The 58,386-nt window shown below is 41.5% G+C and overlaps 2 protein-coding genes and 3 pseudogenes across 6 annotated transcripts; 3 read left to right on the top strand and 2 right to left on the bottom strand.

Moving 5' to 3' along the window:
• Positions 1–4,678: 4,678 nt before the first annotated feature.
• On the top strand, positions 4,679–10,999 carry LOC146960922 (immunoglobulin lambda-1 light chain-like). Its single transcript, XM_085771931.1, has 6 exons — positions 4,679–4,813; positions 4,906–5,236; positions 5,456–5,502; positions 7,136–7,456; positions 7,567–7,641; positions 10,673–10,999. The coding sequence occupies exons 1-6, from the start codon at positions 4,771–4,773 to the stop codon at positions 10,831–10,833; spliced, it is 978 nt and encodes a 325-aa protein (XP_085628057.1). The 5' UTR covers positions 4,679–4,770; the 3' UTR covers positions 10,834–10,999.
• Positions 11,000–13,835: 2,836 nt separating this feature from the next.
• LOC146960923 (immunoglobulin lambda-1 light chain-like) lies at positions 13,836–18,757 on the bottom strand. 2 transcript variants are annotated; one of them, XM_085771937.1, is made up of 6 exons: positions 18,565–18,757; positions 18,143–18,472; positions 17,507–17,554; positions 14,792–15,091; positions 14,607–14,681; positions 13,836–14,049 (listed from the first exon to the last, which is right to left on the bottom strand). In XM_085771937.1, the coding sequence occupies exons 1-6, from the start codon at positions 18,605–18,607 to the stop codon at positions 13,889–13,891; spliced, it is 957 nt and encodes a 318-aa protein (XP_085628063.1). In that variant the 5' UTR covers positions 18,608–18,757; the 3' UTR covers positions 13,836–13,888. The 2 variants fall into 2 exon arrangements, with proteins under 2 accessions (XP_085628063.1, XP_085628062.1); XM_085771936.1 differs by having other exon boundaries at positions 14,792–15,097.
• A 12,506-nt stretch (positions 18,758–31,263) lies between these two features.
• On the top strand, positions 31,264–33,432 carry LOC146960924 (immunoglobulin lambda-1 light chain-like; annotated as a pseudogene). Its single transcript, XR_015035336.1, has 3 exons — positions 31,264–31,470; positions 32,862–33,161; positions 33,272–33,432. The product of XR_015035336.1 is annotated as an immunoglobulin lambda-1 light chain-like (transcript).
• A 2,539-nt stretch (positions 33,433–35,971) lies between these two features.
• LOC146960925 (uncharacterized) lies at positions 35,972–39,854 on the bottom strand (annotated as a pseudogene). The gene is made up of 4 exons (XR_015035340.1): positions 39,213–39,854; positions 37,114–37,413; positions 36,921–36,995; positions 35,972–36,364 (listed from the first exon to the last, which is right to left on the bottom strand). The product of XR_015035340.1 is annotated as an uncharacterized LOC146960925 (transcript).
• Positions 39,855–53,044: 13,190 nt separating this feature from the next.
• Positions 53,045–55,371, top strand: LOC146960926 (immunoglobulin lambda-1 light chain-like; annotated as a pseudogene). Its single transcript, XR_015035342.1, has 3 exons — positions 53,045–53,359; positions 54,754–55,053; positions 55,172–55,371. The product of XR_015035342.1 is annotated as an immunoglobulin lambda-1 light chain-like (transcript).
• The last annotated feature ends 3,015 nt before the right edge of the window (positions 55,372–58,386 follow it).

Consider the following 58,386-nt stretch of genomic DNA (forward strand, 5'->3'; position numbering starts at 1 on the left):
CTTGCCCATCAGAACCCACCGCCTGTCATGGCTGCGCTGGCCCAAGCCTCAGCTCCTCAAGGCCCGGAGCTCGTTCGACCTAAAGTTGATGTTGGCGTATCGATAGAGGAATGGAATGTGTTCATCCGTCGCTGGGAGGTCTTTTGCACCGGCTCAGGCATAGGAGCGGCCCAAGCCCCTTTCCAGTTATTTCAGTGCGCTGGGCCTACACTCGGAGATAACCTATTGAAAGCTAACCCCAACGCCGCTTCTGGGACCTTGCCGGATCTGATCGCCGCCATGCGTTCACTAGCAGTCATTCCAGTTGCTACATGTGTCCTGCGCACCAGGCTGCTTCAATTACACCAGGAACGCGACGAAGCATTCCGCGCCTTCACCGCCAGGGTGTGGGGTAAAGCAGAGGCCTGCGCCTACAAGGTGGTGTGCGAGTGTGGCAAGGATGTAGACTACACCAACCACATCATCCGTAACGTTTTGATCAACGGGATTTATGACTCGGACATACGCCGCGACATACTGGGGACGCCTGACATCCTGACAAAACCAGTGAACGAGGTGGTCGCACTCGTTGAAAACAAAGAAATGGCCCACAACGCGCTCCCGTCGTCCACCCTATCAGCCATGTCGTCATTCCAGCGCCTGAAGAAAAATCCACAAACGAGCCCCGCCCCGACCCAAGCCCCTGCAGGCTAAACAAGCCTCGTGCCCAGACTGCAGGAGCACCTTTAGGGTCTTCACGGAGGGGCCTCATGGATGGAATACCAAGCCTCACCAAGTTTGTATCGACTGCTATAGGGCCCGCCGACGAAAGAGGCGGGAACAGCCATCGACTGACAGTCAACAGGCCGCCATTGAGTCAGAGCCGATCTCCAAGATTTCATCAGTTCAATCTGGAGACCGCCCTGGCCCACACTACAGGAGTCATCGTCGACACCGTACTCAGACTACACTCAGCAATGTCAACAAACCCACACCCGTCAGGCTTGAGCACCACATTTTCTCTAAGGGAGGATGGAGGCGGGCCAAGCTGAGGGACCACCCCCGCATGTCAATGACCATCTGGATCGACGAGCCTGTCGGACCGGGAAGCCGACCCAACACCCGGGGCCCGGACCACGAGGCGAACATAACTGCCATTGCAGACACCGGGGCGCAGTCTGACCTTTGGTCTCTGGAGGAGTTCCTTGCCTGTGGGTTCTCGCACGATGACCTGTGTCCAGTAAAACTTAGCCTGTCAGCCGCCAACCACTCCCCCATAGCCGTTGAAGGAGCGTTCTTTGCTAGGCTCTCTACAGCTCCCTGCAGCAGTAGCGTGAAATCCTGCCGCTCCATGGTCTACGTGAGCAGCTCGGTCCGTGCCATGTACCTCTCCTACGAGTCATTGCTCGACCTCGGCCTCTTGCCTAAGGACTTCCCGTCGAGTACCAGCGCAGGAGGACCCAGAGACGAGCACGGCCCTGGCGCTCCTGACTCAACATACAAGCCCTCATCTGTCAATGCTACAAGGTCCACCGACAGCGGCTGTAAGTACCCGAAGGATCCCCATGACGCCCAGTGCTCATGTCCCCTGCGTACAGTCCCCCCGCTTCGCCCAGTGGCATTACCATTCCCTTGCACTCCAGAGAACAATGGCCGGATGAGGGATTGGCTACTTGAGAGGTACGCTTCATCTACATTCAACACTTGCCCTCATCGAGCTTTGCCATGCATGGAAGGGCCTCCCATTGAGATACATGTGGACCCTGGAGCCACACCCAAAGCATGCCACACCGCGGCCACCGTGCCGCTGCACTGGCAGCAGAGAGTCTATGACGACCTCCTCCGGGATGAAGCCCTTGGTGTCATCGAATGTGTCCCGTATGGTGAACCAGTGACATGGTGCCATCGTATGGTAGTCACTCGAAAGCACGATGGTTCCCCCCGTTGGACTGTGGATATCTCACCTCTCAATAAGTTCTGCCAACGTGAGTCTTTCGCCACCGAGTCCCCATTCCAACTCGCACGTCGCATCCCAAAGGACACCTGGAAAACCGTCACGGACGCCTGGAACGGCTATCACAGTGTGCCTCTCCGCGAATCGGATCGTCATCTGACCACCTTTATCACGCCCTTTGGCCGCTGGCGCTACACCAGGGCTCCGCAAGGTTTCCTATCGTCGGGTGATGGCTACAACCGCCGTTTTGATGCCATCCTCTCGGACTTTGAGTGTAAGGAACGTTGTGTGGATGACACTATCCACTATGACTCTGACCTGGAGCAACACTGGTGGAGGACCATCGACCTTCTGGCATGTGTTGGCTGGTCGGGCATCGTGTTAAACCCGGATAAGTTTCAGTTTGCAGAGAAGTGCATCGATTTTGCTGGTTTCCGGGTATCGGACACTACCATCGAACCACTCCCGAAGTACTTGGATGCCATCCGTGACTTCCCCACCCCGGACTCTACGACGGATATCAGAAGCTGGTTCGGGGTTGTCAACCAGGTGGCCAACTACGCCCAGTTGCGTGACACAATGGCACCATTCAAGCCGTTCCTGAGCCCACGCTGTAAATTGTCGTGGTCCCCTGACCTAGAGGAAGCCTTTCGGACGTCCAAACTAGCCATAATTGAAGCCATCCGTGAGGGCGTGGAGATCTACGACATGCAGAGACGCACCTGCCTCCGCCCTGACTGGTCCAGGCGCGGCATTGGTTACTTCCTATTCCAACAACATTGCGGATGCACCTCTGGGGTGCCAGACTGTTGCACGGGTGGATGGAGGATCACCCTTGCCGGTTCACATTTCCTGTCCTCGGCAGAGCAACGCTATGCGGCCATTGAGGGAGAGGCCCTGGCTGTGGCCTCGGGCCTGGAGCAAACTCGGTACTTCACACAGGGATGTGACAACCTCGTCGTCGTCACTGACCATAAGCCTCTGGTGAAGATTTTCGGCAACCGTACACTGGATGAGATAACAAACTCACGCCTGTTCAGACTTAAGCAGCGTACCCTCCCATGGCGCTTTTACATCGTGCACCTGCCCGGCAAGAGCAACCATGCCGCTGACGCGACTTCAAGACATCCCTCCCCCTCAGGCTCGGCGAATGGCCTCTCTCTGGGATCACCAAGTGTACCCGACGCCGTAGAGTCAGCACTTATGGCTTCCATCCGTGATGATGCGCAGGACCTTGGGGCTATCTCGTGGTCCCTTCTCGCACAAGAGACGTCGGCTGATGCATGCCTTGGCCACCTCCTGCACCTGATCGAGCACGGATCGACGCGAACGACCCTGCTCTGATGGGTCTGTCACCGGTCTGCGAGTCCGTCTACACGCAGGATGGCGTCCTACTATTCCGCGACCGTGTTGTGGTTCCTCCATCGCTGCGAGAAAGGGTCCTTCGTCACCTTCATGCCGCCCACCAAGGGACTTCTACGATGGAACAGCAGGCTCGCGCCATAGTCTACTGGCCCGGGATGTCGAAGGACATCCAAGCCGCCAGGCACGGATGTGCAGACTGTAACCGCAATGCTCCATCGCAGGCAGCCACACCCCCCCTGCCATCCTCACCACCGTCGACCCCTCGAGGCGGTGTTTGCTGACTTCTTCGACTATGGGGGCTGGCACTACCTGGTTGTTGGAGACCGACTCTCAGGCTGGGTAGAGGTCCTGAGCTCCACAGCGAGCACCGATCTAGGAGGCTCGGCTGGCCTGGTTCGCCACCTGCGCACGTTCTTCGCCACCTTTGGCGTACCGGAGGAACTTTCAAGCGACGGTGGCCCGGAGTTCAAGGCAAGCCATACAGAGGACTTCCTCCGCCTGTGGCACATCAAGCATCACGTGTCCTCAGTTGGCTTCCCACAGTCGAATGGAAGGGCGCTGCCCCTGCTTGTGCAGCCGGGCAGCACGAGGAGGCTGCCCAGGCGCTACGAGCCTGAGACTGGTCATTGGATAAGGGACTGAGTCCGTTAACCTATTCCTGTTCATAGCTTTACGGACTGGGGGGGATGAGGAGTACTCCTGGCCACTAGGGGGTAATATCTTATTAGTGCTACACTGGCTCAGTTAGTAGTCGGCCATTTTGTGAGTATCTGTTTATTATGTTCCTGCTATGGTGGTTGGAGGTTCATCTCTGTTCATATTCCTGTAAGTCTTAGTATTTTATTTTCATTACTATCAAGCTTGGTTAAGCTCATACTGTTACCTCTGCTACACAGTATCACATATTAATTAGCTATCTGTTTTAGCTTATGTTGCTATTCTGTGTATTGCTGCAGGGCTCCTTCATCGTTGTCATTAAATACCTGACCTGACATCGAGGAGTGTGTTTCTTCAATCGTAACTCAAAGTGCTTTACACAGAGACATGAGAGACAGACCACAGCCCCACCGATCCTGCCATCCCACAATACTTTCATGACAGGGAGCTGTTAAAACCACAGTGAACTGAGGAAATGCTAACACTACTTTACAATGAGGAAACACAGGAGGTATTTTTTTCAAAAAAATAAAAACTAATATAAAAACTAAGAAATAAAAGCTAATCCCTGAATTAAACGAAGTAAAATGACAGAAATAAAAGAAAATGCAGTCAGAGGCGTAGATCATAACAGAAATGAGGCCAAGAGACAAATGTCTGTCAACCAGCAGCAGCAGGGGCTGATGGGAGTTGGAGGAGCCGTCAGAAACCATGTGGCCTCGTCTGAGCTCACAGCTCGTCCTTGTTTGGCCTCAGCAGCATCAGAGCTCCACTTCTCCTCAGCTTCTCCAGAGGAAACACCACTGATCCACAAAATGCTTTTCCTCCCAGCTGCTGCTCTGTGCTGTCTGTGTTCAGGTGAGTGTTTCCAGCAAATCAGGAGCCCACACACTCTACCTGTCACTACCACCGTCACACTGACCTTCATCTACCTGTCTGTGTCTCTGCAGCACTGGTTGCCATGGCAGCAGAGCTGGTCCAGGACCAGTTATCATTGACCAGGAGAGTTGGTGAATCTGCCTCCTTCACCTGTGAACGAACCGAGCTGTGTGATAACGATGGATATGTGGCCTGGTTACAGAAGAGAGAGACAGAAACATTCACATGGATTCTTGCTATTCACAGGCAAGATAGTAAAATAAAGTCAGATTCCAATCATCCTCAGAAAGATGATTTCACACCTGTTAATAAACAGAACGGCTGTGAGTTGAAGATAGAGAAAGTTAAACTCTCTCATTCAGCCTCCTACTACTGCCTCTGTTGGAAGAAAGATCCTCCACAGTGAGAAATGATCCCTGCAGCCTGAACAAAAACCTCCAGATGAACAGGTGTCAAACAGCGTCAGTGACAGGAAGAGAGCAGTAAACCACAGCCCAGGTTCACACACTTCACCTCCACATCACACACTTTTTCTAGACTTTTCTTTGATGTTGATCCATGTTGACACATTCAGCAGCAGACGGGTTTTTGTATTAGTCTTTCTCACTGTGGAGGAACAAGCAAGAACTACCCCATCCATGGCTCTGGAACTAAACTATTTGTAACAGGTAAGAACAAACTTTTATTTCTCTTCAGTTGTTTTTATTGAAGATGTTAAAATGTGTTTGAAGTCAGTTTCTGCTGTTTCAGACTTTACATGTTAGTTTGTTCATAGTTTAGTACAAAGTTCCTGATGCAGCCGTTCTTCAATGACACAGTTCAACCATGAGTGAAAAGAGGTTTGAATCTCTGAACAGCAGAAGGAATTTCTTTATTTCTGCTGCAGCTGAAACGTTTGTGAAGAGTCTGAAAAGTGTGATATTGTGAGTTCAGTCTGGACTAAGCTGGGGACTAAGGAGGATTTTATTGCTCAGGCGACTTTTATACCAAATATTCAGTTAATCAAAGTTAATTACATATTCAACTTTGATACATTTTCTGTCAACATGAAATATGACACAGGATGACCTCATGTAGAAATACTTCATGGTATAGTGTAGTGTAGATAAATAGTCTTAAAGCTTGTCAGTAATTATAGTAGTTAACAGTAAATAGTAACTGTGTCTCATTGTATAAATTATGTCAAACATCATGTGAAATATGTTTGTATTTTTTTTAAAGATAATTTTATATCAATATATTGTTTTTATTATGTAAATTTAGTGGTGAGAATTGTCATAAACATTTCAATATTTTTTTATAGGAGTGTAGTTTTTTCATAGTGAAAACATCTATTTATTTGAGAATTGTGAGGGTAAATATTTTAATCGTAAAATTATATCTCATTTTCAATTAATTAATCTGATAGAAAATAAAATATAGTATCAACAAATAAAATATTTGTATATCAATAAACACAGAAATTCTACATGTGGTCATTTGTAAGAAAATATGGTGATTAAGTTCTAATTTCATAATGTCAGAATATATCATGGTCATTATTTTGTCTTTTTATATTAAATAAAAATCGACTCCAGCGCAATGTTAAACTTATAAGAAGATTTAATGACAGCAGTGTTTCAGTGCTAAAAAATTATGTAACTTGAGTGATGAGAATTGTTATAATTGTTACAATATCTTTCATAGGAGTGTAATTTTTCATAGCTAAAACAGTTGTATATTTCATTTTATAGAGAATTCATCTAAAATTGTAAGAGGGTTAATATTTAAATTGTAAGGCCGTAATCAATTTACAATAAATTTATCTGGTACAAAAAAAATGTGTTTCAATGAGTAAAATAGTAGTGTATATTGTTGGGGCGTATTTCACGCTTTGGTGTGATACTGGGTTGCTCTATATGAGCCGAACTGACCCAGCATATGTTAGAGACAGGGACAGGCTTTGTTTTAAATTTTATTTTATTAATTTCAAACAATTCTGATGCTCAGCAAAGATGGAAAATCTATAACATAATCAAATGGTTCTGTTGTTACTGTTTAAAAGAGTCAGAATAGAAGGGAAGGGTCGGATCGAGAGCAGCATTCAAGTTTAATCTGCACCAATTACACTTTTTCTAAATAAATGTGTGCTTCGGCCACAGACTGTAGTTATACCGGCTCTTCTCTTGGCTCAGTCATCGGACCGGGCCGAACACGACCAGACAGGGTTCGGATCGAAAACATTTCTAACTCGGATCAGACCATAGGGCTTCTTCTTTCATTCTTTTTCTTTTTTGCGGGGATAAAAAAATGAATGACCAGAGGGTCCCTGTCAAATTTCAGATGAGCAAATAGTGAAGCCCGTGGTGAGCGTGTACCCAGCAGCATCCAGAGCCCACCTGGAGGGGAGGAGCTCCCTGCTGTGTCTGGCCTCAGCCATGTCTCCTCCTCTGGTCCAGTTCTCCTGGAAAAGACAGAAGGAGGATGGTCCTCTGCTTCCTGCTGAGGGAGAGCAGCTGCAGCTCACAGAGCCGGGACGCTCCGCCGCCATCTTGCTGGTGGATCGGGACGCCTTCTACACATATAAATACCGCTGCTACGTCAAGCACGAGGGGGGCACGGTGGAGGCCCAGACAGCACAAGGTGATGGAGGCTTGGTGACTGTGTTGAGCAGTGATTCAGCTTCATGTGGAGACTCTGTCACAGAGAGCAGAGCAGCACAGCACTGACATTTGACTCCTTTTCTGTTTCAGAGGTTCCAGCTCCAGCAGCCCCCTGTCCTCCAGAGAGACAGCCAGCACACCTGGCAGCTCCGCACCAAGCTGACTGTAAGATCACCTGCTGCCTCTCTGCATGGACAGCTCCAATGTTGTGGTGCAGTTAGGGCCCAGTGTCAGTCTGTTCACTCTCTGCTCATCACATCACACTTCAACACACACTCCCTGATTCTGTCCTAGTGTCCAACAGCACAACAAAGTCCAGTCCCAGAGCTTTCACTGGCCCATTCCGACTGATAACACGTGTTGGAGGCCCTGAACTCAATCTGAGGAGATACAACAACTGTAGTAGTCTAGTACGAAGAGGGGGGTATCATGCACCCCCCAGAAATATACTTCTAACCAGTGTTTCTAGATTGGAAAAAATGTGTAGAAAATGATGAGCTATGTTAAAAAGTTGTCAGAATGTCCCATGTATCATTTTTATGCAAATTAGTGCCGCCATTATCGAAAAAACCTAATTTCACTATATCTCAGCCAATACTGCAGATATCTGAACAAATAAGGTGTCTAGACCCATGTTTTGGGGGTCAGAGATCACAATAAAACTATTCATAAAGTGATCACATGTTGGTGGCATGCTAGTAAGCAAACCTAACTCTTTTACCAATTACAAGACGCCAATATTGGAGATACCAAATAAGGTGTCTTGACAGAGGTTCTTGTGTGTTTAACCAAGGTTTATTTGGATCAAACATCACTCATCATCGTTTTCACTGAAATCTTCAAAGTTAAACTCATCATCTCCTTCCTCTTTCTCCTCCTCTTCCTGTTCATGCTCTCCAGTGTCATGGGGATCAACCAGTGAAGTTGGTAGGATAGGACCACAGGACCACACCGGTTTCAACACTCCTTCATCAGTCTTCATCCATCCCTGCTCCTCATCATAGGGTTTTGGTTTTTCCAGAATAGGTTCATCAGCTCACTAGTACAAGGTGACACGGTAGTTCACACGTCAGGCATGTGGCTTCAGAGCAGAGTGGCATGGAGGAAGGCGAACCAGGTCAACCTTAGACTTGCAAGTGAGTTTCTTGTTCTCCCCCACCATGTTGCGTAGCAACTTGGCACGGACAACATCCACTGAACACTCACAACTCTGTCCAGACATCAGACAGGTGAATTGCTCCAACTGCCTCAGCATCTCAGGCTTGACACTCTAGCAGTCACTGAGTTGTCTGAATACGTGAAATTGGGGATTCTTCTTCGAGGGCCCCACCTTCCGGGGCGTCGAGTGGCGCAGTGGGTTAAGCAGGCGCCCCATATATTGAGGCTATAGTCCTCGTGGAGGCGGCCCTGGTTTGAATCCCACATCGGACGGCCCTTTCCTGCGTGTCATTCCCCCTCTCTCTGCCTCCCCATTTTCCTGTCTCTCTCAACTGTACTGTCAAATAAAGGCATGAAAAAGCCAAAAATATATACATGGCACTGGTACAGTCTTCTCCACTGATATGAACACATAGAACCCAAGAAGAGTGGTGCGGTAGTCTTCTCCCAGGGATTCTGCAAGCTCAGAGATGTTGAGAAGCTTCCTGGATCTTCACACTGTAGGGGTCTGATGAAGTCAGCTTTAGCAGCCTTGCCCACAGCTTCTGCTCGTCCTGTAACACGTCCATCTCAACATCAGTGGGGACAGGTGCACCGGAAGCCAGGCAGTAGTAGTATTGCAGAATCCCTGGGAGAAGACTACCGCACCACTCTTCTTGGGTTCTATGTGTTCAGTGGAGAAGACTGTACCAGTGCCATCAAAGGGAGAAGGAAGGTGGGGCCCTTGAAGAAGAATCCCCGATTTCACGTATTCAGACAACTCAGTGACTGCTAGAGTGTCAAGCCTGAGATGCTGAGGCAGTTGGAGCAATTCACCTGTCTGATGTCTGGACAGAGTTGTGAGTTTTCAGTGGATGTTGTCCGTGCCAAGTTGCTACGCAACATGGTGGGGGAGGACAAGAAACTCACTTGCAAGTCTAAGGTTGACCTGGTTCGCCTTCCTCCATGCCACTCTGCTCTGAAGCCACATGCCCGACGTGTGAACTACCGTGTCACCTTGTACTAGCGAGCTGATGAACCTATTCTGGAAAAACCAAAACCCTATGATGAGGGGCAGGGATGGATGAAGACTGATGAAGGAGTGTTGAAACCGGTGTGGTCCTGTGGTCTTATCCTACCAACTTCACTGGTTGATCCCCATGACACTGGAGAGCATGAACAGGAGAAAGAGGAAGGAGATGATGAGTTTAACTCTGATGATTTCAGTGAAAACGATGATGAGTGATGCATAGTGGAGAACCATTTACTTGACTGTTTATCTGGCATGGGAAAGAGAAGAGTGGTCACATCAAGAAGAGTTCTATTATGATGTTTGATCCAAATAAACCTTGGTTAAACACACAAGAACCTCTGTCAAGACACCTTATTTGGTATCTCCAATATTGGCGTCTTGTAATTGGTAAAAGGGTTAGGTTTGCTTACTAGCATGCCATCAACATGTGATCACTTTATGAATAGTTTTATTGTGATCTCTGACCCCCAAAACATGGGTCTAGACACCTTATTTGTTCAGATATCTGCAGTATTGGCTGAGATATAGTGAAATTAGGTTTTTTCGATAATGGCGGCACTAATTTGCATAAAAATGATACATGGGACATTCTGACAACTTTTTAACATAGCTCATCATTTTCTACACATTTTTTCCAATCTAGAAACACTGGTTAGAAGTATATTTCCGGGGGGTGCATGATACCCCCCTCTTCGTACTAGACTATAGGGACTGAATCTTAGAGCTGCACTCAGTCAGGTATCTATTGAAGAGTCAATCTAAGGACTCAGTGTGAGGTCAAAGGTCACATTGAACTAATGGTAGTGGAGTCCTTCTGTGAATCAATAACCACCTGTGTCTTTTCCCATTTGGACTTTCCATGTGATGGTGGAGTGATTTGAATAGTCATGGCCAGTTGACAGAAGAAGGCGATGGAGGCTTGGTGACTGTGTTGAGCAGTGATTCAGCTTCATGTGGAGACTCTGTCACAGAGAGCAGAGCAGCTCAGCACTGACTGGTTTCTCTTTGACTCCTTTTCTGTTGCAGTGGTTCCCCTGGATCCTCTCCGGCCTCAGTGCAGGGTGAAGCTGCTCTGTCTGCTCTACACAGTGCTGATAGTGAAGAGTCTGCTCTACTGCTGTGGACTCGCTCTGCTGATGAGCCGCAGAAACAAGGGACCGTCCACCAGCTGCACACAAGCTGACTGACTGTTTCCTCTTCCTCTTTTCTCTCCATCACATCTCATCACTTCATCTCATTTATCTCTTTGATCATGGCTCAGACATTTAAATCTAACAAATCTTTCTACATCTTCAGATAAAGTTGACCACAGATATTCAATTGTACTTTCATTTAATTATGTTAAAAATTGTAATTATTGTTTTACTTTGATGCTGTTTTTTTATTTTCAATTACCTGAGTGACTTTCGTAATAACAGAATTTAGTTGTATCGTTCCCTGCTTGGCAATTTTTCTCATCTTGTTTCTGATTTTAATACATTCTGTTCATTTACCATGATCATGTTAAATTGTTTCAGTTTTACTCTTTGAATAAAGCGAGAAATCACAGTGTCCATGGTTTGTTGACTAGATTCATCACTGATTTCCCTTAAGAACAAATTACCAGAAAAAGAAAAACCTGCATTGGATGTTTACACTGACACCTACAATTATCTTGGTTCTGGGTGCGAGTGGCTTTTAATGTATTGTCACAGAACGAACATCAGTGATGATGTGAATATATGTACAGAGCTAAACAAACACAACAACAACAGGAAAAGTAGACAAACATTAACATGTAGCTGTTTTAATATGAACATGTGGTTGTGGGTGTACCACCAGGTTCAATACTGGGTCTTCTCATCATATAGGTTTTACATTAATCGTGTTTTACAGTTGTGTTGGTGCGACTGTTAAACTCTACACTGACGACACTGTTGTTTACACACATGAACCATCAGCAGATCGAGCAGCTGTGAAACTCCAGCTGTTATAAAAATGATGAAACTGCAGCTTGAACTCATTAACATTTGGCTCTGGTTGAGATGAACAGACTCTTCTGACAACAGCTTTTATTTTTTATATCAACTATGATGTACTGAAATAATGAGAGCTGAGGTGAACCAACATGGAGGCGCTAGTTTAGCTTCAACAAGAAAAACATTTATTTGCGTCAGTGCTGCTTCTGTCTCTGTGTGGTTTGTGGTTTGTTGGTCACATTATTTATATTAATTTGCATGTATGTGTTTATTTGTGTTAAATTAACATAGTCAAAATTCTGATTAATTTTAGCTCTTAGTATTAAAATATTTAGATTTAGTTTTGAATATTACTCTTTTTCTGTGACATATCTTCATTATTTATTGTAATAATTATCATAATCATGAGGTCCACTCACATCTCAGTCAAACATTTTTAGGCCTCTGTAATTTGTCTCATGTGAACTCTGTAAAGACTGAAAACACTTTAACGGCTTACATTTAATGTCTTTGACAAATGTCAGTAATTATAAAAACTCTATGTTGATGACACTGTCGTTTCTACCCACAAGTAAAACAACTCTTGATTACAAATTCATATTAAGTTAGAAATATAAAATAATTCACAGGCCGCTCTAAATTTAGATCACATTAAAAAGTGATAAAAACACCTTTAAATCCATACAAGTGTAGATATTAGTGAGACATTATTAAGAGGCTGCTGAATGTTTGTGTAACGTTACACAGATGCTTCCTGAGTCTTTAACAGAGTGGATGGTTGTAGTTGTCATGGTGATTATCAGAGTGAAAAGCCACAGCTCACAGTTTGGAGGCTGCAGAGCTGAAACCACACAGCCTGAGAGCTGCAGGAGAGGAAGTGTTGATTCGCTCTCAACAGTTTTTTATGAGTCCTAATAACGACTGAGAGCAGATTCATATCTGCTGCTCTACATTCACACTCATGAACATATTGTACGTGTGAAATGTCCCGATGTACATTTGTATTTATTCAAGGTTTTCTTTAACTTTATGTGACCCATGACAACAACTTGCCAGCTGTTTTTTGTGTCTTTAAACAGCAGTGTCATCAGCGTACAGTTTTATATTTACACTGACATGATTGTAAAAGATGATTCATGTTCAAGCTAAATGATAATAATAATAATAATAATAATACATTTTATTTGGAGGCGCCTTTCAGGTCACCCAAGGTCACCTTACAAAAAAGGAGTGATAAAAGATCATAGTAAAAACAAGACAAACAAAACATCAAGATATAAGCGAGTGTAGTGCAGAGTGTCTGGTTTATAGGGAGTGTGCCAGTTTGAACAGGTGGGTTTTAAGTTGGGATTTGAATGTTGTGATGGAGTCTGACTGTCTTATGTGTGGTGGGAGGGAGTTCCAGAGTTTTGGTGTTGAGCAGCTGAAGGCATCGGGCCATCGTGCTGAGGCGTGACGTGGGGGTGGTTAACAGTCCAGCAGAGGTGGAGCGGAGGGAACGGGAGGGAGTGTGCTCATGGAGAAGGTCGCGGAGGTAAGTGGGGGCTAGGTTGTGGCTAGGTTGTGGAGAGCTTTGTAGGTGAGGAGAAGATTTTTGTAGTGGATGCGGTATTGAACCGGGAGCCAGTGTAGTTCGATGAGGACAGGGGTGATGTGGTCAGATGATTTGGTGCGGGTGATGATCCGGGCGGCCGAGTTCTGAATGATCTGCAGTCTGTTGATGAGTTTGGTGGGGAGTCCGGTGAGAAGGGCGTGGCAGTATAAATACAAACAATACTGATCCTGTTGTTAAAACCCACCTCTAATTGATTGTGTATGAAAGCTGTGTTTGTCACCAGAACCAAGGTAATTGTAGGTTTCGGGGTAAATAGTCAATATAGGCTTTCATTTTTCTGATGATCTGCTATGAAATCAATGATGAAAAAAATGAACCACAAAAACTGTGATTTTTTAAAAACTTTATTCAAAGAGTAAAAGTGAAGGAAATAATTTGACAATAAAAACGATAAATGAATTGAGTGTTTTACAATGCAAAACAGCATGAGAAAAGAAATACCAGAAAAATTGCCAAGCAGCTGACGAAACAACTAAATTCAAAGTTATTACAAAAATTAATCTGATAATTGAAAATAAAAAACAGAATCAAAGTAATACAATTCTTTAAAAAAAAATGTAGAAAGATTTGTTAGATTTAAACGTATGCGCTGTGAGTCAATCTAAGGACTCAGTATGCAAAGAGATAAATGAGATGAAGTGATGGAGAGAAAAGAGGATGAGGAAACAGTCAGTCAGCTTGTGTGCAGCTGGTGGACGGTCCCATGTTTCTGAGGCTCATCAGCAGAGCGAGTCCACAGCAGTAGAGCAGACTCTTCACTATCAGCACTGTGTAGAGCAGACAGAGCAGCTTCACCCTGCACTGAGGCCGGAGAGGATCCAGGGGAACCACTACAACAGAAAAGGAGTCAAAGAGAAACCAGTCAGTGCTGTGCTGCTCTGCTCTCTGTGACAGAGTCTCCACATGAAGCTGAATCACTGCTCAACACAGTCACCAAGCCTCCATCACCTTCTTCTGTCAACTGGCCATGACTATTCAAATCACTCCACCACCACATGGAAAGTCCAAAATGGGAAAAGACACAGGTGGTTATTGATTCACAGAAGGACTCCACTACCACTAGTTCAATGTGACCTTTGACTTCACACTGAGTCCTTAGATTGACTCTTCAATAGAAACCTGACTGAGTGCAGCTCTAAGATTCAGTCCCTACAGTCGTTGTATCTCCTCAGATTGAGTTCAGGGCCTCCAACACGTGTTATCAGTCGGAATGGGCCAGTGAAAGCTCTGGGACTGGACTTTGTTGTGCTGTTGGACACTGGGACAGAATCAGGGAGTGTGTGTTGAAGTGTGATGTGATGAGCAGCGAGTGGACAGACTGATACTGGGCCCTAACTGCAGCACAACATTGGAGCTGTCCATGCAGAGAGGCAGCAGGTGATCTTACAGTCAGCTTGGTGCGGAGCTGCCAGGTGTGCTGGCTGTCTCTCTGGAGGACAGGGGGCTGCTGGAGCTGGAACCTCTGAAACAGAAAAGGAGTCAGATGTCAGTGCTGTGCTGCTCTGCTCTCTGTGACAGAGTCTCCACATGAAGCTGAATCACTGCTCAACACAGTCACCAAGCCTCCATCACCTTGTGCTGCCTGGGCCTCCACCGTGCCCCCCTCGTGTCTGACGTAGCAGCGGTATTTATATGTGTTGAAGGCGTCCCGATCCACCAGCAAGATGGCGGCGGAGCGTCCCGGCTCTGTGAGCTGCAGCTGCTCTCCCTCAGCAGGAAGCAGAGGACCATCCTCCTTCTGTCTTTTCCAGGAGAACTGGACCAGAGGAGGAGACATGGCTGAGGCCAGACACAGCAGGGAGCTCCTCCCCTCCAGGTGGGCTCTGGATGCTGCTGGGTACACGCTCACCACGGGCTTCACTACCTGCTCATCTGAAGTTTGACAGCAGCAACAAGCAGCACAGACACATTCACACAGTCAACAGCAGCTTCCAGCACTGCACTGCATTCAGTCTGATCCTGGACACTACATGGACTCTGATCACTCAGCTCCTCATCAATACAGCACAGAGGTCACCACCTGTACTGGACTCACCTCCACACACATTTACTGTGATGAAGATCATGTTTATACGGGGGCACCACTAGGGAATTTGGGCCCCCATTAAAAGAATTCTTACTGGGGACCAACACAGCCTTCCGGAAGGCCGGCAAAAATTTTTGATGCTATTTTTCAGAAATATACATTTTGATGGTATTTTTGAGTATCATTCCCATACTTGTGAAAAAAAACAACTTGACAATTGACAGGTAGGGGAAGCACTGAGCACTCTGAATACAATGGAATTCATTTAGATTAATTTATTTGCTGCAACACTCACACACTATAAAAAAAAAATGTAAAGGTTTATAAGCTTTTTAATGTTAATGTTTCCAAAACAAACAATGTTATTGTTACCAGTACATTGTAAATAAAATATATTTGTTATTATAAGTTAGTTAATAACATAGTGTCATATTATTTTTTGTCAATATTATAATTTTATTAGGGGCCTCTCTGGGCCCCTCTTAATCATGGGCCCCTAGAATCCTTCTCCTTTCCCCCCTTTTCGGCGCCCCAGTGTTTGTAGATTATGTTTATTACAAACATCATTAAATTCATCAAACCAGGGTCTGTTAGAGGTGCCAAGATCTAATAACAAACAACTCCTCCCCGACATGCGTACCATCACTGACCTTGGGCTTTTAAAATCAAAACTTAAAACCTTCCTTTTTAAGACGGCTTTTAAGATAGTTGTGCCATGTTTATTCTGTGTTTTTATTGTTGACTTTTACTGTTGTTCTGGAATGTCTCTTGCCATTGACTTTTAACTTTTGCTCTCTGGCAAAATGTAAAGCAAAATGGCTTTAAACACTTTTAAAATGATTGTGCCATGTTCACTCTGTGTTTTTTATTGCTATGTTTACAGTCACTTTTTAATTATATTGTAATGCACTTGCACCCTTTGGGCTGTTTTAATGGACTATACAAATTAGTCTTGATTGATTGATCAGACAAAGATCAACAAAGTCACACATGGAAAAACACTGTTTGAATATTTCATATTATTTTTAATATTTTATTTTTAATTAATAGGCTATTTCACTTTATAAATTATCAGCTCAGATCATATTAAGATAATCGTATGTTAAATACATGTTTAACGTGATATGTATTTACTATTAATAAAAACACAAAGTTATTAAAGTCTATACAGTATTAACAACCTACTTTGATATAGATGAGACCACAGGATTTTGTTTCTAATGCAAAAACAAACACATTTTTTTTTGTTCTTTTTTGCCTTAAGTTTTAGCACTGAAACGCTGCTGCCATTAAAACTTCTTTGTAAGTTTAACATTGTGCGGGAGTCTATATAGTCTATATATATTTTATATAAAAACACAAAATATTTACAAGGATATATTCTAACAATATGAAATTCATATAAACACATTCATGTAGAATTTCTGTGTTAATATAGAAATATTTTATTTATTGATTCTTCAGTTTATTTTCTATCAGATAAATTAATTGTAAGATTATAACAAAACTTAAAACCTTATTTGAGATAACTTTTAGCACTTAAGATTGTTGTGCCATGTTTATTCTGTGTTTTTATTTTTGTATTTTACTGTTGTTCTGGAATGTCTCTTGCCAAAGACTTTTAACCTATATGTGCTATTTCATTGTAAAATAGCAAGTGTGTTTAGCTATGAAAAAAACACTCTACTTTATAAAGAAATATTGAAACAATTATAACAATTCTCACCAATACATTTACATAATAAAAACAATCTATTGATATACCGGCATAATTATCTTAAAAAGATTACAAATATATTTCACATATATTTGACATGATTTATACAATTAGACACAGTTATTATTTACTATTAAATACTATAATTACTGACACACTTTATATTTATATATTATATTTATCTACACTATACATTCTGTACCATGGAAGTATAGTAGTCGTAACGTACTTAACTTTGATTAACTGAATATTTAGTATAAAAAGTCGCCTGAGCAGTAAAAGTATGGTCCTTCAGCTCAGTCCAGACTGAACTCACAATATCACAGCAGAAATGAAGAAATAAAGAATTCCTTCTGCTGTTCAGAGATTCAACCCTCTTTTCACTCATGGTTGAACTTTGTCATTGAAGAACGGCTGCATCAGGAACTTTGTACTAAACTCTGAACAAACTAACATGTAAAGTCTGAAACAGCAGAAACTGACTTCAAACACATTTTAACTTCTTCAATAAAACAACTGAAGAGAAATAAAAGTTTGTTCTTACCTGTTACAAACAGTTTAGTTCCAGAGCCAAAGATGTGGTAACTCTTGTCTGCTCTCCACAGTGAGAAAGACTAATACAAAAACCCGTCTGCTGCTGAATGTGTCAGCTGAGCTGAACGAGTCCACATTATGAACCAGGATCATGTTTCAGCTCCATCATGTGTTTCTCTAACGTTCACATCAACATCACTGTCTCTTCTTCTCTTTTCTTTTGGCTTCACACTGAAACATATCAACAAATATTCACATTGAAGTTGGTCCAGACGTTCATGTTCCCCTCAGGATGAACCGTTGCTCCAGTTTTATCACATGATTTAGAGTTGGTTTGTTGTTTAGAGTTTTTATGTTTGATATGATTCTATTCATTTACCTCCTTTGACTGTTTCTGTTGCTCTTGTTTTCTCATTGAGCTTCTGTGTTTCTTCTCTGTCCTCAGTGTGTGGAACAACAGGAAACCTGCTGAAATATCTGATAACAACATGGATCAACATCAAAGAAAAGTCAAGAAAAAGTGTGTGATGTGGAGGTGAAGTGTGTGAACCTGGGCTGTGGTTTACTGCTCTCTTCATGTCACTGACGCTGTTTGACACCTGTTCATCTGGAGGTTTTTGTTCAGGCTGCACGGATCATTTCTCACTGTGGGGAACTTTCTTAGCACACCAGCAGTAGTAGGAGGCTGAATGAGAGAGTTTAACTTTCTCTATCTTCAACTCACAGCCGTTCTGTTTATTAACAGCTGTGAAATCATCTATCTGAGGATGATTGGAACCTGACTCCATTTTACCAGTTTGCCTGTGAATACGCAGAATCCGTCTGAATGTTTCATTCTCTTTCTTCTGTAACCAATATACCCTTCCACTTTTATCACACTGATCAGTTCCTTCACAGCTGAAGGAGACAGATTCACCAACTCTCTTGGTCAATGATAACTGGTCCTGGACCAGCTCTGCTGCCATGGCAACCAGTGCTGCAGAGACACAGACAGGTAGATGAAGGTCAGTGTGACGGTGGTAGTGACAGGTAGAGTGTGTGGGCTCCTGATTGGCTGGAAACACTCACCTGAACACAGACAGCACAGAGCAGCAGCTGGGAGGAAAAGCATTTTGTGAATCAGTGGTGTTTCCTCTGGAGAAGCTGAGGAGAAGTGGAGCTCTGATGCTGCTGAGGCCAAACAAGGACGAGCTGTGAGCTCAGACGAGGCCACGTGGTTTCTGACGGCTCCTCAAACTCCCATCAGCCCCTGCTGCTGCTGATTGACAGACATTTGTCCCTTGCCCTCATTTCTGTTATGTCTGCCATTTTACTTTGTTTAATTCAGGGATTAGCTTTTATTTCTTAGCTTTTATATTTGTTTTTTTTTTTGTTTTTTTTAAAAAACCTCATGTGTTCCCTCATTATAAAGTAGTGTTAGCGTTTCCTCAGTTCACTGTGGTTTTAACAGCTCCCTGTCATGAAAGCATTGTGGGATGGCAGGTGGGTGGGGCTGTGGTCTGTCTCTCATGTCTCTGTGTAAAGCACTTTGAGTTACAATTACTGTATGAAAAGTGTTGTACGAATAATTTAATTTGATTTGATTCTGCTTATTTTGTTGAAATTGGTTTAAACTTTTCTTATTTCCAAAATGTGAAGTAACTTGTTTGATTTGAAATACAGTTTGATGTGTTTATTTAAACCCAAATGAAAATATGTTCATTTGGGTTATAGAGTAGAGTAGAGTAGAGAATACTTTATTCATCCCTAGGAGGGAAATTCAAATTAGTCCAGTAGCTCACACGACAATGACACAAAAAAGAAAGAAAGATGGAGCAGGGCCGCCAGGTGGAGCAGGACCGCCGGATGGAGCAGGACCACTGGATGGAGCAGGACCGCTGGATGGAGCAGGACCACCGGATGGAGCAGGACCACCGGATGGAGCAGGAACCGCTGGATGGAGCAGGACCACCGGATGGAGCAGGAACCACCAGGTGGAGCAGAACCACCAGGTGGAGCGGGACCTCTGGATGGAGCAGGACCACTGGGTGGAGTAGGACCTCTGGATGGAGCAGGAACCACCAGGTGGAGCAGGACCTCCGGGTGGAGCAGGACCGCCGGATGGAGCAGGGTCGCCAGGTGGAGCAGGACCCCCGGATGGAGCAGGACCACCAGGTGGAGCAGGACCACCAGGTGGAGCAGGACCGCCGGGTGGAGCAGGACCGCCGGGTGGAGCAGGACCACTGGTGAAGTGGATGATCCAGGCCGTCCAGAGTGGCCTCCTCCATCCTCAGTGCTCATCTCTCCACCACACCCCCCAGTGAGTCCATCAGGGAAACATGACTGAAGTCTGTCGTCATTAAAGGTGCCTCAGGATGTTTAGTCTGTATCCTAGCAACAACTTTATGGAGAACTTCAGATGGAACTTAAGCAGTTGCCATTGGGTGGGATGTACACAAGTGTTGTTATGATGCAGAGAGTTGATATTTCCAATGATGACTGACCTGACCTGCTCTGTATATTAACACTCTCAACTCAACTCAACTCAAAATTTATTTCTATAGCACATTTAAAAACAACCTTTGTTGCCCAAAGTGCTGCACAACGTACACTCATTGCATCAAACAGTCAGAGGAAATGACAGGATGAATATTTCAATGGATTTTTTTTTCAAATATCTAATATCAGTTTTATTTATTTTCCAAACATTATTTTCATGTCGAGAAACAGAGCCTCGGTCTCGGTTTACACAGTGAGAAGCTCTTCCTGTGTATCGGCCCACAAGACACAGAAGAAGCCCGCCCCCCTGTGGTGAGGTAGAAGATGTGCAAGGACATCCAGATGAGGCTGATTGCGGTTGCCATGACAACACAACGATGAAGAAGCCTTGGGTCAAAGGTCAGGTTTCAGGTCAGCTGTCATTCAGCTGAACAGAGTCAGTCATGAAAGACACTGAAATATAAATATATAAAGCTTGTCCATTATTGTGAATCTGAATATCAGACCACATTTAATGAGATGATGATGCAGAAACGGAGGAAGGCCCAAGAGATTTGAGATCCATTGTATTGGTGTAATCTATGTTATAGGATATGAGTCTCAGCTTTTAATAAACTAATCAATAACTCAGTGTGTAGACTGAAGCAGTGTGTTGTTTGAACCAGCAGAGGGCAGCAGTGTGAAGGTTTCACTCCTGACAGCAGGACGAAACAGAGAGGAGCTCATCAGAGACTGAAAGATGAACTGATGTTGTTTCAAAATTCATTCAACACTAAACAAACTTGACTTTAATTTGTTGTTTTTGGTTCTTTAAGATCACAGCTGAGGAGCTCTGTGGATTTGTACTGTTGTGTTTCCATCACAGCTGTTCAACAACAGGTGACAGTGTGTGTTACTAAACTCACCACTGACCTGAATGTGTTGTTGTGTTTCTGCATCATGGTGACCCAGATTGTTTTTTTATTTGCTTCCAGATTAAAATCAAGAGCAACTTTCCTCTGATTCACTTCAGAGAAACAGAGAATTTCGGGAAACAATCACCATTCATAAATAATGAGAATAAACCAAGATAAAGAGTTGAATTAGTAAATGAACCTCCTCTGCAGGCTGCCACCTCCCACTCAGAGGAAAAACCACACAGCAGCTTCAGCTGAAGACAGACATGAAAATAATGTTAGAAATAAAAGATAAAGATATTAGATGTTTGAAATAACTCCATTGAAATACGTAAAGTAGTGGAGGCCAGTCTGTTTAAGACCAGAGAGACTCCATGTCCTGTCATTTCCTCTGACTGTTTCATGCAAAGAGAGTTAAAGGATAATTACCGCTTTTTACAATCTGGACCTTATTTCTAGCATAAAATACAATCATTTACTCAGCCAGATAACTTTGGTGTCATTACAAGTCGTTGTGATGAAATGAGCTCCAGCCGAGAGCCGCGTATATCCGTATAATGGAGTCTACAGCCTCTAAATAACACATTATCTGCAGAGAAACTCCTTCATTTCACCAATATTTAGTTCTGATAGGCTAGTGCTATTCCCCTCTGAGTCCGGGGTTAGCTGTTATCAACATGATAACTGGTCCTGGACCAGCTCTGCTGCCATGGCAACCAGTGCTGCAGAGACACAGACAGGTAGATGAAGGTCAGTGTGACGGTGGTAGTGACAGGTAGAGTGTGTGGGCTCCTGATTGGCTGGAAACACTCACCTGAACACAGACAGCACAGAGCAGCAGCTGGGAGGAAAAGCATTTTGTGAATCAGTGGTGTTTCCTCTGGAGAAGCTGAGGAGAAGTGGAGCTCTGATGCTGCTGAGGCCAAACAAGGATGAGCTGTGAGCTCAGACGAGGCCACGTGGTTTCTGACGGCTCCTCAAACTCCCATCAGCCCCTGCTGCTGCTGATTGACAGACATTTGTCTCTTGGCCTCATTTCTGTTATGTCTGCCATTTTACTTTGTTTAATTCAGGGATTAGCTTTTATTTCTTAGCTTTTATATTTGTTTTTTGAAGAAAAAAAAAACCTCCTGTTTTTCCTCATTATAAAGTAGCGTTAGCGTTTCCTCAGTTCACTGTGGTTTTACAGTAACCGCTCCCTGTCATGAAAGCATTGTGGGATGGCAGGTGGGTGGAGCTGTGGTCTGTCTCTCATGTCTCTGTGTAAAGCACTTTGAGTTACAATTACTGTATGAAAAGTGATGTACAAATAATTTAATTTGATTTGATTCTGCTTATTTTGTTGAAATTGGTTTAAACTTTTCTTATTTCCAAAATGTGAAGTAACTTGTTTGATTTGAAATACAGGTTGATGTGTTTATTTAAACCCAAATGAAAATATGTTCATTTGGGTTATAGAGTAGAGTAGAATAGAGAATACTTTATTCATCCCTGGGAGGGAAATTCAAATTAGTCCAGTAGCTCACACGGCAATGACACAAAAAAGAAAGAAAGATGTAGCAGGAACCGCCGGATGGAGCAGGACCCCTGGATGGAGCAGGACCGCCAGGTGGAGCAGGACCCCCGGATGGAGCAGGACCGCCAGGTGGAGCAGGACCACCGGATGGAGCAGGACCGCCAGGTGGAGCAGGGCCCCAGGATGGAGCAGGACCCCCGGATGGAGCAGGACCTCTGGATGGAGCAGGAACCGCCAGGTGGAGCAGGACCTCCAGATAGAGCAGGACCCCCGGATGGAGCAGGGCCGCCTAGTGGAGCAGGACCACCAGGTGGAGCAGGACCCCTGGATGGAGCAGGACCACTGGATGGAGCAGGACCGCCAGGTGGAGCAGGACCACCGGATGGAGCAGGACCGCCGGGTGGAGCAGGACCACCGGATGGAGCAGGACCGCCAGCTGGAGCAGGACCCCCGGATTGAGCAGGACCTCCAGGTGGAGCAGGACCGCTGGATGGAGCAGGACCCCCGGATGGAGCAGGACCGCCAGGTGGAGCAGGGCCCCCGGATGGAGCAGGACCCCCGCATTGAGCAGGACCTCCAGGTGGAGCAGGGCCCCCGGATGGAGCAGGACCCCCGGATTGAGCAGGACCTCCAGGTGGAGCAGGACCGCTGGATGGAGCAGGACCACCGGATGGAGCAGGACCTCCAAGTGGAGCAGGACCCCCGGATGGAGCAGGACCGTCAGGTGGAGCAGGACCCCCGGAAGGAGCAGGACCACCGGATGGAGCAGGACCTCTGGATGGAGCAGTAACCGCCAGGTGAAGCAGGACCACCGGATAGAGCAGGACCACTGGATGGAGCAGGACCACCAGGTGGAGCAGGACCGATGGATGGAGCAGGACCGATGGTGAAGTGGATGATCCAGGCCGTCCAGAATGGCCTCCTCCATCCTCAGTGCTCATCTCTCCACCACACCCCCCAGTGAGTCCATCAGGGAAACATGACTGAAGTCTGTCGTCATTAAAGGTGCCTCAGGATGTTTAGTCTGTATCCTAGCAACAACTTTATGGAGAACTTCAGATGGAACTTAAGCAGTTGCCATTGGGTGGGATGTACACAAGTGTTGTTATGATTCGGAAAAAAAATAAAACTAGAAAAAACATTTCCAAGAATGGAAATGGTGTGAATGCTGGAAGCAATGCTGAATGAGCTGAAGAAATTGTTGAAAGAAAGAAAGAAAGAAAGAAAGATTGAAACAAGAGAGAAAAAAGAAAAGGACAGAAAGAAAGAAAGAAAGAATCAAACAAACAAAGAAGTAAAAAGACAGAAATGGAGTGAAAGAAAGAAAGAAAGAAAGAAAGAAAGAAAGAAAGAAATGGAGTAAAAACAAAGGAAGAGAAAAGGAGTAGAAAAAAAGAAAGAAAGAAAGAAAGAATCAAACAAACAAAGAAGTAAAAAGACAGAAATGGAGTGAAAGAAAGAAAGAAAGAAAGAAAGAAAGAAAGAAAAAAAGAAATGGAGTAAAAACAAAGGAAGAGAAAAGGAATAGAAAGAAAGAAAGAAACAATCAAACAAACAAAGAAGTAAAAAGACAGAAATGGAGTGAAAGAAAGAAAGAAAGAAAGAAGAAAAAGAGAGAGGGGGATGATAGATAGAAAGAGGTAGATGGATGGATGGATGGATGGATGGATGGATGGATAGAGAGGGAAGGATATAAAAAGTTACGTAAAATACAAATGAAGGAGTAGAAGAAAGAAAGAAAGAAAGAAAGAAAGAAAGAAAGAAAGAAAGAAAGAAAGAAAGAAAGAAAAAAAAGGAGACAGAGGGGTTAAAAAATAGGGAGGGGTATAGATAGATAGATAGATAGATAGATAGATAGATAGATAGATAGATAGATAGATAGATAGATAGATAGATAGATAGATAGATAGATAGATAGATAGATAGATAGATAGATAGATAGATAGATAGATAGATAGGACACATGTTAAAAGCTGCATCCTATGTCCCAGGCCCACCTGTAATTGTACTACTATTAATAGAGTTGGAAAGACTAAACGTCTGAACTTAAATTCATGAGAAAAATATAAATTGTTGGAGATGTTTACATCAAAAGTATAAAATAATTGAGAGCCTGATGAATTTGAGCTGAAAACCTGTGTGTGTGTGTGTGTGTGTGTGTCTGGGTGTGTGAGTCTGACGGTCTCTCTGTCTGCGTGTACATGTGCAGAAAGTAAAACTGTTAAGCGCCACAAAACTCCTCTCTCCCTAATGATCTGATTGATTGGCAGCCTGCCCTCAGAAGTTACCATGGCGACTACCATGCTTACATTTTACTGTGTGGAACAGTGTTGTGTTTGTGTGTTTGTCTGTTTGTGTATGTGTATGTGTGTGTGTGTGTGAGACTGTGTGTGAGTGTCTGTGTGTGTCTGTCTGTGTGAGTGTGATGCCTGTGTTTGTGCGTGGACATCCTCTGTCAGTCTGGTTTATCATGTGTGTGTGTGGGGCTGTGTTTAAAAACATCTTAACGAGCAGCCAGGCTGCACCTGCACCTGTTCTATTTATAGACTTTGATAACGAGCTGGCTGCTACAGCTGGACCAACTGCACACAGAGCAGAGCAGAGCAGAGCAGAGAGATTTGTGCTCTGAGCAGCTTCCCAAAACAGCCCATAAAAAGAGAACCGTACCTCTTATCAGAATATGGTCCTGACCATCTGGGCAAGCAGACCTTCCTGAGCACATTGATGTGCATTAAATGTATAGGGCAAAAACTTTTCTCAGGGTCGCAAGGTAGAAAAGGGGGGCATTTCTGCTTTTCTAAAAAAATCAGCTCCTACTTTTATATTGAAGTGGATGAGCCACTGGAGCGGGTCTAGCTGCACAATTAGGCTCATAGAGACAATTCTGTAAGTCTGTCTGCTGTTTTGAACACATTAAATGAGACACAACAAGTGTGGCTACAAACCGGTGAGGAAATCATGTGTCTAGAGTTTAATTTGTGGCCGTGCTGGCAATTTATCCAGAAAAAATCCTGAATGTTTTTTCGATCCCTCTCACTCTAACGATGATGTCACTCACTCTGACCCAACCCCATACACACTCATTGAAAAGTGTGAAATTTGTCAGAAATCCTCATGTGCTTTTAAAGGATTTATCTCAAAAACGGTACAAGCTATGAAAAACTTGTACATACAGGATGAATACATTAGAAGTTTGTCTACAGCTCAGAATTTTAATGAAGTCTCTAGCTGAAAGTATGTGGACGCTTTAAAGGCTGAAAGAAGTAAGAAGATTTGAAGAGTTTCAAGACTGTTCCAATGCATTCTCTATGGGGGAAAAAAATCAGAAATAGTTGAATATTGCAAAAAGTATGAATAGTTGAAAAGAGAAAAGACATAGCACACCTGTCCCGAAAAGGCTGAACATTTTGATATTTGAATTGTTGAAATAGCACAAAGTATGAAGGACTAGTTACATGACGAAGAAAGGCAGAAAATGGCCGAACCGAATAACAATAGTGTGAATGCTTCCAGCATTCACACTAATAAATGTCTACTTTCTGAGTCTTCACCAATATCTCCAGCTCTTCATCACTCTTGTTGGGCAGAGAGTTGATATTTCCACTGATGACTGACCTGACCTGCTCTGTATATTAACACTCTCAACTCAACTCAACTCAAAATTTATTTCTATAGCACATTTAAAAACAACCTTTGTTACCCAAAGTGCAGCACAACGTACACTCATTGCATCAAACAGTCAGAGGAAATGACAGGATGATTATTTCAATGGATTTTTTTTCAAATATCTAATATCAGTTTTATTTATTTTCCAAACATTATTTTCATGTCAAGAAACAGAGCCGCGGTCTCGGTTTACACAGTGAGAAGCTCTTCCTGTGTTTCTGCTGAAATCATCGGCCCACAAGACACAGAAGAAGCCCGCCCCCCTGTGGTGAGGTAGAAGATGTTGGCGGTTGCCATGACAACACAACGATGAAGAAGCCTTGGGTCAAAGGTCAGGTTTCAGGTCAGCTGTCATTCAGCTGAACAGAGTCAGTCATGAAAGACACTGAAATATAAATATATAAAGCTTGTCCATTATTGTGACTCTGAATATCAGACCACATTTAATGAGAAGATGATGCAGAAACGGAGGAAGGTCCAAGAGATTTGAGATCCTTTGTATTGGTGTAATCTATGTTATAGGATATGAGTCTCAGCTTTTAATAAACTAATCAATAACTCAGTGTGTAGACTGAAGCAGTGTGTTGTTTGAACCAGCAGAGGGCAGCAGTGTGAAGGTTTCACTCCTGACAGCAGGACGAAACAGAGAGGAGCTCATCAGAGACTGAAAGATGAACTGATGTTGATTCAAAATTCATTCAACACTAAACAAACTTGACTTTAATTTGTTGTTTTTGGTTCTTTAAGATCACAGCTGAGGAGCTCTGTGGATTTGTACTGTTGTGTTTCCATCACAGCTGTTCAACAACAGGTGACAGTGTGTGTTACTAAACTCACCACTGACCTGAATGTGTTGTTGTGTTTCTGCATCATGGTGACCCAGATTCGTTTTTATTTGCCTCAAGATTAAAATCAAGAGCAACTTTCCACTGATTCACTTCAGAGAAACAGAGAATTTCGGGAAAACAATCACCATTCATAAAAAAATTTTTTAAAAAAGGTGGAAATAATGAGAATAAACCAAGATAAAGAGTTGAATTAGTAAATGAACCTCCTCTGCAGGCTGCCACCTCCCACTCAGAGGAAAAACCACACAGCAGCTTCAGCTGAAGACAGACATGAAAATAATGTTAGAAAAAAAAGATATAGATATTAGATGTTTGAAATAACTCCATTGAAATACACAAAGTAGTGGAGGCCAGTCTGTTTCAGACCAGAGAGACTCCATGTCCTGTCATTTCCTCTGGCTGTTTCATGCAAAGAGTGTTAATATACAAACAAGAACAAACAACCATTCAGATAATATTCAATATCATCTTAAACTAGAAAAAACATTTCCAAGAATGGAAATGGTGTGAATGCTTCCAGCAATGCTGAATGAGCTGAAGAAATTGTTGAAAGAAAGAAAGAAAGAAAGAAAGAAAGAAAGAAAGAAAGAAAGAAAGAAAGAAACAAGAGAGAAAAAAGAAAAGGACAGAAAGAAAGAAAGAAAGAAAGAAAGAATCAAACAAACAAAGAAGTAAAAAGACAGAAATGGAGTGAAAGAAAGAAAGAAAGAAAGAAATGGAGTAAAAACAAAGGAAGAGAAAAGGAGTAGAAAGAAAGAAAGAAAGAAAGAATCAAACAAACAAAGAAGTAAACAAACAGAAATGGAGTGAAAGAAAGAAAGAAAGAAAGAAATGGAGTAAAAACAAAGGAAGAGAAAAGGAATAGAAAGAAAGAAAGAAACAATCAAACAAACAAAGAAGTAAAAAGACAGAAATGGAGTGAGTGAAAGAAAGAAAGAAAGAAAGAAAGAAAGAAAGAAAGAAAGAAAGAAAGAAAGAAAGAAAGAAAGAAAGAAAGAATGAAAGAAAGAAAGAAAGAAAGAGAGGGGGATGATAGATAGAAAGAGGTAGATGGATGGATGGATGGATGGATAGAGAGGGAAGGATAGAAAAAGTTACGTAACATACAAATGAAGGAGTAGAAGAAAGAAAGAAAGAAAAAAAGGAGACAGAGGGGTTAAAAATAGGGAGGGGGATAGATAGATAGATAGATAGATAGATAGATAGATAGATAGATAGATAGATAGATAGATAGATAGATAGATAGATAGATAGATAGATAGATAGATAGATAGATAGATAGATAGATAGATAGATAGATAGATAGGACACATGTTAAAAGCTGCATCCTATGTCCCAGGCTCCACCTGTAATTGTACTACTATTAATAGAGTTGGAAAGACTAAACGTCTGAACTTAAATTCATGAGAAAAATATAAATTGTTGGAGATGTTTACATCAAAAGTATAAAATAATTGAGAGCCTGATGAATTTGAGCTGAAAACCTGTGTGTGTGTGTGTGTGTGTGTGTGTGTGTGTCTGGGTGTGTGAGTCTGACGGTCTCTCTGTCTGTGTGTAAATGTGCAGAAAGTAAAACTGTTAAGCGCCACAGAACTCCTCTCTCCCTAATGATCTGATTGATTGGCAGCCTGCCCTCAGAAGTTACCATGGCGACTACCATGCTTACATTTTACTGTGTGGAACAGTGTTGTGTTTGTGTGTTTGTCTGTTTGTGTATGTGTGCATGTGTGACTGTGTGTGAGTGTCTGTGTGTGTCTGTCTGTGTGAGTGTGATGCCTGTGTTTGTGCGTGGACATCCTCTGTCAGTCTGGTTTATCATGTGTGTGTGTGGGGCTGTGTTTAAAAACATCTTAACGAGCGGCCAGGCTGCACCTGACCTGTTCTATTAATAGACAGGATAACGAGCTGGCCCCTACAGCTGGACCAACTGCACACAGAGCAGAGCAGAGCAGAGAGATTTGTGCTCTGAGCAGCTTCCCAAAACAGCCCAGAAAAAGAGAACCGTAACTCTTATCAGAATGTGGTCCTCCTGACCATCTGGGCAAGCAGACCTTCCTGAGCACATTGATGTGCATTAAATGTTTGTAGGGCAAAAACTTTTCTCAGGGTCGCAAGGTAGAAAAGGGGGCATTTCTGCTTTTCTAAAAAAATCAGCTCCTACTTTTATATTGAAGTGGATGAGCCACTGGAGTGGGTCTAGCTGCACAATTAGGCTCATAGAGACAATTCTGTAAGTCTGTCTGCTGTTTTGAACACATTAAATGAGACACGACAAGTGTGGCTACAAACCGGTGAGGAAATCATGTGTCTAGAGTTTAATTTGTGGCCGTGCTGGCAATTTATCCAGAAAAAATCCTGAATGTTTTTTCGATCCCTCTCACTCTAACGATGATGTCACTCACTCTGACCCAACCCCATACACACTCATTGAAAAGTGTGAAATTTGTCAGAAATCCTCATGTGCTTTTAAAGGATTTATCTCAAAAACGGTACAAGCTATGAAAAAGTTGTAAATACAGGATGAATACATTAGAAGTTTGTCTACAGCTCAGAATTTGAATGAAGTCTCTAGCTGAAAGTATGTGGACGCTTTAAAGGCTGAAAGAAGTAAGAAGATTTGAAGAGTTTCAAGACTGTTCCAATGCATTCTCTATGGGGAAAAAAAAATCAGAAATAGTTGAATATTGCAAAAAGTATGAATAGTTGAAAAGAGAAAAGACATAGCACACCTGTCCCGAAAAGGCTGAACATTTTGATATTTGAATTGTTGAAATAGCACAAAGTATGAAGGACTAGTTACATGACGAAGAAAGGCAGAAAATGGCCGAACCGAATAACAATAGTGTGAATGCTTCCAGCATTCACACTATTACACCCTCACAATAATCATCAGGCTTCAATGGATGATAACACATTTTCATTTTAAATAAAAACATTAACATGTATTTCAAATCAACAAAGCAGAGCAAGTGACTTCATATTTTATAAATATGAAAAGTTGAAACCAATTTCAACAAAATAAGAAGAATCAAAAGTAACTGTAACTCAAAGTGCTTTACACAGAGACATGAGAGACAGACCACAGCCCCACCCACCTGCCATCCCACAATGCTTTCATGACAGGGAGCTGTTAAAACCACAGTGAACTGAGGAAACGCTAACACTACTTTATAATGAGGAAACACAGGAGGTATTTAAAAAAAACAAATAAAAGCTAATCCCTGAATTAAACAAAGTAAAATGACAGAAATAAAAGAAAATGCCGTCAGAGGCGTAGATCACAACAGAAATGAGGCCGAGAGACAAATGTCTGTCAATCAGCAGCAGCAGGGGCTGATGGGAGTTGGAGGAGCCGTCAGAAACCACGTGGCCTCGTCTGAGCTCACAGCTCGTCCTTGTTTGGCCTCAGCAGCATCAGAGCTCCACTTCTCCTCAGCTTCTCCAGAGGAAACACCACTGATTCACAAAATGCTTTTCCTCCCAGCTGCTGCTCTGTGCTGTCTGTGTTCAGGTGAGTGTTTCCAGCCAATCAGGAGCCCACACACTCTACCTGTCACTACCACCGTCACACTGACCTTCATCTACCTGTCTGTGTCTCTGCAGCACTGGTTGCCATGGCAGCAGAGCTGGTCCAGGACCAGTTCTCATTGACCAGGAGAGTTGGTGAAAATGTCTCTTTCAACTGTGAAGGAACTGATCAGTGTGATCACAATGGATATGTGGGCTGGTACTACCAGAATACAGAGACAGAAACATTAATATGGATTCTTAGTGTTCACAGACAAGGTGGTAGAACACTTTCAAGTTCTGATCATCCTCAGAAAGATTACTTCACAGTTGTTAATAAACAGAACGGCAGTGAGTTGAAGATAGAGAAAGTTAAACACTCTCATTCAGCCTTCTACTACTGCTACTGTGCTAAGAATGATCCTCCACAGTGAGAAATGATCCCTGCAGCCTGAACAAAAACCTCCAGATGAACAGGTGTCAAACAGCGTCAGTGACAGGAAGAGAGCAGTAAACCACAGCCCAGGTTCACACACTTCACCTCCACATCACACACTTTTTCTAGACTTTTCTTTGATGTTGATCCATGTTGTTATCAGATATTTCAGCAGGTTTCCAGTTGTTCCACACACTGAGGACAGAGAAGAAACACAGAAGCTCAATGAGAAAACAAGACCAACAGAAACAGTGAAAGGAGCTAAATGAATAAAATCATATCAAACAGAAAAACTCTAAACAACAAACCAACTTTAAATCATGTGATAAAACTGGAGCAACGGTTCATCCTGAGGGGAACATGAACGTCTGGACCAACTTCAATGTGAATATTTGTTGATATGTTTCAGTGTGAAGCCAAAAGAAAAGAGAAGAAGAGACAGTGATGTTGATGTGAATGTTAGAGAAACACATGATGGAGCTGAAACATGATCCTGGTTCATAATGTGGACTCGTTCAGCTCAGCTGACACATTCAGCAGCAGACGGGTTTTTGTATTAGTCTTTCTCACTGTGGAGAGGCTGGTGGTACGACATCTTTGGCTCTGGAACTAAACTGTTTGTAACAGGTAAGAACAAACTTTTATTTCTCTTCAGTTGTTTTATTGAAGAAGTTAAAATGTGTTTGAAGTCAGTTTCTGCTGTTTCAGACTTTACATATTAGTTTGTTCAGAGTTAACAAAGAATTGGTTCTGCAGCTTTCTAACGTAACAAAAAGTGGTTTAAATGGTTCAGCTCAGCTCCACATGAAGAAGATATAAAGATATATGAATTATTGATCAAATATTCAGTGTTTGACCGTCTCAGGACTCACATCAGTTTCTTAGTCTCAATTTACATGTTAAACGGAATAATTTCTTTATATCTTTAGATTTAACTCCCTTCAATATAGCTGTGGAATTTTTCACCTTCACATTAATATTTTAAATGAAAATAAGTTTTAAAAAATGTATGTGTTAAGTTAAAAATCTGCTTTATTTTATAAGTGCATGAAAAACAGGAGCAACTGAGGCAGTTGATAAATAAAACCTTTGGGGTTTATTGTGAAGCTTTAATTATGTCATTTCAAACCATTTTAACTTCCTTCAACTTCAACTTCAACTTCATTCAAAAATATACCTTACAAGTATGAAGGCTATTTAATTTTACTAATTAAATGTTGACTGTCATTGTCTTTATTCTGTCATTTACAACCAAGTCTAGATGACATAAAAAATGCCACTTGTAGATTTCATCATACTGTGACCTACTAAACAAAATTTACCAAAAACCTACAAAAATAATTCTGTTCTCTGTAAAACCTAAAATTTTAAGTTTATACATTTAATAATTAAGGAAGTTAATTAATTATGTTTAACAAAACATAAGTTCAGTGGTATATTTCAGAAAAGCTTAATAGATTCCAACATTGTCGTCATGTAAGTGCAGTTTTGCGCAATGGAAACGGTGTTCATTGTAAAAAATAAAATAATAATAATAATAAGTCATAAAGATAAACATTTAAGGATATATGTATATATCATTGGTAATAGTGAGGATGTTTAGATAATAATTTTCGCCAATGTATTAATTTAAAACAAATATTTCTGATAAATTATGTTCGTTATGTATTTTATGTAGAAAATGTGCATAAATCATACACATTTTCCCACGCAGAGAAAAAATATACATATATCCTATCTTTTCATATGAAATAAATTGACCATCAACAAAGATAATTATACGACACTGAAATCCATTTCTCAGATACATATTTATCTGTTTTGTGAAAAACAAGACATTAATTCATGACTGGGCTTGATCCGGATACATGTGGTGACCTCTGTGCTGTATTGATGAGGAGCTGAGTGATCAGAGTCCATGTAGTGTCCGGGATCAGACTGAATGCAGTGCAGTGCTGGAAGCTGCTGTTGACTGTGTGAATGTGTCTGTGCTGCTTGTTGCTGCTGTCAAACTTCAGATGAGCAGGTAGTGAAGCCCGTGGTGAGCGTGTACCCAGCAGCATCCAGAGCCCACCTGGAGGGGAGGAGCTCCCTGCTGTGTCTGGCCTCAGCCATGTCTCCTCCTCTGGTCCAGTTCTCCTGGAAAAGACAGAAGGAGGATGGTCCTCTGCTTCCTGCTGAGGGAGAGCAGCTGCAGCTCACAGAGCCGGGACGCTCTGCCGCCATCTTGCTGGTGGATCGGGACGCCTTCTACACGTATAAATACCGCTGCTACGTCGAGCACGAGGGGGGCACGGTGGAGGCCCAGGCAGCACAAGGTGATGGAGGCTTGGTGACTGTGTTGAGCAGTGATTCAGCTTCATGTGGAGACTCTGTCACAGAGAGCAGAGCAGCACAGCACTGACATCTGACTCCTTTTCTGTTGCAGTGGTTCCCCTGGATCCTCTCCGGCCTCAGTGCAGGGTGAAGCTGCTCTGTCTGCTCTACACAGTGCTGATAGTGAAGAGTCTGCTCTACTGCTGTGGACTCGCTCTGCTGATGAGCCGCAGAAACAAGGGACCGTCCACCTGCTGCACACAAGCTGACTGACTGTTTCCTCATCCTCTTTTCTCTCCATCACATCTAATCACTTCATCTTATTTTTTGTCTTTGATCACGGCTCAGACATTTAAATCTAACAAATCTTTCTACATGTTTAGATAAAGTCAACCACAAAGATAACGACATACATACAGATCCATGTTTTCACCTTTTGAATATGGTTTTCTTGTTTTAGCTGTATTTTTATTTCTACTTTTAAGTGATCAGTAAATTAACAGAACATCAAACCGAATCATCAGTTGTCTGGTAAATATTCTGTTTTTTATTAAACCTTTGCATGCTTTGAACATTTTCTTTAGAGTGTGGTTGTTTTGTCAAATGGATTCACTGTAACATCCTCAATATATTAATAAATCACCGTCATGTAGAAAACAAAGGATGGATATTAATTTATTTTCTTGTTTCAAATAATAACAGACAGATGTGACTATGTTGTTCACACATATTGATACCAACATGTTATTTGCCCGCGGCTGTAAACAGCTCTACCTTCATAAACCTCAAATACAAACAGAGGAAGATTCAAACAGGATCAAGAAGCTGAACTGGGACAAAGTTAAATCAACAACAGCACAAACACAGATTTCATACACAATCAAGAAATGGTGGGTGTTGATTTAGCAACAGGATCAGTATAGTTTGTATTAATCATTTGGCCTACACATAAATCATCTTTTACAACCCTGTCAGTGTAAATATAAAACTCTACGCTGATGACACTGCTGTTTAAAGACAAAACCGCTGGCAAGTTGTTATCATCAAGTTTCAAATAATCTGAGTTGTAAGAAATGTCACAAACAACCCTGAATAAATATAAATGCACATCAGTGGCATTATTCACAATTAGTTTAGATTTATACTGTTCTCAGTGGTTATTAGGACTCATAAAAAACTGTTCACAGCGAATCAACACTTCCTCTCCTGCAGCTCTCAGGCTGTGTGGTTTCAGCTCTGCAGCCTCCAAACTGTGAGCTGTGGCTTTTCACCCTGATAAACACCATGACAACTACAACCATCCACTCTGTTAAAGACTCAGGAAGCATCTGTGTAACGTTACACAAACATTCAACAGCCTCTTAATAATGTCTCACTAATATCTACACTTGCATGGATTTAAAAGTGTTCGGAAATATTGTCTCATTTTTTAAATCTGATACAAATGTAGAGTTTCTTCTGAATTATTTCTGACTAATTTCATATGAATTCGTAGTAAAGAGTTGTTTCACTTGTGGGTGCAAACAACAGTGTCATCAACATAGAGTTTTTATAATTACTGACATTTGTCAAAGATGGTCTGTGGTCATGTTACTGTCAATGTGAGACGTTAAAGTGTTTTCAGTCTTTACAGAGTTCATGAGACAAATGACAAACAGAGGCCTGAACATTTGTGCATGCGGTGTTGGTAGACATCATTATTATGATAATTATTACAATAAATAATGAGGACATGTCTCAAAAGTAGTAATATTCAATACCAAATCAGAAATATTTTAATAGAAAGAGCTCAAATTTAACAATCCGAATTTTGATTGTTATTCTTTTTTACACAACTAAACACATACATGCAAAGATACTGTATAGTATAATGTGACCAACAAACCACACACCACACAGAGACAGAAGCAGCACTGACACAAATAAATGTTTTTCTTGTTGAAGCTAAACTACTGCATCCATGTTGGTTCACCTCAGCTCTCATTATTTCAGTACATTATAGTTGATATAAAAAATAAAAGCTGCTGTCAGAAGAGTCTGTTCATCTCAACCAGAGCCAAATGTTAATGAGTTCACTGGCCTCTACTGAATTATGTTCAAGGTTCATTTGTTAACCATGCAGCTGTTGATGCTCCTGTTTATCAGATAAACATAATGTTAAGATGACTTAGATTTTGTATTTAGGTTAAATTGCATTTGGATAATTCAGACATTATCCAACTAAACATTTTAACTTCAGCTCAGACTGTTCAAGCTGCAGTTTCATCATTTTTATAACAGCTGGAGTTTCACAGCTGCTCGATCTGCTGATGGTTCGTGTGTGTAAACAACAGTGTCGTCAGCGTAGAGTTTAACAGTCGCACCAACACAACTGTAAAACACGATTAATGTAAAACCTAAATGATGAGAAGACCCAGTATTGAACCTGGTGGTACACCAACAACCACATGTTTATATTAAAACAACTACATGTTTATGTTTGTCTACTTTTCCTGGTGTTGTTGTGTTTGTTCAGCTCTGTACATATATTCACATCATCACTGATGTTCGTTCTGTGACAATACATGAAAAACCACTCACACCCAGAACCAAGCTAATTGAATGTGTCAGTGTAAACATCAAATACAGGTTTTTATTTTTCTGATTATTTGTTTGAAGCCAAATGGAAATCAGTGATGAATGTAGTAAACAAACCATGAACACTGATTTTTCATTTTATTCAAAGAGTAAAACTGAAACAATTTAACAGAATGAACAGAATGTATTAAAATGAGAAACAAGATGAGAAAAATTGCCAAGCAGGTAACGATACAACTAAATTCTGTTATTACAAAAGTCACACAGATAATTGAAAATAAACATCAGCATCAAAGTAAAACAATAATTGCAATTTTTAACATGATTAAATGAAAGTACAATTTAATATCTGTGGTCAACTTTATCTAAACATGTAGAAAGATTTGTTAATGTCTGAGCCGTAATCAAAGAGATAAATGAGATGAAGTGATGAGATGTGATGGAGAGAAAAGAGGAAGAGGAAACAGTCAGTCAGCTTGTGTGCAGCTGGTGGACGGTCCCATGTTTCTGAGGCTCATCAGCAGAGAGAGTCCACAGCAGTAGAGCAGACTCTTCACTATCAGCACTGTGTAGAGCAGACAGAGCAGCTTCACCCTGCACTGAGGCCGGAGAGGATCCTGGGGAACCACTGCAACAGAAAAGGAGTCAAGGAGAAACCAGTCAGTGCTGTGCTGCTCTGCTCTCTGTGACAGAGTCTCCACATGAAGCTGAATCACTGCTCAACACAGTCACCAAGCCTCCATCACCTTCTTCTGTCAACTGGCCATGACTATTCAAATCACTCCACCATCACATGGAAAGTCCAAATGGGAAAAGACACAGGTGGTTATTGATTCACAGAAGGACTTCACCACCACAAGTTCAATGTGACCTTTGACCTCACACTGAGTCCTTAGATTGACTCTTCAATAGAAACCTGACTGAGTGCAGCTCTAAGATTCAGTCCCTACAGTCGTTGTATCTCCTCAGATTGAGTTCAGGGCCTCCAACACGTGTTATCAGTCGGAATGGGCCAGTGAAAGCTCTGGGACTGGACTTTGTTGTGCTGTTGGACACTGGGACAGAATCAGGGAGTGTGTGTTGAAGTGTGATGTGATGAGCAGAGAGTGAACAGACTGATACTGGGCCCTAACTGCAGCACAACATTGGAGCTGTCCATGCAGAGAGGCAGCAGGTGATCTTACAGTCAGCTTGGTGCGGAGCTGCCAGGTGTGCTGACTGTCTCTCTGGAGGACAGGGGGCTGCTGCAGCTGGAACCTCTGAAACAGAAAAGGAGTCAAAGAGAAACCAGTCAGTGCTGTGCTGCTCTGCTCTCTGTGACAGAGTCTCCACATGAAGCTGAATCACTGCTCAACACAGTCACCAAGCCTCCATCACCTTGTGCTGCCTGGGCCTCCACCGTGCCCCCCTCGTGCTTGACGTAGCAGCGGTATTTATACGTGTAGAAGGCGTCCCGATCCACCAGCAAGATGGCGGCGGAGCGTCCCGGCTCTGTGAGCTGCAGCTGCTCTCCCTCAGCAGGAAGCAGAGGACCATCCTCCTTCTGTCTTTTCCAGGAGAACTGGACCAGAGGAGGAGACATGGCTGAGGCCAGACACAGCAGGGAGCTCCTCCCCTCCAGGTGGGCTCTGGATGCTGCTGGGTACACGCTCACCACGGGCTTCACTACCTGCTCATCTGAAGTTTGACAGCAGCAACAAGCAGCACAGACACATTCACACAGTCAACAGCAGCTTCCAGCACTGCACTGCATTCAGTCTGATCCTGGACACTACATGGACTCTGATCACTCAGCTCCTCATCAATACAGCACAGAGGTCACCACCTGTACTGGACTCACCTCCACACACATTTACTGTGATGAAGATCATGTTTATAGACGATGTTTATCATCAGACAAAGATCAGCTTCAACAAAGTCTCACATGGAAAAAATCTTAATTTTTATATTTCCCTTTATAAATAGTCAGCACAGATCATGTCCTCATGATGTAATATATTTACTATTGAACAACTATAGAATATTTTAAACTTCTTAATAAAATACATATTTACAATATTAATATGATGTGTAAAATATATAGTCTTAAGATTCACATAAATAATTAAATAGGTAAATAAAAAGGTAAATTATTTGAAAATCCAATTTAATGCTAATACAAAAAACACATAACATGTAATATATATTCTGACAATAAACAGTATAATGACAAATTAAGTTGTTCGGCTAAGGTTTAATTTCTGCACAACCATACATTTTATACATTAAAACTTAATTCTATTTATTATTAAATAAATTCATCAAATATGTATTATAATCATATGATTAAAATATGAACACGTAAATGATTTTAGCTAAATTCTACATTATACTAATTTGTGTTTCAGATAAATAAATATTGATTCATATGATTAACTGTTACTACATAACTAATGCAATAAGTAATGTAGTACTTCTTAAATTAAACTTCTTAATATGATACATATTTACAAAATTAATATGAAGTGTAAAAGATACAGTCATAAGATTCACATGTAAATGAATAATTTAAAATGTAAATAAATAATTTAAAAATCTAATTTAGTGCTAATACAAAAATTACATGACATGTAATATTATATATTCTGACAATATATAATGACAATTTAAGTTGTTGTGTCTTCTTTTTAAAAAACCTGCCAAGCTTTAAGTGTAATTCTTCTGTGTATACATAACCATACATTTTGTATTTATTTACGCTTATTTCTTAAAACTAGATTCTACATTATACTAATTTGTGTTTCAGTGAAATAAATATTGAATCATATGATAAACTGTTACTACATAACTAATGTAATAAGAATAATACATAGAATCATTCTCAAAACATTTATAAATACATTTCCCAATTAGTTAAATATATTTTACACAATCAGAAATGCATTTTTAACACGACACAAATTATATTTGTCATAATTTTTTTATCTAATCAATTATTAATATTGACCGCCAAATAAGCAATACATATTTTAGAAAATGTGTCTTTTGTCATATTTAAAGTGCACTTATGTATATTTATCATTTAATTTATTATTATATGTAATATTTTGAATGATATACATTTTGTTGTTCTTTAAATAAATATTTTATATTATGTGAATTGATTTTAGGAGAAGAGAGAAAAGAAAAGCCGTGTGATGGTTGATGAAGCAGCAGCTGATGAGAATCCAGACTGAACTCACAATATCTCAACTTTTTAGACTCTTCACAAACGTTTCAGCTGCAGCAGAAATAAAGAATTCCTTCTGCTGTTCAGAGATTCAAACCTCTTTTCACTCATGGTTGAACTGTGTCATTGAAGAACGGCTGCATCAGAAACTTTGTACTAAACTCTGAACAAACTAACATGTAAAGTCTGAAACAGCAGAATCTGACTTCAAACACATTTTAACTTCTTCAATAAAAACAACTGAAGGGAAATAAAAGTTTGTTCTTACCTGTTACAAACAGTTTAGTTCCAGAGCCAAAGATGTCGTAGATGTGCCACGACTCTCCTCCTCCACAGTGAGAAAGACTAATACAAAAACCCGTCTGCTGCTGAATGTGTCAGCTGAGCTGAACGAGTCCACATTATGAACCAGGATCATGTTTCAGCTCCATCATGTGTTTCTCTAACGTTCACATCAACATCACTGTCTCTTCTTCTCTTTTCTTTTGGCTTCACACTGAAACATATCAACAAATATTCACATTGAAGTTGGTCCAGGCGTTCATGTTCCCCTCAGGATGAACCGTTGCTCCAGTTTTATCACATGATTTAAAGTTGGTTTGTTGTTTAGAGTTTTTCTGTTTGATATGATTTTATTCATTTAGCTCCTTTGACTGTTTCTGTTGGTCTTGTTTTCTCATTGAGCTTCTGTGTTTCTTCTCTGTCCTCAGTGTGTGGAACAACAGGAAACCTGCTGAAATATCTGATAACAACATGGATCAACATCAAAGAAAAGTCTAGAAAAAGTGTGTGATGTGGAGGTGAAGTGTGTGAACCTGGGCTGTGGTTTACTGCTCTCTTCCTGTCACTGACGCTGTTTGACACCTGTTCATCTGGAGGTTTTTGTTCAGGCTGCAGGGATCATTTCTCACTGTGGAGGATCATCCTTAAAACACCAGCAGTAGTAGGAGGCTGAATGAGAGAGTTTAACTTTCTCTATCTTCAACTCACAGCCGTTCTGTTTATTAACAGCTGTGAAATCATCTTTCTGAGGATGATCAGAACTTGGGACTATTTTTCCATCACGACGGTTAATAGCAATAATCTTTGTGAATGTTTCTGTCTCTTTCCACTGGTACCAGTCCACATATCCACTGTAATCACACAGCTCAGTTCGTCCACAGCTGAGTGAGACAGATTCACCAACTCTCCTGGTCAATGATAACTGGTCCTGGACCAGCTCTGCTGCCATGGCAACCAGTGCTGCAGAGACACAGACAGGTAGATGAAGGTCAGTGTGACGGTGGTAGTGACAGGTAGAGTGTGTGGGCTCCTGATTGGCTGGAAACACTCACCTGAACACAGACAGCACAGAGCAGCAGCTGGGAGGAAAAGCATTTTGTGAATCAGTGGTGTTTCCTCTGGAGAAGCTGAGGAGAAGTGGAGCTCTGATGCTGCTGAGGCCAAACAAGGACGAGCTGTGAGCTCAGACGAGGCCACGTGGTTTCTGACGGCTCCTCCAACTCCCATCAGCCCCTGCTGCTGCTGATTGACAGACATTTGTCCCTTGCCCTCATTTCTGTTATGTCTGCCATTTTACTTTGTTTAATTCAGGGATTAGCTTTTATTTCTTAGCTTTTATATTTGTTTTTTTTGTTTGTTTTTTTTAAAAACCTCATGTGTTCCCTCATTATAAAGTAGTGTTAGCGTTTCCTCAGTTCACTGTGGTTTTAACAGCTCCCTGTCATGAAAGCATTGTGGGATGGCAGGTGGGTGGGGCTGTGGTCTGTCTCTCATGTCTCTGTGTAAAGCACTTTGAGTTACAATTACTGTATGAAAAGTGTTGTACGAATAATTTAATTTGATTTGATTCTGCTTATTTTGTTGAAATTGGTTTGAACTTTTCTTATTTCCAAAATGTGAAGTAACTTGTTTGATTTGAAATACAGGTTGATGTGTTTATTTAAACCCAAATGAAAATATGTTCATTTGGGTTATAGAGTAGAGTAGAGTAGAGAATACTTTATTCATCCCTAGGAGGGAAATTCAAATTAGTCCAGTAGCTCACACGGCAATGACACAAAAAAGAAAGAAAGATGGAGCAGGGCCGCCGGATGGAGCAGGACCACTGGATGGAGCAGGACCACCAGGTGGAGCAGGACCGCCGGGTGGAGCAGGAACCGCTGGATGGAGCAGGACCACCGGATGGAGCAGGACCACCGGATGGAGCAGGACCACCGGATGGAGCAGGACCACCGGATGGAGCAGGACCGCCAGGTGGAGCAGGAACCGCCAGGTGGAGCAGGACCACCGGATGGAGCAGGACCACCGGATGGAGCAGGACCACCGGATGGAGCAGGACCACCAGGTGGAGCAGGACCACCAGGTGGAGCAGGACCGCCGGGTGGAGCAGGAATCGCCAGGTGGAGCAGGACCCCCGGATGAAGCAGGACCGCCGGATGGAGCAGGACCACCGGATGGAGCAGGACCGCCAGGTGGAGCAGGACCACCAGGTGGAGCAGGACCGATGGTGAAGTGGATGATCCAGGCCGTCCAGAATGGCCTCCTCCATCCTCAGTGCTCATCTCTCCACCACACCCCCCAGTGAGTCCATCAGGGAAACATGACTGAAGTCTGTCGTCATTAAAGGTGCCTCAGGATGTTTAGTCTGTATCCTAGCAACAACTTTATGGAGAACTTCAGATGGAACTTAAGCAGTTGCCATTGGGTGGGATGTACACAAGTGTTGTTATGATTCGGGAAAAAAAATAAAATAAATGTCTACTTTCTGAGTCTTCACCAATATCTCCAGCTCTTCATCACTCTTGTTGGGCAGAGAGTTGATATTTCCAATGATGACTGACCTGACCTGCTCTGTATATTAACACTCTCAACTCAACTCAACTCAACTCAAAATTTATTTCTATAGCACATTTAAAAACAACCTTTGTTGCCCAAAGTGCTGCACAACGTACACTCATTGCATCAAACAGCCAGAGGAAATGACAGGATGAATATTTCAATGGATTTTTTTTCAAATATCTAATATCAGTTTTATTTATTTTCCAAACATTATTTTCATGTCAAGAAACAGAGCCTCGGTCTCGGTTTACACAGTGAGAAGCTCTTCCTGTGTTTCTGCTGAAATCATCGGCCCACAAGACACAGAAGAAGCCCGCCCCCCTGTGGTGACGTAGAAGAAGTGCAAGGACATCCAGATGAGGCTGACTGCGGTTGCCATGACAACACAACGATGAAGAAGCCTTGGGTCAAAGGTCAGGTTTCAGGTCAGCTGTCATTCAGCTGAACAGAGTCAGTCATGAAAGACACTGAAATATAAATATATAAAGCTTGTCCATTATTGTGACTCTGAATATCAGACCACATTCAATGAGATGATGATGCAGAAACGGAGGAAGGTCCAAGAGATTGAATCACTATTTCTTATTATTAAACCCTCATATAACAATTAGTTATATAACAGGATCACCTCATGTATGACACAATATAATTTAACCCTAATAACTGGCGGTAGAGTGTTTGAGATCCTTTGTATTGGTGTAATCTATGTTATAGGATATGAGTCTCAGCTTTTAATAAACTAATCAATAACTCAGTGTGTAGACTGAAGCAGTGTGTTGTTTGAACCAGCAGAGGGCAGCAGTGTGAAGGTTTCACTCCTGACAGCAGGACGAAACAGAGAGGAGCTCATCAGAGACTGAAAGATGAACTGATGTTGTTTCAAAATTCATTCAACACTAAACAAACTTGACTTTAATTTGTTGTTTTTGGTTCTTTAAGATCACAGCTGAGGAGCTCTGTGGATTTGTACTGTTGTGTTTCCATCACAGCTGTTCAACAACAGGTGACAGTGTGTGTTACTAAACTCACCACTGACCTGAATGTGTTGTTGTGTTTCTGCATCATGGTGACCCAGATTGTTTTTTTATTTGCTTCCAGATTAAAATCAAGAGCAACTTTCCTCTGATTCACTTCAGAGAAACAGAGAATTTCGGGAAACAATCACCATTCATAAAAAAACAAACAAAAAAGGTGGAAATAATGAGAATAAACCAAGATAAAGAGTTGAATTAGTAAACTAGAAAATTTCCTCTGGGGAAATTTTGAAAGGGCCACGGGGCTACTGCTGGTTTTGCCATCTCTGTCAACATGGGAATCAAACACACAATCTTAGGGTCAAGAGAGAGCTGATCAGACACATGATCATCTTTCTATAAGCACTGATATGGAGGAAGTAGTAATAGATGGGCCTTTGCGCGTGCATGTGAAAACTTTTGCGCGTACGTGTGACGCGCGTGCGTCCACTCATGAACGCGCAGGGGGATCGATCCCCCCTCCCTCCTGTGCGGTCACCTGATCCCCCTCCTTCCTCCATCCGCCTGTGCAAAATCTGTTTCAGCCAATGTTTTGTTTTATAGCTCATACTAATGTTAATGAAAGCAGTTCAAACACCGCATATTTTTAAATCAACATCATTAGGTGTATCCTGTTTGATTACTGTGAGGTGTGACCGGTATCTATTATACACAAATAACAGCAATGGTCGTTTCAACCGATACAGGTGATATTTGCATCTGAGCCATTCACTCTCACAACGGGAGGGAGGAACAAACACCTGTAAACATAAACAGCCCACAAAGAGGGAACGGTTTCGCATATTTTTAAATCAACATCAGGCGTATCCATGGGGGGAGGGATGGGGAGGTAGCAAAACGGTGTTGCTCTAGTTTATTTAGTTTAATTGAATAAAACTTCATATTTAAAAAGTAGCGCTATTAGAGCTGTGAGAAATTAAAAGCAGCCTCCTCTTTCGTCATATTCTGCAGCAACACTGTTGCTTCAGGCTGCGATCGTGCTTTTTTAAATTGTATTTTATTTTATCACTCATACTGTTCATTAAAACATATTAAAATAACCTGCTGCTTGTGGCTGAAAATCAGCCCATTGTCACACCATTTCATGCGGATACAGAATCTTATGACAGAAAAAAAAAAAATCCCTCCTTTGATTTGAACACGCACAGAACCTACAAATCTGTGAGCTGGGTTAGCAAACCGAGTTGATAATCACCCTGGGATGGAGGGAGGTAGCAAAACAGAAAGTCTGTCAACATTTCCCCTCCACAAAAGGGATCGGATGCGGTTGGTTCAAATAAAACATTTAACAGACTAATTCAATTCTCAGTGAAACCGGTATAGCGGGCGGATGCTCTTGGTTCAAATAAAACAATTAACAGACTAATTCAATTCTCAGTGAAACTGGTAAATCAGGCGGATGTTCATTGTTCAAATAAACATTTAACAGACTAGTTCAATTCTCAAGTTTTAAAAACCTGCAGTCAGGTGAAATATCTTGGTCATGTGATCACAGACACACTGACTGATGACGAGGACATTCTGCGTCAGTCTCGCATGTTATATGTGCAAGCAAATGTGCTAAGATGGAAATGTGGCTGTTGTTCTGATGATGTGAAGCTGACTCTGTTTAAAGCTTATTGCACACCGCTGTACACTGCACATCTGTGGTCAAATTACAAAAAAACGAGTTTTCGGAGACTACAAGTGGCATATAATGACTCTTTGAGAATCTTGTTAAAACAGCCCAGATGGACCAGCGCCACTGAAATGTTTGTGACTGCTCGAGTCAACACTCTCTAGTCTGTCTTAAGAAATATCATGTATAAGTTCATTTGTCGTCTAAACAACTCAGAAAATCAGATTGTGATGGAACTGACAAATGTTGCATTTAGTGCCACGCGTTACACGTCACTGCTCTGGAAACACTGGTATATAAGTGTCTTTTAATAAGGGGCTGCTAGACTATCCCGTATGTTGTTGTTGTCTGTTGTTGTAGTATTGTTGTATTTTTAACTGGACCCAGAGTCTGTACTAATAAATTATCTATCTATCTATCTATCTATCTATCTATCTATCTATCTATCTATCTATCTATCTATCTATCTATCTATCTATCTATCTATCCATCTATCCATCTATCCATCTATCCATCTATCTATCTATCTCTGTGAAACCGGTAAAGGGGTTTCTTTGATTATTTGCTAGCCTATGTCGCGTCATAGGTTACAGCCAGATCAACTGGTTTATATGTAAATTCCAGACCACCACATATATATATATATGGCCTTACAGACCCCAGTCATTACTCGCCATTTCAGACCCTCACACACATCGCGGAGGCTCGCTATTTTATCCACACACTGAACTGAAGACCCCGCTCTTTTTTTTTTTCTTCATCCCAAGAGAAATGGCTGCTCGTAACGGTGAGTTTTAATTATATTAAATCCGATATTCTATCTTTTTTTTATATATAGCCTATATAAATTATTTACACATTATAAATAGTCTTTTTTTATTAAGGCTACATTGTGTCTGGATGTGGCGCTATTGACATCTATTTCCCGAAACCACAGGAGCTTCTACAACCAGTGTATACGTTTATTTTTAAAAAGCTGTGGTATTGAGGGTGGTTGTATGTGCTTGCTAATGTAGGCTAATTTACAATACAGTCCAGGCCGACCCATAGCAAAAACAGACTATCCTTGAAGAGGAATCGCGGGATAGAAAATAAAAACACCGCAGAATCTGTGTAAGTATCATAATAAAATAGCTTCGCAATAAAATGATTGAAAATGTTGGTCCATGTTATTGATTTTTTCTTTCTCTATATAGCTCAACACCTAAGAAAAAAATGCATTGGGTGCAGGGAAGCCCGGTCCTCGGAGAAATCGGTAACGGTGAGTGTTTTGTTTTTGTTTTATTTTTGTTTTTTTCACTCTATCCTCATCTTAGTGTTATTATGTAACAACTCTTTTCTGTGTTTAAAATAGGTCAGAGAAACGGGGAAAACCAGGAACCCTGCCATTTTGCGGCTCTGAATAGATCTCTAACCCAGCTCGCCAATAAAAACAAAGCCTCCTGTCCACAACCCAGGTATGTATAGAAACAATGCTCAGCCCATTCAGATTTTAAAAATACGTGTATGCGTTTTTCTTTTGTTTTTTTTTTACCTGCTTTTTTTTTTTTGGTGTTGTTATATTAAAGGTACAGTATGTAAGAAATCTAAAGCAACTGGCCGTAAAATCCTCCTAATATGTCACAGAGACTCAGGAATAATGTTCATATAACATGATAAACTCACCAATAACAATAGTACAGCCAGAGTATTCGCATTAAAAATCTTTTTTGCAGACTGCAAATCATGTTTATGTTTTGAATTTACGTGTTTACATGTTGCGCCACCTAGCCCTCTCTCCCAGTCACGGCGGCGTCAGTGGTATTTCAGCCTCGGTCTGCTTCCACTGAGCTGCTGCTGTGGCTGGGAGAAAAAACGAGGTCGCTGTGTTTTGAATTTGACTGCAGTAACCGTTTTTGGCCACATTCTTACATATTGTACCTTTAATGCTTGCTCTCTATAGTCCTGTGACAGAATCAGCAGAGGGCCACAACAGCCCCACACCTGCATCACCACCCCCATCACCAGCACAGCCGTCTACAACAGCAACATCTGCGGAGCTTGCGGACGAGGAAGGAGAGGCGGGCAGAGAAGTGGTCGTTAATACCCAAGATTCCATCGTTTCGGACTTTGAATGTGCACAGCGGCTCGAGACGGAAGCGGATTGGTACGGTAGGGTTCACAGTCCTATACCCACAGCCCCCACCCTGCTAGTGGAGGACAGTCTGCCACCAACACAGCCCAGCAACTCAGCACCTGCTATCGCTATCCCGGTAATGCCGCCACTACCAAATAGACTTGCTAGAATAGCCACAAGTGATTTTTGGAGGCCCCACAGCCATGATGATCACCACAGACTATTTGAACAGCATTTACGTGATCTGCAAGTGTTAATGCAAGAGATAGATGCGCATTATGTGAGACTGGGCATAGGCCGTCACACATCTGTAGGGTCTGTCGATGAACCGCCGTGTCTGCAATCAGGGTTTGATACACAGCCCCGTAGCCTACAACGCAGTGTCAAACACAACAAACAGCATCACACCCAGCTGCATCAACACCTGTAGTAGCATCAGCTAACAACACCACCGCCGGCATCACCACCCCCATCACCAGCGCCACTAACACCAACAGCAGCAGATGCGCCAGCAGTGTGCTTAGATGTGTTAACAGGGTGCGGCCCTGTAGATGTGAGGGAGATCAGGCCTTTTAACTCACTACAACTGCACCAGCGTATCGATATGAGGTCTGTACCCATTGATCATCCGGAGCAGGTCCCAGCAATAGTCAGTTAAAGCAGAAGTAAGCGATCCGGTCGTTTTCGCTAATGCTGCGTTCCAGGCAGGCTTTTGAAATCGTAAATTACAGCTTCAAGTCACAACTTACGACTTTGTAGCGTTCCAGGCAACCCACTCGTGTTTTTCCGACCTGTTTTACCGGTGAAAGTCACTATAACGGCCACTCGTAACTTCCGACCGGTGAACTCGTACCAGATCGAACTGGTACGACTTCACGGTCGGAAAAACACGAGTTTCCTTGAACGCACCATAACAGTCCTCGTCCCTACGTCACCACATTCACGGCGTCCCTTGGCTGCACACACAGCCCTGCATGCCGTTCTCTCTCCTCATTGGATAAAAACTGTAGGATACGATAAATGTTTTCTCTTCGGCTCAGAGCAGAGCAGAGTGACTGACAGACCCGTGTTTCAGTCCAAACACTCTATGTAAGTGATTGCTGTCGGAAGATAGAACTATTTAAGACTTATATTAACACAAATATATCACTTACTTCTGCTTTAATTTATTTACTTATTTATTATTTTATGTATATTCTTTGTTTATTTTTCGTTCTACATACTATTGATTAACAATGTGATTTCATTTAATTTTATATTTAAACCCTGTATTCGGTCTTTATAAAACTATGAAATTGTTGTTGTTTATAATAATGCTGTTACATTGTTAATGTTTTTTTTTTTTTCTGTCATAAGATGTTGTTGAATAAATACAGTACTGTTTGACAAACGAATACACACAATATACACTGATACTGCTTCTTTATTTTCCAGTCTGTACAAATGTAAAATTGTACCCTCTGCACACAGTTACACCATGTATTATGTTAACAAACTTACAAACCATGACATCATTACAAAACAAATCATCTTTATACATTTTTATCACTCTTGTCATAAGACAGTCCTTTTTGTATGTTATACAGAAAAAACACGCAATGGGCTCCGCACGTCCCTGTATGCTCGCTTTGCACACGCTTCTTAGTCCATGAGCCAAGACCCCAAAATCGGCCTCCCGCAATGGAACGGGTGGGCAATTTCTGGTTTGTTTTTTTGACTTGGTAGACATCTCTAGTGAACAGTTTGGCATGATAACCATTGCAAACAGGTAGCTTAGTGGTGGTTTTCATGTGTTGAATAGGTGGACTGGTAGAGTGGAAACCGTGTATAGTGCTTGTTCGATATTATGCTGTTTGTTGACCACTCAGGGTGCCTAAATCACTTCAAGGATGTTTTTCCCTTTTATCAAGACCCTACTGTAATAATAATAGACTCACCTCAGGAATATGTGAATGAAAATGTGATTAAAAAAGATTAGAACATACACATGAAATAGCCTACGATTTTAGAGTGTTTTACTTTTCATGCAATAACAAGAACAAACAAATATTTCTTTTACACAATTAAAATCAACTAAAGAGCTTGCTCCTTCTGTCACAAATAATGTGGAGCATACTGCCAGTACAGTATTTCAAGTGTCCCTCTGTCAACGACCTACGCCTGGCCAACAGCCTGAACGAGTTCTACTGCCGCTTTGAAAGACAATGGGACAGACCTGATATCCCCCACACCTCCGACCACATAGACCCATAGAATTTTGCACAAAGTTTGGCCTCCATGGTCTGATAGATGAGTTATTACACTAATGTTAGGACCCACAGTGGGCTCAAAATCAATTTTCTTTTCTGCACAGCTTTAAATACTGTATCTTCATCGGTACAAGTACTACATGGTATCACAGTAGAGCTGGTGTGGAGCAGTGTGTCACTGCAGCCATGAGAGGGCAGCAGAATAACAGTTTTATTCATTACAACAACAGGAGCAGAAGAGGAAGATGTTGATTTAATTCATTGCAGCTCATTTCATTGCAGGTGAACTGAAGCAGTGTGTTGTTTGAACCAGCAGAGGGCAGCAGTGTGAAGGTTTCACTCCTGACAGCAGGAGGAAACAGAGAGGAGCTCATCAGAGACTGAAAGATAAACTGATGTTGATTCAAAATTCATTCAACACTGAACAAACTTGACTTTAATTTGTTGTTTTTGGTTCTTTAAGATCACAGCTGAGGAGCTCTGTGGATTTGTACTGTTGTGTTTCCATCACAGCTGTTCAACAACAGGTGACAGTGTGTGTTACTAAACTCACCACTGACCTGAATGTGTTGTTGTGTTTCTGCATCATGGTGACCCAGATTCTTTTTTTATCTGCTTCCAGATTAAAATCAAGAGCAACTTTCCACTGATTCACTTCAGAGAAACAGAGAATTTCATTAAAACAATCATCATTCATAAAAAACAAAAAAAAGGTGGAAATAATGAGAATAAACCAAGATAAAGAGTTGAATTAGTAAATGAACCTCCTCTGCAGGCTGCCACCTCCCACTCAGAGGAAAAACCACACAGCAGCTTCAGCTGAAGACAGACATGAAAATAATGTTAGAAAAAAAAGATAAAGATATTAGATGTTTGAAATAACTCTATTGAAATACGTAAAGTAGTGGAGGCCAGTCTGTTTAAGACCAGAGAGACTCCATGTCCTGTCATTTCCTCTGACTGTTTCATGCGAGAGAGAGTTAAAGGATAATTACCGCTTTTTACAATCTGGACCTTATTTCTTGCATAAAATACAATAATTTACTCACCCAGATAACTTTGGTGTCATTACAAGTCGTTGTGATGAAATGAGCTCCAGCCGAGAGCCGCGTATATCCGTATAATGGAGTCTACAGGGCAGCAGAATGCAGCCTCTAAATAACACATTATCTGCAGAGAAACTCCTTCAGTTCACCAATATTTAGTTCTGATCAGTGTTGTGCTAGTTACTGAAAAATAGTAACTAGTTACAGTTACTAGTTACTCCATTAAAAAAGTAACTCAGTTAGTAACTCAGTTACTTAAACCAAAAAGTAATGCGTTACTAAGAAAGTAACTTTTTTCGTTACTTTAAAACGTTTTTTTCCAATGCTCCCATTAAATAAAGGTTGATTGAATTCCCCTCTAACCTCATTTCAGTTCTGTACTGATGCTGATGAAAAAACATCTGTTTTTATCTGTAAAATGTTACCATCATCATCATCATGCTGCATGATGAGCAAATACAGCAGCTTTGACCTAACAGAAGTGCAAAAAAATCTTGAGCATACGTCTTGACCCAGTTACATTCGAGAACCTGTTTTCTGTGACGGAAAGTAAATTCACTCAAGCGGTAATTTTTTCCGATCGATCAGCTGTGTTTACCGTTTCAGGTGTCATAATTGGAGTCCGTCTGTCGGACTCTAACCGCTGCTGCTCGGTGGATCGGGTGCTGGTGTGTCTCGCTGTGACTCTCGAGCTGTGCCCCAGTTCAGGGGGCTGCAGCCTGAACTGACACACAGCTTCGGTCTCGGATGCTGCGTTAGCAAAGTTACCTTCGCTCGCCGTCACGCCCTGCTCTGACCTGTCCAGTCCTCAGTCTTCATGGAGCGTGTTTGATTACGTGTGGGACGCTAGAGGGCACCGAGTGCTTTGTTTTTCACAGTCACACAGTGTCAGTGTGCTCTGTCTTTCAATTCAATGAAACTTTATTGATCGCAAAAATGTTATGGGAACTGTGTGCCGCTGTAAAACCTCACCAAAAGGAACGGAAAGGAACGGAGTAACGCAGCGTCTGGTAACGGTAACGGAGTTACTGATTTTAAAAAAAACAACGCGTTACATTATTAGTTACTGAAAAAAGTAACGGCGTTACGGAACGGCGTTACTAATAACGCGTTACTACCCAACACTGGTTCTGATATGCTAGTGCTATTCCCCTCTGAGTCCGGGGCTAGCTGTTATCAACATCCGGGGTCTGTAGGTTGACCTACTGACCTCTGACCTGGATGATGTCATCTCCGACCGCGGCACGGCTTGTTGCTAACGCTAATATACTATGGTTCGTTTCTGCGTGTTTCCTACTTGTCAGAACAAAATGAGCAGCTGGATGAAGTTCAGCTTCCACAGGCTTCCTCTCCTCAACCTGGACTCACTAAAGCTCCGGCTAGTTGAGATAAAAATGGACCCGAATGCCGAAGTGGAATGATTATTATCAGAATGAGCCGGGCAGCGCTCAGAGATGACATCATCCAGGTCAGAGGTCAGTAGGTTAACCTACAGACCCCGGATGTTGATAACAGCTAGCCCCGGACTCAGAGGGGAATAGCACTAGCTCATCCTAACTAAATATTGGTGAAATGAACGGGTTTTGCCTCGGATAATGTGTTATTTAGAGGCTGCATTGCGTGCCCCGTGTACTTGCATTATATATGATCGTATTTTATGCTAGAAATAAGGTCCAGATTGTAAAAAACGGTAAGTATGCTTTAATATACAAACAAGAACAAACACCCATTCAGACAATATGCAATATAATCTTAAAATAATCATCAGGCTTCAATGGATGATAACACATTTTCATTTTTAAATAAAAACTTTAACCTGTATTTCAAATCAACAAAGGAGAAGAAGTCACTTCACATTTTGGAAATATGAAAAGTTGAAACCAATGTCAACAAAATAAGCAGAATCAAATCAGATGATATTTATTCATATTGTAGTACTTTTCATACAGTAATTGTAACTCAAAGTGCTTTACACAGAGACATGAGAGACAGACCACAGCCCCATCCACCTGCCATCCCACAATGCTTTCATGACAGGGAGCTGTTAAAACCACAGTGAACTGAGGAAACGCTAACGCTACTTTATAATGAGGAAACACAGGAGGTATTTTTTTAAAAATGAAAATGAAAACAAATAAAAAAGTTAAGAAATAAAAGGTAATCCCTGAATTAAACAAAGTAAAATGACGGAAATAAAAGAAAATGCCGTCAGAGGCGTAGATCATAACAGAAATGAGGCGGAGAGACAAATGTCTGTCAATCAGCAGCAGCAGGGGCTGATGGGAGTTGGAGGAGCCGTCAGAAACCACGTGGCCTCGTCTGAGCTCACAGCTCGTCCTTGTTTGGCCTCAGCAGCATCAGAGCTCCACTTCTCCTCAGCTTCTCCAGAGGAAACACCACTGATTCACAAAATGCTTTTCCTCCCAGCTGCTGCTCTGTGCTGTCTGTGTTCAGGTGAGTGTTTCCAGCCAATCAGGAGCCCACACACTCTACCTGTCACTACCACCGTCACACTGACCTTCATCTACCTGTCTGTGTCTCTGCAGCACTGGTTGCCATGGCAGCAGAAGAGCTGGTCCAGGACCAGTTATCATTGACCAGGAGAGTTGGTGAATCTGTCTCCTTCACCTGTGAAGAAACTGATCAGTGTGATTATGAATATGTAGACTGGTTCCAGAAGAAAGAGACAGAAACATTCACATGGATTCTTAGTGTTCACTGGCAAAATGGCAACTTTCATCTTGTTTCCAGTCATCCTCAGAAAGATGATTTCACAGCTGTTAATAAACAGAACGGCTGTGAGTTGAAGATAGAGAAAGTTAAACTCTCTCATTCAGCCTCCTACTACTGCTACTGTGCTAAGAAAGATCCTCCACAGTGAGAAATGATCCCTGCAGCCTGAACAAAAACCTCCAGATGAACAGGTGTCAAACAGCGTCAGTGACAGGAAGAGAGCAGTAAACCACAGCCCAGGTTCACACACTTCACCTCCACATCACACACTTTTTCTAGACTTTTCTTTGATGTTGATCCATGTTGTTATCAGATATTTCAGCAGGTTTCCTGTTGTTCCACACACTGAGGACAGAGAAGAAACACAGAAGCTCAATGAGAAAACAAGACCAACAGAAACAGTGAAAGGAGCTAAATGAATAAAATCATATCAAACAGAAAAACTCTAAACAACAAACCAACTTTAAACCATGTGATGAAACTGGAGCAATGGTTCATCCTGAGGGGAACATGAACGTCTGGACCAACTTCAATGTGAATATTTGTTGATATGTTTCAGTGTGAAGCCAAAAGAAAAGAGAAGAAGAGACAGTGATGTTGATGTGAACGTTAGAGAAACACATGATGGAGCTGAAACATGATCCTGGTTCATAATGTGGACTCGTTCAGCTCAGCTGACACATTCAGCAGCAGACGGGTTTTTGTATTAGTCTTTCTCACTGTGGAGAAGGCTGGCCGTACGACATCTTTGGCTCTGGAACTAAACTGTTTGTAACAGGTAAGAACAAACTTTTATTTCTCTTCAGTTGTTTTATTGAAGAAGTTAAAATGTGTTTGAAGTCAGTTTCTGCTGTTTCAGACTTTACATGTTAGTTTGTTCAGAGTTAACAGAGAATTGGTTCTGCAGCTTTCTAACGTAACAAAAAGTGGTTTAAATGGTTCAGTTCAGCTCCACATGAAGAAGATATAAAGATATATGAATTATTGATCAAATATTCAGTGTTTGACCATCTCAGGACTCACATCAGTTTCTTAGTCTGTGAACATCACAGTCAATTTACATGTTAAACGGAATAATTTCTTTATATCTTTAGATTTAACTCCCTTCAATATAGCTGTGGAATTTTTCACCTTCACATTAATATTTTAAATAAAAATAAGTTTTAAAAAATGTATGTGTTAAGTTAAAATTCTGCTTTATTTTATAAGTGCATGAAAAACAGGAGCAACTGAGGCAGTTGATAAATAAAATCTTTGGGGTTTATTGTGAAGCTTTAATTATGTCATTTCAAACCATTTTAACTTCCTTCAACTTCAACTTCAACTTCATTCAAAAATATACCTTACAAGCATGAAGGCTATTTACTTTTACTAATTAAATGTTGACTGTCATTGTCTTTATTCTGTCATTTACAACCAAGTCTAGATGACATAAAAAATGCCACTTGTAGATTTCATCATACTGTGACCTACTAAACAAAATTTACCAAAAACCTACAAAAATAATTCTGTTCTCTGTAAAACCTAAAATTTTAAGTTTATACATTTAATAATTAAGGAAGTTAATTAATTATGTTTAACAAAACATAAGTTCAGTGGTATATTTCAGAAAAGCTAAATAGATTCCAACATTGTCGTCATGTAAGTGCAGTTTTGCGCAATGGAAACTGTGTTCATTGTAAAAAAAATAATAATAATAATAATAAGTTATAAAGATAAACATTTAAGGATATATGTATATATCATTGGTAATAGTGAGGATGTTTAGATAATAATTTTCGCCAATGTATTAATTTAAAACAAATATTTCTGATAAATTATGTTCGTTATGTATTTTATGTAGAAAATGTGCATAAATCATACACATTTTCCCACGCAGAGAAAAAAATATACATATATCCTATCTTTTCATATGAAATAAATTGACCATCAACAAAGATAATTATACGACACTGAAAAACATTTCTCAGATACATATTTATCTGTTATGTGACAAACGAGACATTAGATGATGACTGGGCTTGATGGTGACCTCTGTGCTGTATTGATGAGGAGCTGAGTGATCAGAGTCCATGTAGTGTCCAGGATCAGACTGAATGCAGTGCAGTGCTGGAAGCTGCTGTTGACTGTGTGAATGTGTCTGTGCTGCTTGTTGCTGCTGTCAAACTTCAGATGAGCAGGTAGTGAAGCCCGTGGTGAGCGTGTACCCAGCAGCATCCAGAGCCCACCTGGAGGGGAGGAGCTCCCTGCTGTGTCTGGCCTCAGCCATGTCTCCTCCTCTGGTCCAGTTCTCCTGGAAAAGACAGAAGGAGGATGGTCCTCTGCTTCCTGCTGAGGGAGAGCAGCTGCAGCTCACAGAGCCGGGACGCTCCGCCGCCATCTTGCTGGTGGATCGGGACGCCTTCTACACGTATAAATACCGCTGCTACGTCAAGCACGAGGGGGGCACGGTGGAGGCCCAGGCAGCACAAGGTGATGGAGGCTTGGTGACTGTGTTGAGCAGTGATTCAGCTTCATGTGGAGACTCTGTCACAGAGAGCAGAGCAGCACAGCACTGACTGGTTTCTCTTTGACTCCTTTTCTGTTGCAGTGGTTCCCCTGGATCCTCTCCGGCCTCAGTGCAGGGTGAAGCTGCTCTGTCTGCTCTACACAGTGCTGATAGTGAAGAGTCTGCTCTACTGCTGTGGACTCGCTCTGCTGATGAGCCTCAGAAACAAGGGACCGTCCACCTGCTGCACACAAGCTGACTGACTGTTTCCTCATCCTCTTTTCTCTCCATCACATCTCATCACTTCATCTTATTTTTTGTATTTGATTACGGCGCAGACATTTAAATCTTACAAATCTTTCTACATGTTTAGATTAAGTCAACCACAAAGATAACGACATACATACAGATCCATGTTATCACTTTTTGAATATGGCTTTCTGGTTTTATTTCTACTTTTAAGTGATCAGTAAATAAACAGAACATCAAACTGAATCATCAATTGTCAAGTAAATATTCTGTTTTTTTATTAAACCTTTGCATGCTTTGAACATTTTCTTTAGAGTGTGGTTGTTTTGTCAAATGAATTCACTGTAACATCCTCAATTTATTAATAAATCACAGTCTCATAGAAAACAAAGGATGGATATTAATTTATTTTCTTGTTTCAAATAATAACAGACAGATGTGACTGTGTTGTTCACACATATTGACACCAACTAGTTATTTGCCCGCGGCCGTAAACAGCTCTACCTTCATAAACCTCAAATAAACATAGAGGAAGATTCAAACAGGATCAAGAACCTGAACTGGGACAAAGTTAAACCAACAACAGCACAAAAACAAACACAGATTTCATACACAATCAAGGAGGGGTGGATGTTGATTTAGCAGCAGGATCAGTATTGTTTGTATTAATCATTTAGCCTACACGTAAATCATCTTTTACAACCCTGTCAGTGTAAATATAAAACTCTACGCTGATGACACTGCTGTTTAAAGACAAAACCGCTGGCAAGTTGTTGTCATCAAGTTTCAAATAATCTGAGTCGTAAGAAATGTCACAAACAACCCTGAATAAATATAAATGCACATCAGTGGCATTATTCACAATTAGTTTAGATTTATACTGTTCTCAGTGGTTATTAGGACTCATAAAAAACTGTTGAGAGCGAATCAACACTTCCTCTCCTGCAGCTCTCAGGCTGTGTGGTTTCAGCTCTGCAGCCTCCAAACTGTGAGCTGTGGCTTTTCACTCTGATAAACACCATGACAACTACAACCATCCACTCTGTTAAAGACTCAGGAAGCATCTGTGTAACGTTACACAAACATTCAGCAGCCTCTTAATAATGTCTCACTAATATCTAGACTTGCATGGATTTAAAAGTGTTCGGAAATATTGTCTCATTTTTTAAATCTGATACAAATGTAGAGTTTCTTCTGAATTATTTCTGACTAATTTAATATGAATTCGTAGTAAAGAGTTGTTTCACTTGTGGGTGCAAACAACAGTGTCATCAACATAGAGTTTTAATAATCACTGACATTTGTCAAAGATGGTCTGTGTTCATGTTACTGTCAATGTGAGACGTTAAAGTGTTTTCAGTCTTTACTGAGTTCACGAGACAAATGACAAACAGAGGCCTGAACATTTTTGTATGAGGTGTTGGTAGACATCATTATTATGATAATTCTTGTAATAAATAATGAAGATATGTCTCAAAAGTAGTAATATTCAATACCAAATTAGAAATATTTTAATAGAAAGAGCTCAAATTAAACAATCAGAATTTTTATTGTTATTTTTAATTTTTAACACAACTAAACACATACATGCAAATATATATATAATGTGACCAACAAACCACAAACCACACAGAGACAGAAACAGAAACAGCACTGACACAAATAAATGTTTTTCTTGTTGAAGCTAAACTAGCGCCTCCATGTTGGTTCACTTCAGCTCTCATTATTTCAGTACATCATAGTTGATATAAAAAATAAAAGCTGCTGTCAGAAGAGTCTGTTCATCTCACTTGCCACTGAATTATGTTCAAGGTTCATTTGTTAACCATGCAGCTGTCGATGCTCCTGTTTATCAGATAAATATAATGTTAAGATGACTTAGATTTTGTATTTAGGTTGAAATTGTATTTGGATCATTCAGACATTATCCAACTAAACATTTTAACTTCAGCTCAGACTGTTAAAGGTGCAGTTTAATCATTTTTATAACAGCTGGAGTTTCACAGCTGCTCGATCTGCTGATGGTTCATGTGTGTAAACAGCAGTGTCGTCAGCGTAGAGTTTAACAGTTGCACCAACACAACTGTAAAACACAATTAATGTAAAACCTAAATGATCAGGGGACCCAGTATTGATCCTGGTGGTACACCCACAACCACATGTGTGTAATAAACAGCTACATGTTTATGTTTGTCTACTTTTCCTGGTGTTGTTGTGTTTGTTTAGCTCTGGACATTGGGCCTCATTCACGAACCGTTCTTAAGAACAAATTTGTTCTTAAGTCCTACTTACGAAGTCTTAACGAAGATTGTGGCATTCATGAATGTTTTCTTATCCAGAATTTGTTCTTAACTAAGAACAAAACCTACGAACAGTCAGGAGTATACTTACGCACTTTTAAGTGCTAATTGACTTCTGCAAAAATAACCGATTATAGCGTTTTCTTTTGTTCTGCAGTTAATAATAATTGACAAATCATTGCAGTCTCTTAAAAAACATTATAGACACTTAATTCATATAATTTTTTTTTTTTTTTTTTGGGGGGGGGGGAATGTGTTCTTTGTTGTTGTTGTTGTGCACAACATACAGCTGCCGATATGATTTTTTTTCCCTAAATGCGGGCCGCAACAGTGCACTTACTGTAAGTGTTCACACTACACACAACTGTTTTTTTTCATATGTGATAATATGATGATATTTATGATGGCACACGTGAGAGTGTGGTCTCTCTGATAACAACCCGAAGAGCTGCATCCACTGCTGACGCTACTAAATATAGCCTAAATATAAATATAAAAAATATAAACTAAATTTAAGCCTTTCGGTTGTTTCTTTGTTTCATTCCTGCCGCAGTAGCGCCACTTCACTACTAAAGTTCTTTTTACGTTTGGAGTCTGGTGCTCCCTCCCAGATTTCCATTTGAGCATTTCAACTTTCTTTCTTACTCCACCTTCTCTGCTCAGTGCCTGTGGGTTCTGTGTGCACACAGCCCTGCAGTCTCATGCCCTTTTACGGGCATTGATGGGGCTGTTACCTATGCTAATCATATGTTAATTAGACTCACCTGG

Source organism: Trachurus japonicus, unplaced genomic scaffold (assembly GCF_045865225.1).
Source record: "Trachurus japonicus isolate A0001 unplaced genomic scaffold, Traja_1.0 AP029826.1".
Classification (NCBI taxonomy): domain Eukaryota; kingdom Metazoa; phylum Chordata; class Actinopteri; order Carangiformes; family Carangidae; genus Trachurus; species Trachurus japonicus.

Excerpts from the sequence above, each read along its gene's own strand:
- LOC146960922 (XM_085771931.1), top strand. The coding sequence starts at position 4,771 with ATGCTTTTCCTCCCAGCTGCTGCTCTGTGCTGTCTGTGTTCAG. Across the intron at positions 5,237-5,455 it reads TGGAAGAAAGATCCTCCACA|CAAGAACTACCCCATCCATG; the intron begins GTGAGAAATGAT and ends TGGAGGAACAAG. Across the intron at positions 5,503-7,135 it reads AACTAAACTATTTGTAACAG|AGGGTCCCTGTCAAATTTCA; the intron begins GTAAGAACAAAC and ends ATGAATGACCAG.
- LOC146960923 (XM_085771936.1), bottom strand. The coding sequence starts at position 18,607 with ATGCTTTTCCTCCCAGCTGCTGCTCTGTGCTGTCTGTGTTCAG. Across the intron at positions 17,555-18,142 it reads TGCTAAGAAAGTTCCCCACA|ACAAGAGTTACCACATCTTT; the intron begins GTGAGAAATGAT and ends TGTGGAGAGCAG. Across the intron at positions 14,050-14,606 it reads AGCTCCGCACCAAGCTGACT|TGGTTCCCCTGGATCCTCTC; the intron begins GTAAGATCACCT and ends TTTCTGTTGTAG.